Source organism: Furipterus horrens, unplaced genomic scaffold (assembly GCF_987537825.1).
Source record: "Furipterus horrens unplaced genomic scaffold, mFurHor1.1.pri manual_scaffold_4, whole genome shotgun sequence".
NCBI lineage: Eukaryota > Metazoa > Chordata > Mammalia > Chiroptera > Furipteridae > Furipterus > Furipterus horrens.
In genome coordinates this window covers 180,818,813-180,880,128 of record NW_028327174.1, presented here as the reverse complement: position 1 = coordinate 180,880,128, position 61,316 = coordinate 180,818,813, and the positions used below count along the sequence as shown (strand labels likewise).

Here is a 61,316-nt window from a genome sequence, read left to right as displayed (position 1 = left end):
CTAGATCATTATGGATTTCTTATTCTTTTATTGTCTATTACTAGTATTTTGTATATTTCAAACTCTTAAATTTTAATACATTAAAGAGCAGGGTAGGGTTAGCATCACCTTTTATTTTCAAATCACAATGAAAATAAGAGATTAGAAGTAAAGTTTAATGGTAGATTCCATATAAAATAATGCATTTTCATGCTAACACATAGACTATACTGAATTGAAGAAGCAATAGGGGCATATCATGACAAATAAAAAGGTTTGTGAACAAAGTAAAGAGCAATGTTCAAGTGGGAATGGATATTAATTCAAAAAATCCTGTTCACCATTCTTTCCATTGAATCCTCATTAGCTTAATAAAATAAGATATATGATAACCTAATTCTCAACATCAAGAAGCACATTATTCTACCTAATGATCTACAAACTCCCATTAGTTGCTATGAGACAACTTGAAGTGATCTGATACACATGTAACAGAAGCCCCCAAAAGAGAAAGTATTCACAAAAGAACACTTAAAAAGTAATAATGGAAATTTTCTAAATTTGGTGAAAACAATAACTATACAGAGATAGGAAGTTCAATGGTCAAAAGAATAAAAAAGGAAGGAACCACACCAAAGCACATGATAATTAAGTTGCTTTAAAAAAAAGAAAGAAAGAAAAAATAGATTGTGGTTCTAAAAGAGATCTTTGTTCCTTTCTGGCATGATAAGGCTTCCCTTAGATAGCACAAGCAAGAGGCAGTGGAGCAGTATCACTAAAGCACTGAAAGAAAAAGCTGTCAATATAGAATTTTACACCCAAAGTACATGTCTTTCAAAATCAAGATTTTTCTGTTCTTCATTCCTAGAATCACACCTGGTTTCTTTATAGTGGAAAGCTGCATTTAAAAATTAACATATATTACCAGATGTACAATAACTATTAGCATATAATTGCTCCCAGGCCCTCTCAGTGGGCATTTCTGGGTAATAAATGTATGACCTTATATGTATGTATTTGTGTATTTTCACACACGTTTACAAACATTTACATCCATGTCAATTTTTATACACATACCTAAATCTACATATCATCTCTTTATATCTTTCTATATGTATGTGTCGTCGTTGGCAGCCGTCCGTCTCAAGAGACGATGGTGTAGCTTCTTAAGAGTCTATCTGCACCGCCGAGAATAGCTGTGCAGTCCGACTCGGGAGTGACACGGTATCTGTCTCCTCCCGTGTTGAATCGACATCTTGCGATGACGCTGGAGTGTCCTCTCCAGTGAAGCTGAAGCTACAGAGCCTGGGCAGGGTGATATGGAGGGTCTGCTGTTGCCCATGCAGCAGACCCCCCCTCTCTTCGCAGCTGAAGGGTCCAAGGGAAAGACGGAGTCAATACAGCTTGGCTTCAGGTGCGCCGCAGGAGTTGCCGGTGTTGACTACAACGTCAAACCGCCTTAGGGACTCCGGCTCCGGATTTTCTGTCGGGGTTTACTCCCTTAGCCTTTCCTCTGAAGAGGTATGCCGCAAGGCAGCGGAGGTTTTTTGGAGTCAGAGTTTTCCTTCTCTGATGTGCCCTGACTGGAAGATCGAACCAGCGACACTTAGCTCGCAGGCCGACGCTCAATCCACTGAGCCAAACCAGCCAGAGTGTATACCACTCTATATATCTATACGTATCGAAAACCATGAGTTTACAGTTTCCAATTCTAATCCAATACCATATAATTTATTCTATTGTAGTTTCTCCTCTTCCCATATTTGTAACTTCTTCGACAGTGAGAAACCTGGTCTCAATATGTTTATTTGTTACTTGTTTTTTCCACTGTATGTAATGGATCACCCATTTCTTTTGCTTCATATTACTCTCTACACCCAACTGTTCCTAAACTAACATTCTTTTTTAAAAAGATTTTATTTATTTATTTCTAGAGAGATGGGGAGGGAGAAAGAGAGGGAAAGAAGCATCAATGTGTGGTTGTCTCTTGTGCACCCCCAACTTGGGACCTGGCCTGCATCCCAGGCATGTGCCCTGACCGAGAACAGAACTGGTGACTCTTTGGTTCATAGGCTGGCACTCAGTCCACTGAACCACAATGGCCAGGGCTAACATTCTTCTTAAGCTGATTGAGTACTAAAAGTTTAGGCAAGGTTGTTCCACCTCAAAGATGCCTGCCTCAGACTGATCGATCTGACTCACTTGACTATTTCTCCCCCCTCAGGTATGCTCTTGTCATACCATATAGGTCTTTATTCATGGACTTCCTCTACACCTCCCTCAGGCGTGGACATCCATGACCTGAATTATCAGCCTGTGGATGGCTTTCTGACCCATTTAGGCCATGACAATTCATTCTGGGCCACCTGTTCCACCCCTTTCCCTGGCCCGTCAGTATTTACCATACCACACTTGTGTTCTAATATCTTCTGCTAGGTAGCCTTCCTTTATGCATGTGATCCTCAGCCAGGTCCTGGGATGCACACCCTGCCTCTTTTATATAGACCCCTTTCATCCTGCTTTGACACTGTCCACCTGAGCCGGGCCATTACCTGTGTGGGCATCCTCTTCATTCTGGTTGTGTTCTGACAAGCGGCACGGGACCTCTCTTCCACACTGACATTTCACTTATTGCATAAGACTTCAGAACATCATACTGGGCAGAATAAGCACAGATGCCCTCCACAACACTGTTGGGTTACTAAAACCTTTGCCAGAGGGTGCTTGAGCATAGGATGCTCTCTTTATCCAGCTCAGGCTATGACACTGTACCAGGCAGTTCAGCTATGTATCACAGGACTATGTGATACGATATTATGCAAAATACAGCTATATATCATTATTCATTAGCAATTTCAAAGGGATTTTTTTTTTGAAAAGGAAATATTTAAAATGAGACTATTGCTTCTGGAAAGGTGAAATTGTCAATGTTCTTTAAGGATTTATACAATTGATGTAACTGCTTATTAGAGAATAATATACACCAATATTTTTTTTTCTTATCCAGCCCAAATTAGATCTTTAATATATTTTATTCAATCTTTTATCTGTCTTTAAAATTAGCTTTTGGATTTGTCACTTGGTAAATTAAATAATACATAAATTCAGGTATTCTTATCTCCCTGTATTATATCAAATACTCAGACTATATATTTCATTCTCCTTTTAAATTTTTAATTAATTAGTTCAATGGTTAATTACTGCCTACTGTTTTAAATTAATTTTACACTGAACTTAATAAAAAGAACAGTGAATTCTGCCCTCGGGGAGATTTTTAGAAGCTAACAAATGATTATAGTATAAAAGGAAAATTGCTATAACAGAGATAAGGTTCAAGGCAGTGTAAAGGAGGAAATAACTAATTCTGGGTAAAATTTGGAAGGATTTGTAGAAAATGTAGCACTTATATTGTCTTTAATGAGGTTGCTAGGATGTCACAATACAAAGGGAAATGGGATATGCTATTGACCTTAGATGTGAAAGAACATGATATGATCGAATAACTACATAGTGAATGAAGCACAGCATATGTAAAGGAGGTGGGAAAAACATGGGTAGGAGCAGAAAAAGGGCAAGTGTGTGCCTGAAAAATTAGGTTGGAGCCTAATTTTGGAGTCTCTGGGAAAAAAAATCAATTTTAAACTAACAGAAAAACATGAACTCAATTCTCTCAAAAAGGGGAATGAAAAAATACATTTTTTACTTGTTAAGTAGACATGTGTACTGGATTTCCTTGGAAAAGCTTAACTTCATTTTTTTCCTGTTTTTAAAAGTTTAATCTCACTTCTTAGACCAATTGCTCCTACATTTTTATGTCATTTTAATAAAAATATAAAGTTGAATTATCTTGAAATTTCTTCCCAACTCCTAAATTCTGTGAATCTGCATATAACTTTTATTTCCCTTGTTGTATTTATATTAAAAACATTTGATTCCAATGCTTATTTTTTGCATGAACTCAGAGATGTAAGTTTCTCACCCTTTACTCCAGAACCCGTGTCTAGTCATCAGTTTTCTCATAGCTCCATGCACCTCCATATTCCTTAGGCTATAAATGATAGGATTGAGCATGGGCGTGACTACTCCATAGAAAAGGGCAATCAATTTGTTAAAAGCAGAATCTTTAGACTTTGGCTTCATATACATGAAAAGGATTGTCCCATAAAACACAGTCACCACCGTTATGTGGGCTGAGCAGGTAGAAAAGGCCTTTTTTCTTCCTTCTGCTGAATTGATTCTTAGGACAGTAGAAAGGATGAAAATGTAGGAGATACAAATCAACAGTAATGGAAAAAACAAAAATATTACATTACCCAACATTATAGTAATCTCATTCAAGGAGATATCTGTGCAGGCCAGCTTGACAAAGGCCAATATTTCACAAACAAAATGATTGATGATATTTTTTCCACAGAAGGGCAACCGTACTGCAAGAATAGTTTCTGTCAATGAGTTGCAAAAACCCAGTCCCCAGGAGAGAGCAGCCATCTGAATGCAAAGCGCCTTGCTCATGATGATGGGGTATCTCAGAGGGTTGCAAATGGCCACAAACCGATCATAGGCCATCACTGCTAGGAGCACACACTCTGTGGAACCCATAGAGTAGGAGACAGACATCTGAACCACACATCTAGTGAAGGAGATGGTTTTTTTCTTTGACAGGAAGTGTATCAACATTGTGGGGATAAAGGAGGATGTGTACCAAATGTCTAGGAAGGAGAGATTACCAAGGAAGAAGTACATGGGTGTGTGGAGGCGGGAATCCAGGACAGTTAGGATGACCAAGGTGCTGTTCCCCAAGAGGCTCACCAGGTACATCACCAAGCACATCACAAAAAGGAGCTTTTCAGCTCTTGGGTACTCAGAAAGTCCCTGCAGAATGAACTCGATCTCTGTCCAATTGGTCCTTTCCATTTCATTATTTTACACCTGGAGTAATCCAAAAGAGAAAACTGCATGTTAATTTAACGAGTCTGTAGAGTATTTACAAGTTTAGAGATCATTGTAGGAGAGGCATCAAGTGTATCGGCACTAGCCGGAATGATGGTAACAGGTGTGAGTTTAACTTTTCAAATTCCTCTTCTAGCTTATAAGGCAGGGGAGTGAAGACATGTAATAGTTACACATTCATTGCTTATTGAAAATACAGGTTTCTAAATTCCATTCCTGAGATTATAATGCACAAGTTCTGAGGTAGAGAAGAACTACCTGCATTTTGAATAGACAGCTGTCATTTCTGATTCAGTGAACCCACACACCCCACTTTGAATGTTATTATTTTGAAAAGAGCATGCCTTATCTGTTAAAAATATCTATTTATTTGATTTGATGTCATGCCAATCATTAACAATACCTTTGGTTTAGGGTTTTATAATTTACAGATATATTCACACATTATACTTCTTTTATCATCACTAAAATTCTCTAAGGAAATAAAATTCATAGAAGAAATTTATATAAAAACAAAGTAAATCAAATGTTTATTAAAAACATACTGTTCAAATCGACATTTTCTTACTTTACCCTACCCCCTTTTTTTAACTACATGCTTATTGCTGTCCCAAAATTATGCAAGTTGTCTAAGGAGTGAGAATCAGGCATATATATATATTTTTTTTGGGGGGGCATATATTTTTAATAGTGATTTCCAGATGAATTGAATGTGCAACTGAGGAGCAGAACCACCTGTCTAGTGGAGTGCTTCCAAATTTCAGTGTACAGATGAATCACAGAGAATCTGTGTAAAGGATTCTGAATCAGTGGGTCTGACGTGGGTTCTAAGATCTGCATTTATTAACATGTTCCCAGATGCTGCAGTTGCTACAGAACTCACATGAATAGTAAAGCCTTTTAGACCATCCTTCTCCAAAACCTTTGGAGAGTACCACTGGTACTTTAATTGTATGTAGAATCAAACTGAATAGTTTACAATGCAAAACTGAACATTTTGTGAGAGTTGGAAGTGAGACTTCTGTGTAAGTGTATAGTGATAAATTTTGTGTTCTTTAGAATTTAGATATAAAAGTAATCAAATTGCATACAGAAGAGCCTGCCTTTTATTTCTGCCCTTGTAAAAGTTATTTTTCTCCCATTTGTTGAATTTTTAATTAAGATCAATATTTTTCCAAAACAAGATTAGAGGTTAGCTCAAATATCTGAGTTGTGTAAAAAAAAAGATTTAGAGTAGATGACCTTCTTTTTTATAGTAAGTAAATTAAAAAACATAATTTTGAAGCACCTCTTCATCCTCAAGGTATTGTACCTAGCTTTAAAAATGTCCCTAGTGGACCCTGGCTCTAGTTGGTTGAAGCATCGTCCCATATACCGAAAGGATAACAGTTTGATTTCCAGTCAGGGCAACTGATAGATACTTCTCTCTCTCTCTCTCAAATCAAAAAATATATCCTTAGGTGAGGATTAAAAAGAGATCCAATGGGTTAGTTTCTACTTACTGTTTTTAAACAATAGCTGTGTTTCTGGTATAGGATTTGCCATTTCTCTCTGTGGTAGTTATTTTCCAACATATGTTGCTCTCTATAAAAACTCCAGTATAATGGTGAGACATATTAATCAGCATAATAGAATGTTTACGTATCTATCGGCTGTGGAAAGGAGAACTCTCATCTAATTCAAACTGCAACCTACTTTGTAGACACACATTACAAAGAGGGTAGAAAGGCTTGGGAAGGCCAGAATATACTTGAATTTGGCATTAAAGATGGGAATTTGATTGCATGTAGGTACATATATCAACCTACTCTGAATCTAGGAATAAAATTCTTATAGAGGCTTTGAAGAAACATCAGCCACTTGGGATCTGTGCTGAAGTTTTTGCAGGCAAGATGTGAATCAGATCAAATTTCCTCTCTTCTTTTCTAGAAACATCTCCTAAACATTGATTCCTATTTGGAAGTTGAAGAAAATAATTATGGTGTGCATTCGGTCTTCTAACAGCCCTGAGATGGATGCTGGAAAAAAATTACTTGCCTCTATAAGAGAAACCAGCGATCTGCTTTAATTCTTTTAAATGGACAACATCAAGGAAGTTATTTTCATTACTCTTGTAATGGTAGTGTAACTTTTAAGAAGCATTCAACAAACACTTTGTTGAATATATTGTGTCTGAAATATTTTCTCCATTTATGCTCACTTCCCTAAATGCATTCCTGGGAACAACTGAATGAACATTTTTAAGCTTCTTGATAGTTTCTAGTGAATTACTCTCCATGAGATCTGTGTATTGGATAATTCAATTTTTCCTAATTCTTTGTCATTATTAGCTATTATTTGTGTAAAACAGTTTTCATTCTTGACTAATGCTAAGGTAATTGTTAAATAATTATAGTACACTTATTTGATGGGTTATTATGCACATATTAATATGACATTTGTGAGGAATTTGTATAATACAAAAATGATGTTACAGTATTGTTTGCAAAACCAAAACCTCAATCAAGATAACCTAGACAGAATAGAAAGACTGGAAAGAAATACCCAAAACATTAGTGGATACCTAGAGACCTTTTTTTCTGTTTTTCTGAATTACCCAAATTTCTAAAATGGATATACATAAAGAAAAATTGTGATAGAAAAGAAAAAGAACACTGAAGCAGGTATCCAATTACGTTAGGAAGATTAACTCAGAAAAAATGTTAAAACAATTATACACTGATTGTCTTAGGTACCTAGAGACGACACAATGAGCTTGAGTTGTGCTGGTGCCCAGTTATTGATAGAAACCCAGTTTCTGGTGGACCTAGAGCATTTATAATGCCTACCTCAAAATCCTCCAGTCACAGTACTTTCTGTTCTTAAGAGGTGCACCAAGATAAACAACTTGAGTTCTTGAGTTCATCATATGTTATAAAAAGAGATTGCAGACCATTGATTTCTGAAACAGAATTGTCGCTGGAAGATGAAATCCTTATTTGAAAGGCTGAATGGCCTGGGTCCTAGCAGCCCTCTAATCCCTCTTTTCCAACCCCTGGTCTTTTGTAAGAAATCATCCCTCTGGTTCAATGCTTTGGGACTTCATTCAGGCATTGTTACAGTGTTGTAATAGACCTAGGAAAGTTTGTGACTTTTTTCCCCCTGAAGTCAAACTCTAATTTTGTAGAAGGACCTCTGACTTTCTATGTTTTTTTATTTTGCTTTGTTTTATTGAATTATCTACTTAAAGATCTAATTTTTAAAGTACTCAGATTTCTAAGTGAAAAACACATGCCATCTGTACCCTCTTCAACTCATTTAAAATGATCAATTCAGACCACAGATGATACTGCACAAAGATTAATAGATTTACCAACTCTCAATTTATAGATTTTAAAAACTCTAATCATCTATTAATATGCCATGAGGAAAGATGTGCTATTTTATCTCACTAAAAGAAGAATGATTTACAACATGAAAGGTCCTAGTATGAGGCACTTTATATAACTTTTATAATTTAATTCTTCAAAATAACCCAGATATTATTCTTAATATTTTAACTATGAGGAAATTAATTTGAGATTTCAAAGGTGAAGTACAATATAAATATCTTGTAGTTGGCAAATACTAGAATTGTGATTTATACCTTTATTTATATGATTCCTAAGCTCCCATTTTCTCTACTATACTTCAATGTCTACCAATTCATAAATTTTAAATAAAACCGTACTTTAATATGATGCAATCAACTTTTATCAAGAATCCATACGGTAATTATATACACAAAATATATTTACCATTTTTAAAAACATTGAAGACATGGTCTTCCCCTTATGAAGACATTGTTCACAATAATGAATTCAAATGAAATTTCTTTCATGATTAGTATGGAGAGAATTGAGGTCTAGAGTAGTGGAATTTTATGTGTAATAAATGAGAACTCAAACATTTTTAATATTTCTTCTTTTGGCTTTGCCACATGGGATTCAGACTAACAGTTGTGATTACTTCTGCCCTCTGTTACACATTTTTTTTTGTTTCTAATCCTATTTTTACCATAAATACCTTTAACTATATTGTTTCCTTGACCCTTTATTGAACATAGTTCATGTGTGAATATTATATAAGTCACCAATGGATTCTTGCTGCAGATAATTGTTACTTAAGATTTTACTTGAATGTAGTAGTTAATAGCCTATTATTTATAAGGGTTTGTTAGTGTTGCAAGCAACTTTGTCTTTCTTCCTAATCTCTTCCATGAACTATTTTGGGATTAAAAAATAAATTCAAACATATTCTGGTCTTGAAAACGATGTTTAAGTATTTGTATTTCTATACACACACATTTTCAAAATCCTACTAGCAAAGATCACCTAAGTTCATAAAATCTTTATATTTATTGATAGAATGTTTTTCTTTAGAATTAATTTTAATAAAAACCTCTTTATCTTACCTTGTGACTAGGTTTTCAAGTCATCCACACCATCCACTCTATTAAGTAATAGAAAAAATCCCCAGGAATTTGAATTTTATTTGCATTTTTTAGATGACACCAGAAAATACTTAGTTTTAAAGATGATTGCTCCTCCTTCCTAAGGAAGGGAAAGATATGGGAAAGAATAGACATAGTTAGGCAATCTTGAATCTTTTTATGGGGGTGTCAAGGAAATAAGACATATTAAAAATAAAGATCAATGATGCAACTCTAGTTTTATAATATTTGCCCTAAAGTTAACGCTTACTTGAGACTCAACTTCTTCTGGAAGTCAGTTTAGCACTCATTTTTACAACCTCCTTCAGTCCCTAAGGCTGTGAGTCAGAAACTTAGGATTCCCTAAAGACTAAGACTCCATTTCTACACATTCCAAGGAACCAATTATCTTGACTTAAAAAAAAATCTTCCATACATTTCTTGGAGTATTCATTAGATATGTCTGTATATTTGTGGCTTCAACATTAATTGGGCCTGGAATTAGAATATGTCTGAAAGTTCTCAGAAAAGTTAAATTTTCCCAAGAATTTGTCTCCCACAGCTTTATTGAGATAAATTCACATTACATTTTATAAATTTAAAGTATACAACATAATGATTTGATGTATGTACATACTGCAAAATGATTACCACAATTAAGGCTAGTTAACACATACATCATCTTGGCTTCACCAGTCTGCATTCCCACCAACAGTGCACTAGGTTTCCCGTTTCTCCACAGCTCTTGTTGTTTGTTGATTTGTTGATGATGGCCATTCTGACTGGTGTAAAGTGGTATCTCAATGTGGTTTTTATTTGCATCTCTCTGATGGCTAGTGATGTTGAGCATTTTTTCATATGCCTCTGGACCCTCTGTATATCCTCCTTGGAGACGTGTTTGTTCAGGTCCTTTGCCCACTTTTTAATTGGGCTGTCTGTCTTCTTTGTGTTGAGATGTGTAAGTTCTTTATATATTTTGGAGATCAGACCCTTGTCTGATGTATCATTGGCAAATATGTTTTCCCGTATGGTTGGTTCCCTTTTCATCTTGCTGATGTTTTCTTTTGTTGAACAGAAACTCTTTAGTTTGATGTAGTCCCATTTGTTTATTTTTTCCTTTATTTCCCTTGCCTTAGGAGATGTATCAGTGAAAATATGGAATTTCCTCAAATAACTAAAAATGGAACTGTCTTTTGAACCAGCGATCCCACTACTAGGCTTATACCTGAAGAATCCTGAAATCCTAATTCAAAAGAATTTATGCACTCCTAAGTTCATAGCAGCGCTGTTTACAATAACCAAGTGCTGGAAACAACCCAAGTGCCCATCTGTAAATTAGTGGATTAAAAAACTGTGGTTCATTTACACAATGGAATACTATGCAGCAGAAAGAAAGAAGGAACTCCCGCCATTTGCGACAACATGAATGGAACTAGAGAGAATAATGCTTAGCGAAATAAGCCAGGCAATGAAAGAAAAATACCATATGCTATCACCCAATACAGGAAACTAATGAACAACACAAATAAATGAACAAAACTGAACAAGAAACAGAGTAAGAGTTATCAGGGGGGAGGGAGGGAAGGGGCTAAGGAGGGGAAGGGTTTAGCAAAGGAACTAATATAAATAACCCATGAACATGGACAACTGGGTCAGGATGGACCGTGGGAGAAGGGGCGGGATGAGTGGGGGGAGCAATGAGGGAAAAAGTGGGACAATTGTAACAGAAAAACAATAACCCCCCCCCAAAAAAAAACCCCACACACATCATCTCTCATGGTTGCTTTGTGTGCGTGTAGTGGAGACATTTCAAATCTACTCTCTTAGCAACTTTCTGGTTTGTAATACATATTGTTAACTATAGTCACCATACTATACATTTTGTCTCCAGAATTTATTAATCCTAGAAGTTTGTGTCATCTGATCACTATCATTCATTTATTCCTCCTCCAGCCCCTGGAAACCACCAATCGTCTTTGTAATATCCCTTTTTACTATTTGAAAAATATTTCATTAAGTGCAATTGCTATAAACATACCCTACAATTTTAATTTTATTAGGTATTTTAATTTATTTTTAATTTTTTTGAGATTTTGATAAAGTGACCATCAATATCTGTGTATCAGACTATCTGATCTGCTTTACTTCTACTGGAAATAAGGTAAATCTCTAGAGATAGGATTATAAAACAAAAGGAGGTGAACTGAGAGAATTCTTAGTACTTATGCAAAAGAATTTTTCTAAAACTAAAACTTTATACTGTTATTGAAATTTTTGCCCAATTTTTTGTATTTTTCTAGAAGCAGAGAATATTTTTATTCTTTTCTATTTGTATAAAACATTAGTTTGTTTTAATGTTTCATTTCTATGATTGTCAATTTGAACATTTCTTCCATATTCATTTGTTACTTATAATAGTGTATTTACTCTTTTGTTTTCTACCCACGTCCTTTGCTTAACTTTTTGTTACTTGACTATCTCTTGGTATTTGGATAGCTTTCCTTTTAATTTGCCTAAGCTCTCAATAGGTTAATGCTTTACACTCCAACTTTGTAAATACTTTTCCAACTTGTGGGTTTCCTCCTTATTTTTGATATGTTATTTTAATTTTCACTGAGGTAAGATTTCCATATGACCCCTAAAAATACAAATGGTATTTTCTTCTGTGACTTGATTTTTTGTTTCATCCATGTGAAAGTGGAGAGAAGAATAATTAAATGCATACTCCTACACAATTAGACTAGTAAAATAGCCAGATTCTAAATTATTGGATCTTAGAGCTGGAAGTCATCTTTATCTTTAACTTAATCTAGTTATAACCCTTATGAGATGACAGAAACACAACTAAGTATGGTTGACATTCATCTTATTTCTGCTCTCAAACCCAGTGATGGTTAGAGCACTTTATGAGGCCACACAGGCTATTTTGGGACAATTGTCATTTTTGGAACATTCTTTAGATACATAACTCTCTGTATGCAACTCATCCTCCCCTTTCAAACAACAAAAAATACATATATACTCCTTTTTCATGACAGATTTTCAGGTATTAATAGATTTCTGACAAGGTTGTTATGTTATAAAGAGTACTTATCATGGTTCTTGGTATTTAATAGGCGCTCCATGAAACATGGTTGACATTATTAATTATATTTAATTACAAATCAGGGAGTCCAAGTATAGTTTGCCTACTGTCAATGATATAAATGATCTCTTTCAATTTGTTTTGGTAAATAAAATAGACTTAATCATTATGCTTCAATATGAAACTATGAAAATCAATAGGAAGAGTATCAAAATGATTCACTTCCGCCAAAGAATATAATCTATTCCTTAATGAGCTGGGGAAAATACTGATTGCTTGTATAAGACAAAATTACATAACTTATTGACTTTGATTACACAAAACCTTGGCAAGTATTTAAGATAATTCCATCTAAATTAGAGGAGACTTATTTTTCTTGATAAGTGTATTCAAGTCCACTTAACTCAGGAGGCATGTTGGCAGTCCAAAAAGCTGTGGAGACACAAAATTGAGTAATGTACAGCTCTGACAAGTCATGAGCTCCTGCTTATAATGGCATTGCTCTAACAGCTTCCTGCTGGTCTCTTAGCTTTCACTCTTGCCTCCCTTCCATATATTCTGCAAACAGCAGTGTGATGGATCGTCTTAAAATGTGATACAGATCCAACCACCACCAGTCTGCTTACAGCCCAGAGTGTCATCGCAGCTGTGTTTCTGTTACGATTTGTTGTTGCCTATACCTTACTTGTTAAATATTTTTTTTGAATATCATCTCTTGCTAGGGCCAAGTTTCACATTTATAGTAAACTGGGAAATGGCCACAACTTGGTATCTTGTGAGGACTATTTCCTAGGTAGTATTTATTTTCTCAAGATAAGAGAATATGCTCTATTCTTACTTTCCTGTTTCATAGGTTCTTATAAAACAAAGTAGAAAATATTTGGAAGAAGCAGAGCTCATACTCTCAAGTATTGAGGCTGTGATTCCCATGATCATCCTTGGTTGGTTCATTTGCGGCCAAGGGTAAGGTAGCTCATCCTATTTTCCTGGAGCTTTGTGTGGTTTGGAGATGGGTGAAGAGCAGGTTATGACAGAAACACAGGAGCGGGCAGGTCTGTATGGCCCAGTTCCCTTCTTATCGCACATGTCGGTGTCCAGTGCTACCAGATGCCAAAGGGACAGATAAACTTTTAGTTCTGAGGAGTGCTCAGTTATGTTAAAAATGACATATTTATTTGAGACATTGAAAATATGAGTCCTCTAAGATTCGATTGCTGTCATAAAAAAAATCTCCAACTAAAGATAAAGTGGTTTGATCAACCCTTGTGCCCTTACTCGCATTTGTGTTATAAATGGTACAAATATATTCTAAATGAATCAGCTCATAGATATCTGATCATATAGCTGCTATTAGAAATCCTGGGAACCCATATATTAAAATTTCTGTAATAAATGTTCACATATCTAGATGAAGATGAACAAGTAGTTTGTCCATTGTCCTCCAAGAGAACCCTAATAAAATCGATTGCTCTTTAAGGATTATGACTCTTTCACAGTGATTCTGAATTAATGTGATGAATAGTCCTATTACAAAGGTTTGCTAATTAGTATGATTACTTATTTACCATTTTTGTTTACTTGCCATTTATCATCTTACTGGCCCTGAACTGAGCACTTTACTTGAACTATATTTAAATGTCATTATAGATTATTTAAATTCGGAGTTAGAAAAAAATCTTAATACTGATTGCAGCTTACTCTGGGTAGGAGGAATCCTACTCAGGTTTCTCCTTTGTAGTGTCCTGACCCATGGTTGTTCTGGATTTATATGAATATTGGAGAAAAAAGGGCCTCTCCACTTTGAAAGTAAGAGCATTCTATCTCCAAACAACAGTAATGATTTTTTAAAAATCACAACATTAATTAGATGAGCCCTCAGTTGATTTCCCAGAATTAAAATGGACTGTGCATGACTTTATGTCTTCTGGAAATCAGAAACTCAAATATCTTCATTGCTATGCAGTTAATGTACTTGAGTAAAATAAGTTGAGTCTAAACAATATAGAGGGGTGAGGACTGTGGCTAAAAATACATGTGCTATATTGTTCCTTTTCCCACCCATTTATTACCCCTCTCTATTCCGTGTTTTCATTAGAGTGCTGTATTTACCCTGTCTAATTGCATGTTAGGAATGACATGGTGATGGTAAATGCGTAGAAGACTGGTTTCTATTCACAGAATCAAATGATACCACTTTTAGATTTCCATGTGATGATCTCATACATTTTTTTTCTTTCCTGTTTTGTTGCAACTAAGGAGGAGAATTGACTCTCCTAGGAACGTCCCCCCATTCCCTCCAGAAAACTTGTGGAGGGAAGAGTGTCGTTGTTAAAAAGTTCCAAGTTTACTTTAACAAGCTTAACTTCAGACTGTTGCAAGCACATGGGATCCCATCCCTATGTAACCTATTTGTACCTTGGTATCAGAGAGAAGTAGGTCAGTCAACTTTTAATGATGTCCTCTGAGATGTAGTTCTCTGCTTAGGTATAAATATCAGAATGTGTTTTATATTCCTGAGGGAGGAGATCACCAGGCTGTGAGATAACAAATGGAAAAGAAATGTGTCTTCCTAGGCCGATTGGCCTTTTTGGAACCATTGTGTTTTACATGATCAGAAGTCATAACACTGAAAATTGTTCTTTGTCTATTTGTTAAAGAGATGGCTAGGAAAATCTTTCAATAGTCAAAAAACAATATATATGGTGTGGTGATAGGAAAGGTACAAATTTTGGAGTCTGTTTAATTGTGCTCCAGTCTCCACTGTGCCACTTCCTATTTGTGTGATCCAGGGCACACATTTCTTATGTATAAAATCACGTATGTCTTAAGGGTTTTATGAGGATGAAGTGTATCTGCACCTTAAGTGATGTTTAATGTGTTCCCTTCCCTGACATAAAACATCAGTCACTGAAGTGTTTGCTTCTTTTTTAATTCATCTGCAACATGGAAGAGGGGGTCTTCCTTTCTTTTCCCAATTCTCTGGAAACCTTATGGGTGTTGTCCAGAGATAGTCATGAGAATTTTCTGTCTGGGCTCAGTAAAATTATTGCTCTTTTATTTTTGTTAATGATCCTCCTGATCCTATGACAACTTAGGCCCTAGCACTGGTGACTCTCCAGTCTGCTCTACAGAAGCCATGCCTGTACCAACGGGGTCATAATCCCTCTTCTGCACATTACTCTCTGGTATTGCCAATGTCCATGTCTCCAATTTTGTCTCTTAGAGTTAGGATATTCCCTTTTCAGTCTCCTGAGGCTCTCTTTTGTGATCTTGGTGACTCCATGTATCCATGCCTTTCTATCTCTCACAACTTGCTTCTCCATTTAGTGGTTCTCGTCCTTTCTTCCCTAAAATGTGCGTGCACTTAGTAATTCTTGCTCCGCTTTTCTCATATACTGCAAAGATGTTACCTATAACATTTGTATCACAAATCACACCATTTATAGCATCAAATGAAATGACCATCATTAGTGTTTAAATTTTGATTTCATCTAATGGCTAGACTACATCTTCCTGGTGACCCACCGTCACAACAGCAAATGGGGTTATAGTTGAACTCTCCCTATTCCTCTGGCTCTTTGGTTTTTCAAACTAAGACCCTTTCTCCAGAATGAGAGAAGTGCTGTAAAGTGTGGATGAATGAACTGGTATATTTAATCCTTACGATAACTAAGAAAACTGAGGTTCAGAGAAGTTAGATTACTTGCACAGGCTATAGATTAGTAAGGTAGATGTGGAAGTGAGGTTTCAGTCTCAGTGGTATAATTGCACATCCAGTCTCCTAACCAGTGATGTTTTCTGCCTCTCTTATAAACTAAAGGTTCTTGCACCCTAAAAATTCATCCCTTAAGTGCATCACACTGACCACCCATGACCCTAGGTTTATTTAGCAGTTTTCTAGTTGGTTAAAACACTTGGTTTCTTGTGATTATTGTCTGTTACCTGTAAGTACAGGGATATCAATGAGTTCTCACAGGATGATGTCATACTGGGGAAAAACAAAGTCAAAGTATTATTCACTCTTCTTCATGGCTTTTGTGAAAATTATTGAGAAGTTGGTCACCATAGTCCCCTGAATTTACCTATATATCCAATTAACAGCTTTGGATAAATTCTGAGGTTAAGGTCAGTTATGACATTTCAACCTTCTTGCCCTCTAATATCTTTAATTTTCCTGATTCAGGGCAACTGGACTTTAGGACATTTCCTTTCTTAGTGGTAGGCAGCAGAAGAAATAACATGTCTTTATAGTGAAGAACTAGCTTTAGCACTTAGAACCTGCATGATCTTAACTTCTATGAGTTTTAGTCTCTTCATGTATAAGAGCAAGGAGATATACTTTTCAACATTATTGTGAAGATTTAATAAGATGTAAATACATAGCACAATGCCTTGCATATGGCTTTGCATTCAGATTCTATAGTTTCTTATTCTAATTTTCTGTTTTCTTTTGTTCCCTTAATTCTCTTTTCTTTATGAAGCTGTTTCCTATAAGAATCGAAAAATGACAATTTTTCCTCAAAAAACTGTTTTTTGTATACCTAGTAAATTTTAATATACTGTATTCAATTATATATTATTTCTCTTGCAGGGTTGATATTGAAAATATCTTTTACAAAGGCTCTGTCACAGTTATCAACCAATCAGCATGACTACTATAATAAATAACCAGTATAGCAGTAGTAGTGGATACAAGTTCAGTTCTGGTTTTATGACATTTTAATATTTTTGTTTGTAATTTTCTCTGATCTATAAAGCAAAGCTGAAGTTTAGCTGGCATACATTGCTATGGCCACACTAGTTGTTTATGGCAGACATTCATTCTTATTTATTGGAGTACTTGTCATAGAAATTTTAAATATTTTGAATATCATGGCTACTCATTAGTTATTTAGTAGTGTTGTCTCAGGTTATCAAGTTTTTAAAGTTAGTTACTTTTAATTTAATTGGAAGACTATGGACTGTTTAATGTAATTATTTTTTGAAATTTGCTGATTCTTGCTTTCTGCTTAACAAAATATCAGTTTTTGCATATGTTTTGTATGTGCTTTAGAAGAGTGTGTATTCCATAATAGGCTATTAAACTTGTTAACTGTTTTATTGAAATCAATTGTTTTCCATATCCTGTTTGTGACTTCAGGTATTTCTATAATTTTGGAACTAGATTTTGTGTTATATAAAGTTGGGGAAAATGTTAGCTACTTGAACGGTTATCATGAGGATCCAATAATATGATCTTGATAAATTATTTTGGAAATATATGTACCCTTCTGAAGTTTTTTTAGTCCTTTATTTACTTATGCATTGATTTAACAGATTTATAGAAATAGCATACTATGTGCCAAGGATAGAACTTAGGTAGGGGCTAGGTATGCATTAGTGAAAGAAAAGAGTTTTGCGTATGTTTCTCTCAAGGTCCTAAGTTTGTCCCTTCTCACATCCATTTCAGGGTCTGGTATAACTACTCAATATTTTCCTTTCATATGAATATATGATTATTATTATGTTATTTTAGAATATACTAAAGAAGCTTTCATAATCTACATTTTAAACACAAGAAAGCAACTGCAGAAGAAATATAAGTATCTCCCCACTAACTTCTGTTAGTTTTGTACAATAATGATAGCCTAACCAAATCCATTGCTTATACTTTATCTAATTCACTATATTCCTCAAGCAGAGAATTGCATATTTTATTGCTTTTAAAGATCCTCAATACAGACTAAAGACTTGACAGGGCTATTCATTATCAGAAGTAAGAACTGAGAAGCACATTCAAACCTCTGAGGCAGTAGCACTGGTAGCTATTGCTTCTGAGTTATAGAAAAGAAGAAACAAAAACTAAAGCCAAAAGTAAGCAGCTAAGGAGCTGCCATTGTCATGGTGAAAGACCATAGCTCGCCTGGTGCTGACAAGAACAGGAAGCACCTAGGGAGGTCCCTTATCTTCATACAACCTTCCATTCTCTCTCTAGCAAGTCTTTTGGAAGAATTTAACAGAAGCTAGCTAGCAAAAGAGCAATGTGGTTTTCACTGCGCCAATCTCAACTCACAAAGCAGAGCATAGAAAAGTGGATTTGAAGTTGAGACAATAGTTTAACTACAACAAAATTACTTCATAAAACATAAGGAGGAAAATCTAGCATCTACTCAAAACTTTATGACCCGTTAAAGTACACCCAACCACAACAATAATAAAACAGTCAATGTTTATTGGACATTTAGGGTTTTAGGTACTTTTTAGTGCTATGCATGAATTAACTTATTCAATCTTATGAAGAAATGATAATTGCCTGCTAACAAAAAGGGAGATATTATGGACTTATATTCACAATTTAGAAGTAGCTATAGTCTTTTACTTTAGAGTTGTGTTCTAAATTTAAACTCTTGTAGACTCCTCAAAGGGCTAGGTCTGACTTCCTTCCTTCAATGGCAATGAGGCTTCCATCCTGACATTGGTCTTGCCCGCTGGAGCTGCACTCTTTAGCAGTAAGAATCATCTTATTTTTGATCTATCTGTCTTAATCTCCCAGCACCAAAACCCCATGGCTTCAGTTCACTGAACAACTCAACTCTTTCTCTTTTGCCACTGTTGCAGTTTTTGTCAGTTACCAGCTCTGTCTAGTTCTTCTGCTGTTTAGGAGCTGTGTGATTCAATGTAGTGTAGGAAAGAAGTCTTCATTACAACCTGGTCCCTTCCCAGAGTCCAAGAGGAATTCTCTGCTACCATGTCACCTCTACTTTATAAGTGCATTACTAGGGGACTCTTTCAACTATCTTAGTCTCATTATATATCAAACCCAGAAAAGTTATGGTAGCTGGCAAATAAAATCTATCCTTCCACATCACATAATACACATTACATAAAAAAGGTAGTACTTTATTAAGGGAGTCATGTGACTGAATGCCAATATGGTTATTTAGATACTATTGCACTGGATCAAATTTTTAAAAATTAACTTTGTAACCTTAGATATCACAGATATACATTTCTAGTTTTATATATGATGTAATTCATTCAGTTATTGAAAAATGCTTATTGAGCATCTATAATATGTCATGTTCTATTGTAGTCCTTTGGGATGTTATAGGGTAATAAACAGACAAGTTTCTACTCCCATAAAGCTTATATTTGTAGTGGACACAAATAGTAAATAAATGAACAAATTAAAATGAGTATAAAATAAATCATGTGCTGATTAATAATCACTTTGAATAATTAACTTATAATGTACTTATTTTAGGTTACAAAGTTCTTTTTAGAATACTTTTGCCTTCATTATTTTCTGAAGATTTAAGAATGACTGTGTTTTGCTGGGGCTTCCTAAGAGACTTTCAGCATTTTGCATTCCATATAGTATTTGTTAAAACCAAAAGTAAGTTTTATTTATACAGTTAGAACAAAAACTAATAGTAACAATTGTAACCAAAATATTTAGTAATATGGTTTTGAATGACAGGGTGAATTTGTTTTCACATGGTAATTTTCTCTATTTGAATTTTGTGTCTGTAGCAGTTTTGGATGGTGAGTCACACAGTGTAAATCAGAATTCATTCATGTTCCATCAGAGAAGTTTTTCCTACCCAGCATGTTCTTCACAGCAGCCTTTACATCCTTGTTCCGCAGACTATAGATGAGAGGATTGAGCATGGGAGTCATCACCCCATAGAAGAGGGAGATGAGGGCCTCAATGATGTCTTGATTATCTGTACCAGCAGACCTTTTAGACTTCGGCTTTGAATACATGAAGAAAATTGTTCCATAGAATATAATCACCACTGTCAAGTGGGCTGAGCAAGTGGAAAAGGCCTTATGTTTTCCTTCAGTGGAAGGGATCCTCAGAATAGTAGCAACAATAAAAATGTAGGAAATAGAAATTACTAGCAATGGAATAACCAGAACAATCAGATTTGATCCTGCCATGCTGATCACATTGATTGAAATATCAGCACAGGCCAGTTTTAGGACAGCCAGAATTTCACAGACAAAGTGGTTAATGACGTTGTTAGCACAGAATGGTAATTGCATTGTAAGAGATGTCTGCACCATGGAATCGACAAGCCCAGAGACCCAGGACCCAGCTGCCATGAACATGTAGACACCTTTGCTCATGATGACAGGGTATCTCAGTGGGTAGCAGATGGCCACATAGCGGTCAAGTGCCATCATACCTAGAAGCACACACTCTGTGGCCCCCATTGCAAAGGAGAGAAACATTTGCACCATGCACCCGGAGAAGGAAACACTTTTTCTTACTGTCAGAAAGCTGTTAAGAATTAGTGGGACAGAGGAGCTTGTGTAGCAAATGTCCAGGAAGGAAAGATTACAGAGGAAGAAGTACATGGGGGAGTGCAAGTGAGAATCATAGATGATTACTGAGATGAGGACTCCATTTGCCAGCAGGATCATCAGGTACATCCACAAAACTAGCACAAAGAAAACTGTCTGGAGCTTTGGGTGGGCAGAAAGTCCAACCAGGACAAATTCTGTCAGTGTGGAATCATTGGTCCTTTCCATTTTTCATATAACCCTTCTCCAACAGCACTCTATGGATGATAGAATAGAAAGTCGTTAAAACAGTGTTGGCAAGAACTCTCTTAAGAATCATATTCTGTGTTACTGTAGTTCTGTATTTGGATGCAACAGTGTAACTCCAGGACAAATTTCTTACTGTAAACCCATGTCACTAGAGCAGGAATTCTAATCTGATTTTCTTGGGGTTAAGAGAAAACATATTTGATAATAAGATATTTGGATCCCTAACCAGTTTGTTGTCATTTTACTAGCTCTGCCTCTTAATGCATTGTCTGCAAATCAGGGCCTATAGCCTGGATGCAGAAGATAGTTGTGCTTTGTTTAGCAGTGATTGCTGCCCCGTGCTTTAAATTTAAATTAGAGGTCAACATTGTATAAGCAGGAGATATGGTATGAAATCTGTATTTTTAGCTTATCTTCAAACAGATTACAGTTATATGAAAGCTATGACCTGTTTCCATCATTGAGCTCAGTTACAACTGACCCATTGGATTTGAAGCATGTTCTCCATTCTACCAGAATACCCTCCTCTCTCTGTTATCTGTTTGTTACTGGAGATAAATACTAACATGTTATTCTCAGTTTATCTGAATCACTTATATGACCTGACAGAATCCTCTATGTATTTGAATGCTTGGCCCCTGGCTGCAAAGCTGACTTATCCACTAGGCACCGTGGACCTACCATACTGTTAGGAGACTATGAAAATGTTTTGACTTAAAAAAATGAATAAAACAATGAAATTTTAAGTTTTAATAGATAGTACTAGTATATTTGTCTTCATGCCAATGCAGATATAAAATATAATATTATTGCATGGAGGAAAGGGCCCATGATGGCAAAGTTCTAGGGCCCATCCAAATCACAGCACAGCCTGTATGGTTGAGTCTCATTTTAGAGCTCAGTATGGTGTGCTGGTGATAAAGCAGTCATTACATGTATGCATATAGTTTCACTGAGGACAGTAGCCTTACTGAAAGGATATATATTTATATTGTTCCAGTATCTACCTCAGTTTGATGAGGAACTTTGTGTTCAATATATGTTTTTAATAGAAATGGATTAAAAGTATTTACAAAGTCAATTTTTATATGAATACAGAGATGTAATGTTGTGTATTATAGGCTTTGCCTAACTTGTTTCTTTTCACCTTATGCAAAAACTATCACTTAGGGATCAACGTTAATAACAGTGTTTTTATTAAAAATGGATATATTTAAAACATTAAACCAGTGACAAGCAACCATTATTTCTTAGCAAACAAAATTTATACAGAAGCATAACATGTAAAACAAATGAAAAAGAGAATTTTCTGGTGGAAACTACACTGTTTTTCAGGAGAGGGAAGAAAAGCACTATTTTTTAGTATCTTATCCATTCTTCTTCCCTCAATTTGGTGTCTATGGAGCATGGTTTGAAAACAAATGCAATAGTAGGGAGTAATATTAATAATCTTCACTTTAATAATTTTATTATCAAATAAAATAGTGATATATGTATTGATTACTCTATGCCAGATACATTCCTAAATGCTTTTATTCATAACAATCTAAGGAAATAAGAACTATTATTGTATGCCTATGGACTATTCTTATTAGCCTTTTTTAAACATTTGGTAAACATCATCAGTACATCATAATATGACTAGACTAAAGAAAACAAACCTATTATTTTATGAGATGCAAGAACTAAATTTGTTAAAGGTCAATTCATAATTTTCATTTAAACTGTTTTAAATTCAGAAACAGATGGTAACTTCCTAATCTTAAAAGGAAACTATATACCAAAAGCTTAGAGCAAATTACTATTCAGTAACAACTGAGACAGTTTATGTACTCATTAAGATCTATAATAAGGATGCCTACTCTTACAGCTACTACTTAACATGGACTTGGTAGTCCTGTTTAAAATTATAAGAAATGGCAGAAGTAGCAATAAAAGGAGACAAAAAATATACACAAAACCTAATGAGAAAAAATTAGTAAGACTTCTGTATGTAAGAGTAACGAAAAAAATCAATAGTTCTCTTTATAGAAGCAATAAATTACTAGCAAACATAATGGATATTAATATAATACAAATAAAAATTTGAAGCATCTGTTTTATCTTAACAAAGCATGCACAAGGCATTTACAGAAATCATTTAAAATTATAATAGACTATTAGTGATTGAAAAAGTACAATATCTTAATAAATGTGATAAAGTATAAGGTTGCCATTTCCCCCCCAAGTTAGTCTATACATTCAATTCAATACATTCAAAATTTTGGCTGGATTTATTTTGAAGAATATGAGTACTCATTCTAAAATGTATATGGAAGAATAAAAGTACACAACTTGCACAGTTAATCTGTAAGAGAAAAACAAGGGGAACATTTATATTTGAAACACACTTTTAAGCCACAGTTATAAAAATATTATAGCCCTGGCTGGGTGGCTCAGTTCATTAGAGTGTTGTTCTGTGCACCAAAAGGTTGCAGGTTTGATCCACAGTTGGGGTGCATACAGGAGGCAATGGATCGATGTTTCTCTCTCATATAGATCTTTCTCTCTCTAAAAATCAATAAATATATTCTTTGGTGAGGATTAAAAAATATTATGATAGTGGTTCAGAGACATTTAAATGCAGTCTGATGGAAAAGAGATCTCAGATACAGACACATGTTTGTATGCGAATTTGACATATCATAAAATGTCACCCCAAACCAATGAGGAAGTAACAGCATAGTAGATCATGTTAGGAAAATGCTCTTATATATGAAAAAAAACAATTAAATTCTTAAATTACCATATGTAAAGGTGGAAACCAGATGGATTAACAATTGACATGTAAAGGAAAAGAAAGTATAACTTTAATTAAAGACAGTGCAGAAAATCTTGTGAACTTGTACTGGAGGAAACAACCTTATAAAACATAAAACTTTAAGCCAATAAAAAGTTAGAAAGGATAGAAATCAGTGATTCACAGAATTTGGAGAAATTCTCACACTTAGAACATCTGAAAATGTTCATTAAATGTTAAAGAAAACAGCCATGGGGATATTAATTTTTATTAGAAAAGTAGGTCATACCAAATGTTGACAAGCATGTGGAGAGGTAGACTTCTAGTGGAAGTATACACTGGTATGCTGAAAAGCTCTGGCTGTATTAAAGTTGGGTAGGTCCCAGAGATTCCAGTCATGAGAATATGTCCCAGATAAGTTCTTGCCCAAGACTCTAAGGGGAATAGCTTAAGAATGCTTATTATTGCATAGCTTGTGGCAAAAAGTGGTTGGAGGAAACCTGGATGTCTAGCGTCAGATCAAGGGATATACTACATGTGAGCATGCAGAAGTGAAAAGCAAATGAACCAGACATTTATACAACAACATAAACAGATCCCTGAAAAAGTGTTTAAAAAGGAATCAATAGGAATCAATATTGTGATTTACAGCACAATAAAATGTATATATAAGTTAGAAATACATATTTTACAAGGGAACATGCATTTTTTCAGAACAAATCAAGCATGTAATTACAAGTTGAGGAAGGAATGTTAGTAGAATCAGTGACTATGGGAGAATAGTAGGCTCTTTAGGGAGTGAGGAAAATATATGTAGAAGAATATAAAATAAAATAACAGGTGAGCATGATTACCTGAAGTCTAAGTTTAAATGGAAACTGACAAATAGCATAGAAATCATGAAGAGCAATATAAGACATATGCAATGAAGGAGCTCTGATCAGAAATATAATTCAATAGAAGGGACTATCATAAATGTAAAAAATGAAAAAAGGAAAAAAATTGACTTCTGAACCAAAAGCAATACATAATGGATTGGAGGGGAAAATATTAAGACACTTAAAAAATGGGTTAAAGCTTAAGTAGACCAGGCATTTTTAAAAATTAAAGTTTTAAATCTAGTTAAAGGAAGAAAAAAGAGTCATAAGTGGTTGGTTATTAATGGAGAATTGAAGGGAGTTCCCAGGGTTAATGAGAGGCAGTGTTCACCTGACAGATTTCATCCTGTGGTCCCACTGGAAAGGTTATGCATACTGTAGAGATAGATGAATCTGGCATTTCTATTATTAGCCTGATTCCAATGAATATACTATTCATATAAGTAATCCCCTTGATTTAGCCCAGGTTTTCCATTCTGATGAGAAGTCTGCATCCAAGTCTTGGATACAAGAAAAAGTAGACGGATCAGAGGCACTAAGTGGCCGCTTCCCCCACTGGCCTTTCTGTTTCGCATTGTAAAGCATAGCATTCTGTTTCACCATAGCATTTGTGAGCTTGTGTGAATTCACTCCTGTGAATGAGGTTCAGCCTCCTCTCATTTTAATTATTTTGAACTCAACAATGATTTTGAATATAACTATACAGGTGACATGATATCTCAGCTATTCTAAAAATCTTTTATAAAATGTGGTGGTCATAGCAACTGCTGAGTATGGTTAAATAATTGCATTGCAGTTGCACACATTTGGGACAGAGAAGTAATTTTTCAGTAGATTATAGGTCCAATAATAGTATTCAAATTGCTTGGCTGCTGAAGAAAATAAGAGATAACACACCTGTTTTGCAATGATGACTCTAAGAGCACTGGTATCAAAGGTTTTCATTCTAGCTGCCGGAGGGAGTGGAGGAGAGGCACAAAAAAGTCTTGTCCATGGGTCAACTGTAAATATTTTTGAAGAGGTAGGCATGGCAAATGAGCACTACATTTTGTTTTAGAGTGCCTAGGATTGAAATTCAAGTATCTGGAACCTCCTTTTTCCTCTTCTTTAAATGATGCCAATTCCTATGTAAGAGCTTTGTTGTGAAAATGACCCAGCCATGCTCTGAAATATAGTGCAAAGCTTCATGACACTAAATGATGAAAACTTGTCAGATGAGAAAAATATACCCAGTTAAAGTATATAAAATTGATATCTTACCCATAACTTGAAAAGACAGTATTTACAAGAAAAGAAAATGAATTATACCATTTATGTACCTCCGAGCCTGAGGAATGGTTTCCTTTCCTTGATTTGAGACCAGTCTTCTTCCTTAAGGTTGTCTTGCTTTACAGCTTTAAGAAATGCTCTTTATTTTATGCAATAATTTTCAGGACAAAATGAGGGGATGTCAGTGAGATTCAGATGGTAAGCAGGGTGTTGTAATTATTTTCTTCCAGTTTGGACTGACCAGTAGTTTATTTCTCAGGTAAAACTGCAGATGAGTTTATTTAAAATGTTCTGACTCTCAGGTCCGGAGTTTCTAGTTCAGAGTTTCTAGTTCAGTCTCAGGGAAAAAAAAGAAGAGGATAGCTCATAGATTCTTAGGGCCTTTGTGGTTATCAAAGTGTTTCTCTACATTTTGAACTCCGGAAACATCCTCAAAGACAGTGCAAGACATCTTAAATTCTCATTGAAGTGAGCCAGGGAGGAGTCCAATATTCACAGCAAAGTAAAGTTAGAACTGTAAACATGGAGGATTAAAAACTTTCCAAAACCCCAGGGAGAATGTAGCTAGATCCAATTATATCATATCATTGGTGTATTCTTGTTGCAATGCAACCTAAATGAGAAATTTACACCACCATCTACATTACCACAGTACTTAAAGATTCAATGGCTCAAACAGAAAAACTCTTTAATAAGTATTATTTTTTTTTCTTTTCTGAAATTATATGAAAACTTCTCATGAGTAATAGCGTAAATTGCTTTCATTGGTGCAGAATTTTCAAATATTGAAAGTTGTTCTCAGAAGTCTACTATAAGTTAGTACAATTTTCCTGTTATACAGATGGAGAACCTCAGACTCTGAAAGTTGAAATAGTTTGCGGGCAGTTGTCCAGCCAGTAGAAGAGGTGGTAAAAAATCTCAAATCCAGCTGTATGACAACAGCTGCTACAATATATTTGCAGCGCTGCCCCATCGCTCACCAATGAGAACCTGAACTAGAAATGAGCTTTTCAAGTATTGCATCCCTACTCCGCAATGAGTACAGGAAAAGTTAGGTTAGAAGATTTTAATAATTTAAACTGACAGTTAAATATCAATAAGAAGTTAAAACTAAGTTTCATTTTCCTTGTAGATACAAATAAAAGTTAAAGCTTGTGGAACAGAATATAAACTTTTACCAAAAACAGTTTCTCTTTGACTTTAATAATAAAGGTCTGCATTCAAACTCAACTTTTGTCCCAGAAATGAATGCTCCTTTCTCAATAGTTTTCTGTTAAAGCTTTTTCAGACAAGCTTACTTTTTCGAATCAGTAATTTCTCTTTAACCTTCTACATATTTCTTCAGTTCATCCTAAATGCTATGCTATGCTGTTTAGGTATCTGTAATTTAATGTTAGTTAATAACAGAAAACATCAACTGAGTGAGGGAAAGGGGCATTTTTAATATACTTTACATGTATTTAATTTATATTATCCTTATAACAATTTTATGAGATATACACTATTATTATCTTTATTGTAAAGATTGAGTAACTGAGGAACAAAGAGATATCATTTATTGCCTATGATATGTATATGCAAAAAGTTTCCCTTAAGGGGCTGGAAACTACTTATGGCAGAAAACTCTACTTTACTTTCCTGTATCACAGAACATCTCCAGATGTGCCGTGAGCATGGTGGACACTCAGAATACATACTTGTGGCAGATGGACAATTTTACCATATACATTTAGTTTCACAAATGTGCCCTCAGTTTTGTATACTATTAAATTTTATATTGCTTCACTGTTTATAATTTTTGTCTGCAATGGTACTTTTCACTAAAGGAACACTGAAAAAATAATCCTGAAAGAAGGCAGAGCTTGATTCCTCTTTTCCTAACCTCTTTCTCTGTTCCCTCAACCAGAAAAACTTGGAATCAATGTTTTATGTGTTATTCTGAAATTTTTATTGACATATGGCATTGTGTTGATGTGATACAATTATATATTATAATATTAATACCACCATAATGTTAGCTAATACCTCTATCACATCACATAATTATCATTTTTTTCTTATGGTGAAAACATTAGTAACTTTCAGGTACATAATACAGTATTGTTAACTATAATCACAATGCTGTGCATTAGATCTTCAGAACTTACTCATCTTCTAACTGCAAGTGTGTACTCTTTGACCAGCATTTTCTTAATTGAGTTTGGCCTTTTTTAGATTATATAAGAGATATACAGTATTTGTGTTTCTCTGTCTGACATATCTCAATGACCATCATTCCCTCAAGGTTTATTCATATTGTCCCAAATGGCAAGATTTCTTTCCTTATTATGGCTGAATAATATTTCATTGTGTACATGTGTATGTCTATTTCTTTGTATGTGTACGTATGTGTATATATTCTATTACATCTTCATTAATTGATGGACATTTAGGTTGTTTTCATATCATGGCTATTGTGAATAATGCTGTAATGAACATGGGAATTCAGATGTCTTTTTGAGATCCTGTTTTCATTTCCTTTGGATATATACCCAGAAGTGGGATTGCTGGATCACATGGTAGTTTTATGTTTAATTTTTTGAGGCACCTCCATACTATTTTCCTGGTGGATGGAGCAATTTACATCCCCACCAACAGTGTACAAGGGTTCCCTTTTCTCCACATCCTCACTGACACTTATCTCTGTCTTTTTGATGGTAGCTATTCAAGAGCTGTGTGGTGGTATCTCATTGTGGTTTAGATTTGCATTTTCTGATGATTAGTGATGCTGAGCAACTTTTCATATACCTATTAGCCATCTGTAGGATTTCTTTGAAAAAACATCTATTCAGTTCTGCTGCCCATTTTAAATCTTATTGTTTGTTTTTTCTTATTGAGTTGTATGACTTGATATATTTTAGATATTAACCTTTTATCTGATATATGGTTTGCAATAGCTACATATATCAGATAACACCATAACAGACACTGCTCTTAAAGCCATCCCAGACCTACCAGTCATGGAGGAGCTAGACACCCCACCTACTGCGGCAGAGCTCGGCAAAGCCATCGACCGCCTTGCTTGCGGGAAAGCACCAGGAAGCGACGGAATCCCTCCAGAAATCCTAAAGAGCGGGAAACCAGTCCTGCTACAGCCGCTCCACCATCTACTCTGTCTCTGCTGGAAGGAGGGTTACATCCCCCAGGATATGAGAGACGCCAACATTATCACCATGTACAAGAACAAAGGAGACCGCAGCGACTGCAACAACTACCGGGGCATCTCTCTCCTCAGCGTCGTCGGCAAAGTATTCGCCTGGGTCGCTCTTGCCCGCCTGCAGACCCTTGCTTCCCGCGTCTACCCAGAGTCCCAGTGTGGCTTCAGAGCTGGCCGATCAACAGTGGACATGATCTTCTCCCTACGCCAGCTGCAGGAGAAGTGTCACGAGCAGCATAAACCACTCTACCTCGCCTTTATTGACCTCACGAAGGCGTTTGATCTGGTCAGTCGAAGCGGACTCTTCAGCTTGCTACGGAAGATTGGCTGTCCACCACATCTGCTTGCTGTGGTCATGTCCTTTCACGATAACATGCACAGCACGGTGTCCTACAACGGTGCAACCTCTGAGGCCTTCCCAGTCAGCAGCGGAGTAAAGCAGGGCTGCGTCCTCGCGCCTACGCTGTTCGGAATCTTCTTCTCCATGCTCCTCCAATACGCCTTTAAGGACTGCAGCGAGGGTGTCTTCATTCACACCAGATCCGATGGCAAGCTCTACAACCTGGCCCGTCTACGAGCCAAGACCAAAGTCAAAGAGGTGCTCATCCGTGAGATGCTCTTCGCCGACGACGCAGCTTTGACATCACACTCCGAAGAGGGACTCCAGCAGCTAGTCACTTGCCTTTCCCACGCATGCAAGGAGTTCGGACTAGCCATCAGCCTGACGAAGACGAATGTTATGGCTCAAGGCACGGGGACTCCCCCATGCATCACCATCGACGGATACACCCTGGAGGTTGTCAATGACTTCACTTACCTCGGGTCCACCATCTCGAGCTCTCTGTCAGTCGACTTGGAGGTCAACCGGAGAATCGCCAGGGCAGCCACAGTTATGGCCAGACTGAACCGGCGAGCGTGGAACAATTCCAGCCTCACTGAGAAAACCAGACTGCACATCTACCAAGCCTGCGTACTCAGCACTCTCCTCTATGGCAGCGAGACGTGGACCACCTACGCAAGGCACGAAAGGAAACTCAACAGCTTCCACATGAGGTGCCTGCGACGCGTCCTGCAGGTCTCCTGGCAGGATAAGGTCCCCAACACCGAGGTGCTGAAGCGAGCCAATATGAGCAGTTTGCATGCAGTTCTTAGCGAGAGACGCCTCAGGTGGCTCGGCCATGTCAAAAGAATGGATGCAGGCCGTATCCCCAAAGACCTCCTCTACGGCGAGCTAGCAGAAGGCAAGAGGATGACAGGGCGCCCAAAACTGCGGTTCAAAGACATCTGCAAAAAGGACATGACACAATGCTCCATCAATCTCAACACATGGGAAGTTCAAGCAGACGACCGCCTAGCCTGGAGGCTCGCGGTCAGGCAAGGTACGTCACGCGCGGAGGCTGCGCGCAACGAGGAGGCGGTCCAGAAAAGATCGAGGCGGAAGCAGCGTCAGCAGCAGCAACAACAGCCATCTGCCTTCACCTGTACCAAGTGTGGCAGGGATTGTCACTCCCGAGTCGGACTGCACAGCCATTCTCGGCGGTGCAGATAGACTCTCAAGAAGCTACGCCATCGTCTCTTGAGACGGACGGCTGCCGACGACGACGACGGTTTGCAATATAGTTTGTATACATTTCCCCCCATTACATAGGCTGCCTTTTCATTTCGTTGATTATTCCTTGTGCCCTGCAGAAGCTGTTTAGTTTGATGTAGTCCCACCTGTTGATTCTTGCTTTTGCTGCTTGTGCTTTTGGTGTCTTGTCCAAACAATAGTTGTCAAGTCCATTATCAAGGAACTTTATTTTATATTTTCTTCTAGGAGGTTATGATTTCCTTGATTAAAAACATTTTTATTTCTTTTTTTAGTGTTGTTCTATTACAGTTGTCTCAATTTTTTCCAGTTGCTCTCTACTGTCCTGCCCTCCTTGATCTTTTCTATTGTTTTTCTGCCCTCTATTGCATTTATTATTTCCTTTCTACTGCTAACTTTTGGCTTAGTTTGTTATTCTTTTTCTAGATCCTTGAGGTGTAAAGTTAGATTATTTGAGATTTTTATTAATATAGCATTTATTACCATAAACTTCTAAGAAGTGTTTTTGTGGCATCCCATAGAATTTGCTGTACTGTGTTTTCATTTTCATTTACAAATATGTGAAAACTAAACAGCACCTGCATAAACAACCAAAGGGTCCAATAAGAAATTAAAAGGGAAACAAAAAATATAATTATAGGTCACTATCCCTAATGAACAAAATATCAGCACACTGGATTTAGTAATACATTAAAAAGATCATATTCCATGATAAGTATCACAGGGATGCAAGATTCATACAATATCCACAAATCAATAAACATGATACACTACATTAACAAAATGAAGAATAAAAACCACATGATCATATCAACAAATGCAGTAAAAGCATTTAATAAAATCTAGTGCTCATTAATGATAAACACTCTCAGCAAAGTGGTAAAAGAGGGAACATACCTCAACATAATAAAAGCCATATATGACAAAACCATAGCCAACATCATATTCAATGGGCAAAAACTACAAGTGTTTCCTTTAATATCAGAAACAAGACAGGGATGTTAGCTTTCACCACTCTTATCCAACATAGTACCTGGAATCCTAGCCCCAATAATCAGAAAAGAAGAAATAAAAGGCATCCAAAATGAAAAGGAAGAAGTATAACTCTCATTATTTGCAGATGACATGATACTGTATGTAGAGAACCCTAAAGATTCTACCAAAACCTCCTAGACCTGATAAATAAATTCAATAAAGCAGTAGGATACAAAATAATCTAGAAATCGGTTGCATTTTTATTCACCAATAACAAACTATCAGAAAGAGATGCTAAGAAAAAAAATCCCCTTTAAAATTGCATCAAAAAAGTAAAATATCTTGTAATAAATTTAACCAAGGATGTAAAAGACCTATACTTGGAAAATTACAAGACACTGAAGAAAGAAATTGAAGAACATACAAATAAATGGAAGCATATACTGTGTCTGTAGATAAGAAGAGTTAGCATCATTAAAATGTCCATACTACTCAAAGCAATCTATATATTCAATGCAAATCCTATCAAGTTACAAATGGCATATTTCATAAAACTCGAATAAATATTCCAAAGATTTATATGGAACCACAGGAGAGCCTGAATAGCCACAGAAATCTTGAGAAAGAAGAAATTGGAGGAATTATGCTACCTGGTGTTACACTATACTGCAAACTATACTACAAGGTCATGGTAATCAAACAGCATGGTACAGGTATAAAACAGATATAAGTTCATGGAACAGAATAGAGAGTCCAGAAATAAACTTAAACCTTTATGGTCAGTTAATATTTGACAAAGGAGCAAGAACATACAATGGGATAGAGATAGTTTATTCAATAAATGATGTTGGGAAAATTGGACAGATTGGTGCAAAAATGAACTTAGACCACCTTCCTTACACCATACAAAAAGATAAACTCAAAATGGTTTAAAGACTTAAATTTTAGACTCAAAACCATAATAATCCAAGGCAAAAACATAGGCACTAAAATCTCAGACATCTCTCATAGCAGTATTTTTTCTGATGTGTTCCTTGGGGAAAGGAAACAAAAGAGAAAATAAATGGGACTCTATCAAATGTAAAAGTTTTTACACAGAAAAGGAAACTATCAACAAAATGAAAAGACAGCCCACTGAATGGGAGAACATATTCACCAATGTTACATCTGATAAGGGGTTAATATATAAAATTTATAAAGAACTCACACAAATCAACATCAAAAGCAAACAGTCCAGTTTAAAAGTATGCAAAGACCTGAATAGACACTTCTCAGAAGAGTATGTACAGATGGCCAATACACATATGCAGTTATTCAATGTCACTAATCATCAAATAAATGCAAATTAAAACCACAATGAGATATCACCTCACACCTGTCAGAATGGCTATCATCAGTAAATCAGCAAACAAGTATTGGCGAGGATGTAGAGAAAAAGGAAGCTTTGTCACCATTGGTAGGAATGCAGACTGTTGCAGCCACTGTGGAAAGCAATATGGAGCTACCTCAAAAAATTAAATATGGACCAAGTGATTCCACTTCTGGAAATTTATACAAAGGAACCAGAAACTAATTTGAAAGAACATATGCATTCGTGTGTTCATTGCAGAATTATTTACAATAGCCAAGATTTGGAAGCAGCCCAAGTGTCTATCATTAGGTGAGTAGGTAAAAAAAGCTATAGTACATTTACACAATGGAATACAAATCAGCTGTAAAAAGAAGGAAATCTTACCCTTATGACAGTGTGAATGGACTTGAGAGTGTTTTTGCTAAGTGAAGTAAGCCAGTCAGAGAAAGAAAAGTGCCATATGATTTTACTCATATATTGAATCTAATGAAGAAAATAAATTAACAAACAAATAGAAGCAGACTCATAGATAGAGATAAGACTGACAGCTGTCAGAGGGGAGGCAGGTCGTAGGGCTGGGTGAGAAAGGTGACAGAGTTAAGAAAAAAAGAATCATAGACACAGACAACAGTATGGCGATTACCAGAAGGAAATGGGAATGGGGGAGGTGGAAAAGGGTTTGGAGGGGTAAATGGTGATGGAAGGAGACTTGCCTTGTGGTTTTGAACAAACAATACAGTTATAAATGATGTATTATAGAACCCTGGCTGGTTTGGCTCAGTGGATTGAGCGTCGGCCTGTGAGCTAAGTGTCGCTGGTTCGATCTTCCAGTCAGGGCACATCAGAGAAGGAAAACTCTGACTCCAAAAAACCTCCGCTGCCTTGCGGCATACCTCTTCAGGGGAAAGGCTAAGGGAGTAAACCCCGACAGAAAATCCGGAGCCGGAGTCCCTAAGGCGGTTTGACGTTGTAGTCAACACTGGCAACTCCTGCGGCGCACCTGAAGCCAAGCTGTATTGACTCCGTCTTTCCCTTGGACCCTTCAGCTGCGAAGAGAGGGGGGGTCTGCTGCATGGGCAACAGCAGACCTTCCATATCACCCTGCCCAGGCTCTGTAGCTTCAGCTTCACTGGAGAGGACACTCCAGCGTCATTGCAAGATGTCGATTCAACACGGGAGGAGACAGATACCGTGTCACTCCCGAGTCGGACTGCACAGCCATTGTCGGCGGTGCAGATAGACTCTTAAGAAGCTACACCATCGTCTCTCGAGACGGACGGCTGCCGACGACGAGAACCACACATCTGGAGTCCGTATAATTTAATCAAGTAATGTTACCTCTTAAATTCAATTAAAAAGTAAAAAAAAAATGTATAAAAGTAAAAGATACTCATGTGACTTCAGTCCTCTTGAATATGCTAAGACTTGTTTTATGGCCCATCATGTGATCTATTCTGGAGAATATTCTGTGTACACTTGAGAAGAATGTAAATTCTGCTACTCTTGGATGGATCTTCTATGTCCATTTGGTTGAAATTATGGTTCATATTTAATGTTTCCTTGTTGATTTTCTGTTACTATCACCTGTCTATTGCTCAAAGTGCAGTACTGAAGTCCCCTACTATTATTTTGTTATTGTCCATTTCTCCCTTCAAAACTGTTAATAATTACATAATATTTGATGTTTTAATGTTGGGAGAATACAGTTGTTATGTTTTTTTGATGAGTTGACTCCTTTATGATTATATAATGATCTTCTTTATCCCCAATGACAGTTTTTGTCTTAAAATCTACTTTGTCTGATGCAAGTATAGCAACTTCCACTCTCTTTTGGTTTCTATTTGCATGGGTATATATATTTTTTTCTATTAGTTTACTTTCAGACTATGTTTGTCCTTAAAGTGAGTCTCATGTAGACAGCATGTAGTTGGGTCTTTTTCTTTTTCTCTCTCCTCAATCCCTCTAGCCATTCTGTGCCTTTTGACTGAAATATTCAAACCATTTACATTTAGAATAATTATTATTATGTAAAAAGTTACTAGTCTCATTAGTTACTTTGTAGTTGTTTTGAAATTCTATTGTTCCTTTTTTCCTCTCTTGCTGCTTATCTGTGTGGATTGGTGATTTTCCATAATGGTATGCTCTGATTTTCTTCTCTATTTTTTGTGAATCTGCTATGGGTTTTCCCTTTGTGGTACCATATGGCTTACATAAAACACCTTCACAGTAGTCTGTTTTGCACTGATAGCGATTTAACCTCAACTGCACACAAAGCCTCTACTTTTTTATTCGTTCTAATTTATGTTTTTAATGTGACAACTTACCTCTATTTATATTCTGTATTTGTTAACAAATTATAGTAGCTATAGTTATTTTTAATACTCTTTTTTTCTTAAACTTTCATACTATATAGTTAAGTAGTAAAAACACCATACTATTACCTAATTAGAATTTTTATGACTCTGACAATATACTTACCTTTATCAGTGTGCTGTATATTTTCTTAGGTTTTAATGTGATTAATTAGTATCCTTTTATTTTGGATTCAAAAACTTCTTTTATCCATTTTGTAAGGAGGGACTAGTGGTAATGAACTCCTTGAGCTTTAGTTTGTCTGGGAAAATCTTGATTTCCCCTTCATTTTTCAAGGATATCTTTGTTGAACATCAGTGTTAATATCTACAATATAGCTCAGGAGATTTTCCCCAATATTTGAATTTATTAACATGTTATTTAAGTATCTGAGTTCATGTCTCAAACTATCCATTATGTATTTTTTAAACTTTTGTGGCAATATACATATGAATTTACTTTGTCCTGTGAATTTATTTATTTTATTGCTGTCTGTATTTTTCAAGCCAATAAAGGTTGACAATGGCATCTTGCATGAAATTAACTTATCTAAAAGATGACTATAAAGTAAGCTAAAAACTTAAGTGACAATGCATTTAATTCACAACAAATACCTTTTTAATTTAATTTATAATATCTAGATCATTTTTTAATTCAAGCATTTTGTTTTGGTAATTATTTTTATTTGTAATTTCTTACTTTGAATTTACTTTGGTAACTATTTTTTTAGCTTAAAAGCTCTCACTTTTTATAAAGTTAATTTTGTGAACAGTTGCCCCTGTTTCCAAAAGTTACACAGGTAGTAGAATATTTCATTTTTGAGCTTTAGTTCAGCTACAGTTTATTCCCAACAGCAATCTTAATTATGTCTGTGGACATTGTCCCTAATGCACCAGAAAGTTGCTCTATTCCACAGAGCTGTATTTCCAATTTTAAATTGCTTTGGGAAATGAAGAATTTTAATTGTTGCATAATAAATATTTACTCTTGCACATCTGTAGAATCTGGCATTGTTTATTGAACCTGATCTTCACTCAGAATTGTGACATAAATACTAAGAAGAAAGTAACTGGTTCTTCTAGGAGATGGAAATAATTTGTCAGTGGGAAAGTAAGTCTTCAATACTATGAAACTATATTTCAATCTATAATTAAAGCTGTTATTTAATATGAATTCATAATGTGAATAATCTGATGCAGTACAAATACCAATTTATTTTCACCAAAATACAGATATAAATCATTATTATTATTTCATTTTATTATTTATATAATGTCTGTTAATCTTTAAAGCAGCTTCCATGTTCTATTTTATTATTTCTATACAATATCCCAGCAAGAAAAGTAAAGCAGATTTTTTTTTTAATTACAATTTTAAAAGTGAAGAGGCTGCATCTCTAATTAGAAGCTCAGAACCTCAAACCAAAGATTTCCATTTCAGTCTGGGACACCTTTCCACCATGTTAAACCCATGTAGTACATATTCCAATGAATACAGTAATCCCCTCTTATCCAGGGTTTCACTTTCCATGGTTTCACTTTTCATGGTTTCAGTTACCTAATGTAATTATATTTTCATATGTGCTTTTCCTATATTCTAACTGAATTTAAACTTTGTAATGGAAGGCACTTTGCATTATTCTTTTATTTATTCTTACCATGCTTAGAATATGACTGGATTAAAGGTAGGCTGTCAGTAATATTTTAAACTATTATATTTAATAGTCTGGCACAAGTTTAGCCTACTTTAAAAGTTTTTCGTCTTTTAATAATGTTTTTTATTTAGGATATTTACAAACATTATGTGAATGTGGAACTTTCTGTACACAAAAAAGTATGTTCTTGTAATTTTTCAGGTTGACCTGCCAATCCATAATAAGGCAAAAGAAATCCATTTAGATAAAAAAAATTTGGATAATCTACAAATTCACTGTAGATTAAAGCCTTGTACTCAAGTGCATTCAAGATCTGTTGTATAAGTATCAATCACCTGAGCCCTTTCGATAAATGCAGAATCTCAGGAGCTTCCCTGAACACTAAAGCAGAATAAAGTTTTTCAAGATACCCAGGTAATTCACATGTATATGAAAATTAGTGAAGCTGTGAACTAGACTTGATCTGAGTTGCAAGCTCCACTTTATTTGCTACCTGGTTAACTTTGGACAAGTTGCATATTTTATATTTGAAAAAATTAAGAATAGAAAAGATTAATTTTGTAAAGCATAAAGTGGTACATATACACTCATATATATATTTATATAGAATATTTAAACCTTATTTTCTTAGGTTGACTTAAATGAGTTAATTATCAAGATATACACTAGAGCTAATGAATAAAATAAATGAAGACACTATGTAATGTTCTCCAAAGATTATCTGTAACACTCACGTGGAGCTGATATATGCAATGGTCTTGTCATAGGAACAGTAACAGAAGATAGAGGGGCTGGGATATGAGATCAACTAACTGTGTTTAAAAATGTTAAATAGTTAATGCTATTCAATTTATTATTATTACATGTATATAAAATATACAGTTGAAGTGACGAACATAAGGTATGCAGGCATAGAAAAAAATATCTACCAAGAAATCAAAGTTGCTGTGAAATCTTGACTGTCATTATTATTGTAATTCCAAATCAAATGTTTAGTCCTTGTCGAGTAGTCTTTTGATGTTTCCACTGCTTGCTTTCTGGGGCAGATAAAGAAGTCGGGCTTATAGTTAATAATTAGCCAAGAGTTCAGAAGCCTCAGCTCAGGAACATATCCTTAACAGCAGGAAAGGTTACTTTTGTATGTCTTATTATAGGTAGATCTTCATATATTAGCAATGGATATAGGTACTTCCATGTTTCCCCATTTCATTGTATTCTAGTTTATACACATTGTTGAAGATAATTGGATGTCAGAGCTTCAAGCAAAAACTTCTTATAATACATTCTAAAAATATAGATTGTTCAGGTAATTTGTTTGCATTTGTTTCTTGGCAATGAATGCATTTTATATGAGATCTTTCTTCTGAAAGCAGATGACATGGATAAAATTAACCAGACATTTGTGACAGAATTTCTTCTTCTTGGTCTTTCTGGGTACCCAAAGATTGAGATCATTTACTTTGTTCTAATTCTAGTTATGTACTTAGTGATTCTGATTGGCAACGGTATTCTGATCATAGCATGCATCTTTGATTCCCATCTCCACATCCCCATGTACTTCTTTCTGAGCAACCTCTCTCTCCTGGATATCTGCTATACATCCTCCTCCGTTCCCTCAACTTTGGTGAACTTAATCTCAAAGAAAAGGAACATTTCCTTCTCCGGATGTGCAGTGCAGATGTTCTTTGGGTTTGCAATGGGGTCAACAGAGTGTTTCCTTCTCGGCATGATGGCTTTTGACCGCTTTGTGGCCATCTGCAACCCTCTGAGATACCCCATCATCATGAGCAAGGTGGTGTATGTCCTGATGGCTTCTGTGTCATGGCTGTCTGGTGGAATCAACTCGATTGTGCAGACATCTCTGCCCATGCAATTGCCTTTCTGTGGGAATAATATTATCAATCACTTTACATGTGAAATATTAGCTGTCCTTAAGCTAGCTTGTGCTGATATCTCCCTCAATATTATCACCATGTTCATATCAAATATGGCATTCCTGGTTCTTCCACTGCTGGTCATTTTTTTCTCCTACATGTTAATCCTCGTCACCATTTTGAGAATGAACTCAGCCACAGGGAGACGCAAGGCCTTTTCCACCTGTTCAGCACACCTGACTGTGGTGATCATATTTTATGGTACCATCTTCTTTATGTATGCCAAACCCAAGTCTCAAGAACTGTCGGGGGAAGACAAGTTGAAAACTTCAGACAAGCTTATTTCCCTGTTTTATGGGGTAGTGACCCCCATGCTCAATCCTATAATCTATAGCTTGAGAAATAAGGATGTGAAAACTTCTGTAAAATATTTGCTGAACCAAAAACCTATTCAACAAATATTTTCTAGTCAGAAAATGTAAGTCTGTGTGTAATAGGCACAAAGATGAAATCATAGGTAAATCTATAAGAACCTCTTTGGGGAAACCATGGTTAAGGAGAAGTATTTTTATTCTTCTCCTTCCCTTAACCTGCTCAGTGAGAATTACTGAGAAGTATAGTTTGCTACAAATTCAGCTTCCAATATTGTTCTTCTGATCCAGATCTCAGAAGAACAATGATTCTATTAGAATTTCACCCTCGAAGACCTCTAAAGTGAGTGTTTCTGGTATGCTGTGTGGAAATAGAGTAGAAAACAATTACACATAACTTTGGAAGAAGACACGCAAGAGTACAAAATGTACAATTACACAAACTACCTAAAAACATTGAAAAGACTTTCTTTGTAGGCCATAGTTACCTAATCTTGCAATAAGGAAATAAATAAAACTAGGTCCCAGTGGAGAAAGCACTTAGCATAGCACCAGCTTCATAGTGCCCTAGAATTTTAGAATAGAAGTCCTTTAAATCGAGGACTAAAAATTACTGCTAAGGACCTCTTTTACCCTAAGCTAATAATTACAAGGGCTGGATATCTCCCCATAAAAATCACTCTGTTAATATAAATCACACCCTCTTTGTCCTTTCTCTGATATTCATATAAAAAGAAGTTCAGGCCAGGAGAAGAAATAGTTATGGGGAGTGCACAACAGAGTGGTGGGAGGTGATCCCTTGTAGTCCCTTTGGAAGAATGGGAAAGTTGCTTTTTTTTCCAATCCATGCCAGGAGAGGGGGTGCTACAAAAGAGCCTCTTATGGTTTTGGGTGCCTGCAAAGAAAGTCATCCTGGCTTTTGTCTTGATGAATGGAAGCCTGCCGAGCTCTCAAGGCTACAGACTAGCAGAGGAGCTTGTCTAGGAGAGGGAAGAAGGTAGGTATTTTATGCCTAAAATAAACACAGACATTTCAAATCTGCCTGATATGTTCTTAAAAGTTCAGAAAGAGTGATAAAAGCAGTAATTGGGACAATAAAGTCAGTTCTTTCAGTCTCCAATGAATTGAAATTCTTCAATAACTTTGTTATAGATTTTTTTTTTAACCATTCAGCTTTCCCATAATCTTTTAGCGCATCAAGATAGCTGAGCTTTGATTTTATTTTCTTAACGAATTTTACTATTTCCTACCTGCTTTAGAGCCACAACATGACTCCATATCTCCTATTCAGAGTCTTCATCCTTTGCCAATCCACTTCCCCTGGGTTGACCCAGGTTCCTGCATAAATGATCTGGTCACTACATTCTGCTGTTCTGCCACTGCCCCACCAGAACTGGAGTGTTGTCACTGCAGGAAGTTTCAGCTGCTCTTCTCTCTCTTCTGGGTGGATCACATGAGCATTGCTTTGGGTTCTATTCAGAAGGGTGTATACCAGACCCTGTGGGTGATGGCCTTTGAGCTCATCCTTCTCCTTCCCGGAGGTCTCGCATTTGTATCTGGTCCTTGTTTAATTTTCTTTAACTTTTGATCTATGACAACAAAGTTTTAGGCATATAAAATTATTTAAAATGTTTTAACCAACTCCTTAGCACTTTAGTTATTATTTTTCCTCCCACAATACCAAGGACGTCAGCATCTATCTGCAGGTTTATATCAAGGTGAACCCTTCAACTGCTAAAATATTCCAGAGGTACATAAAAGTGGCACATTGTGGCTTTGACATAAACAAGTGACTAATCAAATGATCAAAAAATTAACAGATCTGATCATTAATTGCCCTCCCTGGAAAATCATGAAATCTCCAAAAGATTGTTAGGTGTATTATTTTATGACTAATACATAAATATTTTTTAATTCAAAAAACAAACAAAAAAATTGTTGTTACTTGGCCACCTCCCAAAGATATCATTTAAGTATTTCTTCTAGTAACCAGGAGTCATACATTCATTATGTTTTTATTTTGATTTGTTGTTTAATGTGATATGAACACTTGAGATTAAAGTTTGTGTTTTTAAAAAATATAAGACACATATGGTTTCACAGGATAAGTTTTAAGAAGTGAAGTTAACAGAGCTGAGCTAGTGATAAGAACTTTTTCAATTTCTACTACATTACTCTCAGAAAAGGTCATATTACTCATCCTAAATGCTATATATGATTTCCCCCAAATGTGTTTATAGCTTTTTCCAAAATACATACACATATTTATATCTGTGTCTATCCATAATGACACACATTTATATACATTTTTCCTTTAAAAACATGAGATCTGTCCAGAAAGCATCCATTCATGTACTATGAAAAATAAAAACATTTATTGATGAAGATAAAAGATACAAGAAGCATTGTACACAGGACAATGACATTTCAGTCCCCTTCAAAGTAGGCACCTTGGGACCTCACACAGTTCTCCCACTATTCATTGCTGGTTATGACATTCTTGAAGAAATCTGGTTCATTGTAACATTTGAATGAAGTCATTAGCAACTGCAGTATGATGTTCCTTCTGCTCTGGTAGCAGAAGCCAAGGAATGAATTTTGCCATGACACATTTCATGCCAAGATCCTGAATCAAAATCTCGAACACAGTAGTTTTGGAATCCCCAGATCAGCTTCTAGTTCTCACATTGTCAGTCATTGATCTTTGTTGGTTGCAGCTCATACACGTTCAACATTCTCAGGTGTTCTGCTTATTTCAGGCCTTCTAGAACATGGATCACTTTCAACAGATTCTTGGCCATCTTTGGAGCATTTCTGCCACACTTTTATCTGTGCTGCATTCATTGCATGGTCCTTGAAAGCCTTCTGAAACATCCAAATAGCTTCCGTGGAGGAATGTTCAAGCTTAACACAAACTTTTATTCAGATTCATTACTCACTCAGTCATTTTGAATGCAGTGGCCACACAGTACACATGCTCACTCCATGGTGTCTACTGCCCCCACTGACTAGTACAGTGAAGTCATCATTGTTCATGTATGTGTATTGCAGTCCACTCTCCTTGGCTGCCAGGTTACATTGATGTTGCACAAACCATTCTTGTCATATTAACAATAGCTGTACTTTTTCTGGACAGACCTCGTACTTTTGGAAATTTTATTTTCAAATATTAACAAAAGAATGAGTAATTTAATAAAATAATATGTGCCAATAATGGCTTAAATAATTCCTAACACATGGTCAATTTTCTTTCTTTCATCATTATATATTTTCTTCCAGATTACTTTGAAACATTTCCTGGACATAATTACACCTATCTATCTATCTATCTATCTATCTTCATGTATAGACTTTATACTTATCTATCATATTTATTTATATAGATATATTGATGTAATAGGTAGACATACACTAAGTTGCAAAAATCCAAATGCCATTGTTTACATTGTAGTCCATGAGACTTTACATCCCGGGGCATAGAGACTGTGATACGAATGGTTCCTTCTTCAGTTAAGCACAGCAGGACAGTGCTGGTGAGGACTGTGAGCCACGAGAAGGGCACAGAGCCATGCCAAAGACGTTATTTCCACTCTAGGGGATTGTTGCCATGAGATAGTGCAGACTGTGTATAATTAAAATGATTTTCTAAATTTCAAGAGGCTAGATGTTAAAAGTAAACATTGCAGCACTTACCCAGGGTTGGATATTTTAAAGAGCACATGGGGCTTTGGAGTGTATAATTACGTATGGCTAAAGCCTTCCTATAAAGGTACAGGATATAGTCCTAAAGGAAAAAGGGATTTTAGGCCAAAAGGGAGTGTTCCGAAATGTCACTTGTACCTCTCAGGGCAAGTTTTTTAGAACGTTTCAGCCAATGTTGGTTTATATACTCAACATGTTGCTATTGACTGCTTATTGAGTTTGAGTGCATATTTTGGATCCAAATGTTGATTTCTCCAAGACACTACCACACAGATAATAGTGATCTCCAAATATAATTTAGAGCATGTCACAGAGTTTCCTGTAAGCTTCCTTTATAGCAGCAATCACTTTTTTTTCTCACTTTTCATTAATTTTTATCCAGATTATTCTCCTTGGGGCCACACTATTAGTTTCAGCTGGTGGATTGATCCATAAAGCTAGGAGCAATTTAAATAAGGTCAATGGTTTCTCCTTTATTTAGTCTGTTTTGTACAGTAGGATTGGATAAGTACAAGCACATCGGCATGCCTCACTGACCAGGTAAGATAAAGACAGAATCCATTAATCCCACTTTTTTCAAAAGGAATGATCTACATTATCCTTTTTTTTTTTTTTAAAGAATGTGGTCAGTAATATTTAGATCTATTGTTATAGTGATTCTTCCTCCAGAACTTATAAATGTAATTCATGTCCCACAAATACAGGAGAAGGCAAAGGAAAAAAAAAGAAATAAAGAAAAAGTTTCTGTGAGTGCCTGTATCATCCTACCATTTTCTCCATACCGTCTTCCAAAATATCTCAACAATATATCCAATAGTGATCTTCCTTAAATCCACATATATTAAATTTAAACACACATTTATTCATTCTTTAAAACTGTTCTTTAAGTTTTTTTTTTTATCACCCTGGAATTTTATAAGCAGGGATTCCAATTATTCATTCCAATTTTCCTTAGTCTACATTTTATGAATGGGAATGTATACAATGTCTAATGCTTTGTTGTTGTTGGCAGCTGTCCGTCTCGAGAGACGATGGTGTAGCTTCTTAAGAGTCTATCTGCACGGCCGAGAATGGTTGTGCAGTCCGACTCGGGAGTGACACGGTATCTGTCTCCTCCCGTGTTGAATCGACATCTTGCGATGACGCTGGAGTGTCCTCTCCAGTGAAGCTGAAGCTACAGAGCCTCGAGAGATGATGATGTAGCTTCTTAAGAGTCTATCTGCACCGCCGAGAATGGTTGTGCAGTCCGACTCGGGAGTAACACGGTATCTGTCTCCTCCCGTGTTGAATCGACATCTTGCGATGACGCTGGAGTGTCCTCTCCAGTGAAGCTGAAGCTACAGAGCCTGGGCAGGGTGATATGGAGGGTCTGCTGTTGCCCATGCAGCAGACTCCCCCTCTCTTCGCAGCTGAAGGATCCAAGGGAAAGACGGAGTCAATACAGCTTGGCTTCAGGTGCGCCGCAGGAGTTGCCGGTGTTGACTACAACGTCAAACCGCCTTAGGGACTCCGGCTCCGGATTTTCTGTCGGGGTTTACTCCCTTAGCCTTTCCCCTGAAGAGGTATGCCGCAAGGCAGCAGAGGTTTTTTGGAGTCAGAGTTTTCCTTCTCTGATGTGCCCTGACTGGAAGATTGAACCAGCGACACTTAACTTTTTCATGTACTTGTTGGCTATTTGTATGTTTTTGTTGGAATAATGTCTGTTCCATTCCTTTGCCTATTTATTTATTTGCTATTGAGTTGTATGTTTCTTATCTACTTTGGATATTAACCCTTTATTAAAAATATGGATTCCCAAAATTTTCTCCCTTGTTATAGGCTGGCTGCCTTTTCATTTTGTGGTTGGTTTCTGTTGCTGTGCAAAGCCTTTTAGTTTGATACAGTCCCACTTATTTATTTTTTGCATTTGTTGTTTTTTGTTTTGGTGTCATATACAAAAACTCATTGCAAAGACCAATATCAAAAAGCTCTGTTCCTAAGTTTTCTTTTAGGAGTTTTATGGTTTTAGGTCCTACAGATGAGTCTTTCATACATTTCAAGTTAATTTTTGTGAATGGTGAAAGATAAGGGCCCAATTTTATTTTTTTTGCAAATAGATATCCAGTTTCCCCAACACCATTTATTAAAGAGACTGTTGTTTCCCCATTGGGTATTCTCATTGTCCTTATCAAAGATTACCTGGCTATATATACCTGGGTTTATTTCTGTGCTATTTTTTTTATGTTCCATTGTCTATGTGTTTATATTTATGCCAGAATAATACTGCTTTAATTTTGAAAGCTTTGTAATTCATTTTAAAATCAGGAAGTATGATGTCTCCAGCTTTGTTTTCTCAAGATTGCTTTGGCTATTTTAAGTGTTGTGGTTCTTATGAATTTTGGATCGTTTTTCTACTGCTGTGAAAAAACCATTGAAATTTTTATAGAGATTTGATTGACTCTGTAGATTGCTTTGGTAAGCATGGACATTTTAACAATATTAATTCTTCCAATCCATGAATATGAAGTATTTTTCCATATGTGTATGTGTTTTATAATTTCTTTCATCAGTGTATTATATTTTTCAGTATGGATATTTCACCTCCTTGGTTAAATTTATTTCTAAGTATTTTATTATTTTTTAATACTATTGCAAATGAGGTTATTTCTTCACTTCTCTTTTCATAATTTATTTTATGTGGGTAGATATGCAACTGATTTTTGTATATTGATTTGGTATCCTGAAACTTTATTAAATTAGTTTATTATGTCTACCAGTTATTTTGTTGAAGTCTTCAGGGTTTTGTAGTGGATGCCTTCTTTTTCTTTTTCTTGACTAATTGCTATGGTTAGGGTTTCCAGTACTATGTTGAATAAAAGTGGCATTTTAGCTTTCTTTCTGATCCTAGAGGAAAAGCTTTTAGCTTTTCAACTTTGAGTATAATGTTAGTTGTAGACTTGTCATATACAGTCTTTGTTATGTTTAAGTACATTCTTTCTATACATAATTTGCTGAGAATTTTTTTCATGAAAGGGTACTGAATTTTATCAAATGATTTTTCTGCATCTATTGAGTAGACCATATGGTTTTAAATCTTCTTTCTGTTAATGTGGAGTTTCATGTTTATTGATTTGCCTATGTTGAATCATCCTTGCAATTTAGGGATAAATTCCACTTGATCATGATGTATGATCCTTTTAATGTGTTGTTGAATTTGGTTTGCTTGTATTTTGTTGAGGATTTTTTCATCTCTGCTCATCAAGGATATTGGTCTGTAGTTTAGTTTTCTTGTAGTGCCCTTATCTGGTTTTGGTATCAGGATGATGCTATCTTCTTAAACTGAGGTTGGAAGTGCTCCCTCTTCAGTTCTTTGAAAGAGTTTGAGAGGGACTGGCATTAATTCTTTTTTAGCTATTTGGTAGAATTCATCACTGAAGCCATCTGGTCCTGGACTCTTCTTTGTTGGGAGGGTTTTTGATTATTGATTTACTCTCTTTACTCGTTATTCATTTGTTCAGATGAACATAACATGATCAAGTACGGTAATTTTACATTTTACCCCCCCCTTCATGTAATTGATGTCTTATTTCTATTTTGTGTTTTTATTAACAAATTTCTGTGGTATTAGTTATTCATACTACTTGTGTCTTTTATATACTAGTAATAAAAGTGATTTATGTGCCACCATTACAGTATGTAAGTCTGTGTTTATATGTATCTTTGGCAGTGAGATGTATATTTCACATACTTTCATGTCCATGGGTGGATGTAATTGCCTCTAGGATCTTGGTAAATATTTCTAATTTGGGGACAAGGGTCTGCTTTAGGGTTCACAGATGGTGGGCTTTTTATCGGGTATGCAGATGCATGTAGCTCTCTCAGGTCCCTGGGAGGGTTCCTAACAGGTTCCTGGGCTGGTCCACTTTTAGACTGTGGCCGTGAGGAGCTGGAGCTGGTTAATGGTACCCTTTCAAGATGTTCAGTTGAACTGGATCAGAGAAGGAAAACTCTGACTCCAAAAAACCTCCGCTGCCTTGCGGCATACCTCTTCAGGGGAAAGGCTAAGGGAGTAAACCCCGACAGAAAATCCGGAGCCGGAGTCCCTAAGGCGGTTTGACATTGTAGTCAACACCGGCAACTCCTGCGGCGCACCTGAAGCCAAGCTGTATTGACTCCGTCTTTCCCTTGGACCCCTCAGCTGCGAAGAGAGGGGGGGTCTGCTGCATGGGCAACAGCAGACCCTCCATATCACCCTGCCCAGGCTCTGTAGCTTCAGCTTCACTGGAGAGGACACTCCAGCGTCATCGCAAGATGTCGATTCAACACGGGAGGAGACAGATACCGTGTTACTCCCGAGTCGGACTGCACAACCATTCTCGGCGGTGCAGATAGACTCTTAAGAAGCTACACCATCGTCTCTCGAGACGGATGGCTGCCGACGACGAGTTGAACTGGGATCAAGTGCTTACCTCCAGAGATGCATATGTGTGTGTCTTTTGGCAGGTATCTGGGCAAACAGTACTTGTCTCTGATTGCAGATGTCAAGGTTCCAGTGCTGCTTTAAATGGAGGTCAGCAGGTCTACCCCCCAGGATTCAGATAAGCATGTCTCTAGGCTGCCCTCTGGGTGGGCAGGGAGTTTCCTATCCTGAAACTGCAAGGGACTGGAACAGACTGGGCCAATTCAGGATCTATAGTCAGACAGAGGTTGGAGCGCCTGCCTTGGGGTACAGAGGGGGTGTCTCTCTTGCCCAGTCCTTGGACAGATAGTACTGTTGGTTAAGAGCAGCTGGAGCCAGATCACCTCCAATTCAGGTTCAATAGCCAGGATTAAGATTGGTGAGCCTGTCATCTCTGGCATGGGGAGGCATGACTCCTAATAGGTTCCTTGGCAGATGATATTGGTGGCAGGATCAAAGTCAAACAGTGTTGTAGCCAAGTTTATAGTGGGACAGGGCTGTCTCTGGGTTAGTAGCTGGAACCACAATTCACAGTTCGTGAACTTCCTACTTGGGCATGGGACTGCCTCCCGAAAATGGCCCCTTAGAATCCATAATTTTTTCAGTGAAATGTAGCATCTGTTGGAAAATTACAGTCAGAATCTCTTAATATCAACAATACAGCTTACTAGATTGAAACACTTTAATTTGATAATGTGCTATCTATCTGTCTGAATTCATGCCCCAAGCTATCCATTCTGGATTCTTTTTACTTTTGGCCTTAAACATCTGAATTCACTTTTGCTCTATAAATTCATTTATATTATTGATTACCTGTATTTCTTTTAATTCCATAAAAGGTTGGCAATAGCATTCTGCATAACATTAACCTTTAAAAAAATGATAAAATAAGCAAAAGAGTTAAATGACAGAGCATTTAATTTATAATAAATATCTGTTTAATTTGTAATATCTAGATCATTTTTAAGTTCCAGCATTTCACTTTAGTATTTGTTTTTTTATTTTTTATTTTTTATTTTTATTTTTTATTTTTGTTTTTTCAATTACAGTTGTCCCCTTTTCCCCCAATTTCTCTCCCCCACCCAACCCACCCCCTCTCCTGCAATCATATCCCTCCCCGTTGTCCATGTCCATGAGTCTTTTATATATGTTATTTGACTAAACCCTTCCCTTACTTATCCCCCTTCTCTCCCTCTCCCCTCCCCCCTATTGACTGCTATTCTGCTCTTTGTTCTATTTAGTTCCTTTGTTTGTGTTGTTCTTTAGTTTCCTGTATTAGGTGATATCATATGGTATTTTTCTTTCTTTGCCTGGCTTATTTCACTAAGCATAATTCTCTCTAGTTCCATCCATGTTGTTGCAGATGGCAGGAGTTCCTTCTTTCTTTCTGCTACATAGTACTCCATTGTGTAAATGTACCACAGTTTTTTGATCCACTCATCTACAGATGGGCACTTAGGTTGTTTCCAGCACTTAGCTATTTATTGTAAACAGTGCTGCAATGAACATAGGGATGCATAAGTTCTTTTGAATTGGTGTTTCACTTAGTGTTTGTCATTTGAATTAAGCTCTTACTTTGAATTAACTCTGCTTTGGAAAACATATTTTGAATTAAAAAGCTCTCACATTTTATAAAGTTAATTTGATGAACATTTGCCCCTGTTTCTGAAAGTTACATCAGTAAGAGAATGTCATTTTATTTTTGAGTTTTAGTTCAGTCACAATATATTCCCAACACCAGTGTTAATTGGGTCTGTGGGACACTGTCCCTAACACACCAGAAGTTTCTCCGTTCTACAGATCTCTCATTCTAACTTAAATTGCTTTGGGACTAGGGGAACAATTAAAACTGTTACATTACAAATATTTATTCTTCCACATCTGTCATTGTTTGTTAAACCCAATCTCAATTCAGAAAGCTGACATAAATACTATGAAGAAAGGAACTGGTACATCTAGGAGGTAGAAATAATTTATCAATAGGTAAATCTTCAATACCATAAAACTATAGCTTTTCACTCCATACAAGCTATTATTAAATATGGATTTAAAATGTGGGCAGCATGGGGAAATACAGCTACGAATTTATTATTATTACCACATAGCTTTGATTTATTAGCATTGTTATTTCTGTATAATGCCCGTTAATTCATAAAGCAGTTTCCATACGCTACTGAATTTTTCTCAAACCAAACCTGGGAGAAAAGTAAGGCAGGGATTTGTATCCTTATTTTGCAAGTAAGAAAACTGAGATTATATATTAAAAGAAAAGAACCTTAAACCTAGAACTTTTGCCTCTAAGTCGCACGTACTTTTTCACTACGCTCACCCCATGCTACATCCATTCAAGTGAATATGAGGTGATCTTTTGTACTTACATTGTCAATATAAGATGGCAGTTTGTTACTACTGACTGAAAGATACTTTACAAAATAAATCAGAACCTGTTGCAACTGAATCATTTGGTCATATTAAACTTTTCTTGGACATGAATCCACAAATACTGCACAGAGAAATTGTTTAAGAATCTAGAGTGTAAATGTTCACTAATTCAGTCCAAATCCAAGAGGTGCAGCCACTTTGTTAGGCTCCAGGTGTAGAAGGGTGAGCAAGACAGACAAGCTCCTTTCCCCATTATCTTACAATATACAAAATAACCAATTTAAATTTCTGGGAGAAGAACAACGGCAGCAAGACAGACCTGGTTCAAGATAGATTTGAATTGGTGAGGGAATTTCTGTCTAGGAGGGGAAGGCTTGGAGCAGGTGTCAAGAAAAGCAGGTTTAAGTGGCCTAAGATACATTGTCATTACATTTTTCTGGAAGTGAAAGCCAATAGGCTCTCCAGACCTAAACCCCAAAGGGACTGGATCTGGAACATCACCATGTTTCTTGGTATGTCAGAGTTTGCTGTTTTCTTCTGCATTCATGCCTGGGCTGATCAGAGTGCTCCTGTCCTGTATGTAAGGCATCCCTTGACCAATTTCTGTACACCACTTGTGGGGAACTTGGATTTATCCTAAGAAGGAGTATAGAGTGAGTGTAGAATCATTCACAGAAAATGAAGTGTAATGATACATATACTTTAATCCCATAGCCCTGAACCTTCCATAATGATAAGTAGCACTAAGTTCTTTACTAAGACTTAACCATTCCCCTTGTGCATTGTTCACTAAGTTTTGTCTTTATGTCTTCACTATATTTGTAGTCTCACTGACCATTTTCTGTTGCTGATACATATTTCCTATGTGGAGTTTAATGCTACTTGTTGGGCACAGAAATATTAGAAGGAGAATGGGCATTGGGTTTTGTCTCTACCTGTTTTTAGCCATATGACTTCAACCAAGTGAACTAATTTTAAGCACAGTATCCGGCACATAAGATCTGCAATAGAAGTTCTTTGCATAAATGAAAGTCTTTTTCATTTAAATAAATTAAGAGTTTTTAAGGTACTTCTGGTCCTTACCCGAATAAATATACACTAAAAATTGCTTTGAAGCTCAATTTTCTCATCTCTTAATTTGGAGATTCAAAATTCTCTCATTTGCATCTCTTATCCAAGTTGAAAGTCTCCTTTGTATTCTTTAACTGCATTGTTTCTGAAGTGAGAATTTCTCAGCTGAGTTTGACTTCTGACTCTAAGACATTGTACACTGGAGAGAAATCTTTTCACCTGTAATCACAGATCAAATTGTGAAAGTCGGGTAGTGAGTTTATGCTGACGCTCGCAGAACTGTTAGCCTGTGTGAACCCTAAACTTGCTGTTTTGGTTAACCTGAAAACTGTTGGCAATTATGAAAAGATTTTTTGGTGTACCAGTCAGTAACTAATGATAATCTAATTCATCTAAATATTTCAATTCCTTGTGTCACATATCTGCTCAAAAACCTCTTAAAATCAAAGTGTATAATGTCAATTTTGAAGGGTAGCTAAACATCACAGGGTCTAACAACTCACCTTGGACTTGGTGCATCTAATAATGGGGCTCCTTTCCCACAACAAGAAGTATCAATTTGTCTGCCTGACTTTTGGCACTTTATATGCATCTGCTTCATTTTCCTTTTAAAATGTGCTTCATATCACTTCTTCATAGAAACTCCTTTGTCTGAAAGGAGGTACTGCTGTACTGCAATATGCTTATTCTTATACTTTGCTCAACCTGTTTTCCCTTCTGGGATACTCCTCTACCCCTCTTCTCTGCCAAAGCTGCCTCATCCTTTCCATGCTTGCAGATCCAGCCTAAGAGGAGATTCTTCCAGAACTCTCTCTTGACTTGTTTATTTCTCATCAACTTCCTCCTTCTGGAAATACTTATAATATTAACTCTAGTCACACAATGTAATGATATTCTATATCAAATTATTTCAAGTGTCGTTTTACTGTTTTCCTCACTGAATTATAAACGTATTGATGACAGACATATTATATTATATTTTTACTCTTCTTTATTGGCTTGGGATAGGATTGGGTTCAAAATAGGCTCTTAGCATATCCTATATATATTATAGTAGTCCAACAAAAGTTCATCCTGCTTTTATACAATTTGTTTTTTAATATTATTATATTCTGAATTGTACTGAATAGCCATGGAGTTTGCTGGAAAACATGGAAGAAATATGCCCTTGGTCATTTTCTAGATTTTTAAGCTAGTTTTTGTAATAAAACAAAAGAAAATCTATATGTATCAGAAACATCTGGATAGTCTGCCTACTGACTACTGACAATCTGGCCCTATACCAGCTGCTTCAGCATAACCTGGGAGCTTATTAGAAATTCAGAATCACAGACTCTGTCCTAGACCTACTAAAAGAGAATCTGAATTTTAATAAGACCCTCAGGTATTTATATATGTATGAAAAGTTTGAAAGACTGACATAGTTGATTTTTTTATTATTCCACCAAGCCCAAAAATTCTGAGTAGTAGTTGGTGGGAAAACAGTATAATACCTTTTGGTTTTATAGCCCTAAGAGCTCTAGAATTCATTGGCAAAGATCTGAGTCAAGCTCTACTTTTTACTGATAGGCTGGGTAACTTTGGCCCATCTGTCCTTACATTTGAAAAGAAATAGGGATGATGAAAATAATAATATTTTTTTGTAAAGTGTGAAGTGCTACACACACAAATATATTTATCCATTATTAGAGTTTTCTCAGGTACACTTAAGGAAATTACAAGTAACTCTGAAGTTATAGAATAAGACAAATGAAGAGTGATTACGCTCTTCATAGATTCTCCATCATATACACGTGTAGTTGATTTACATACTGGCATTGTAATAGGGACTAACAAAATAGTAAGAGTGGCTGTTACTATGAGATCAACAATTAACCTGAGCTTTGAGCTGATGTTAAATTGTAGTGTATGTGGTTCATTCTACTATAATCAAATATCTGTCTATAAAAACACACAATTCAATAGACTAAAAGGATATACAGAATGCCAGGTAAACAAATATTCATAAAAATCAAACTTGCTTTACATTTTTAAAAATTTCTATTAAACATCAAATCAAAATTTTTGTCCTTGTTGAGTTGTCTTTTACTTTTCCACCACTCTCTCACTAGATCTGACTAAATGAAGAAATTGGATTTGTTGCCTAACTATGCTAAGGTCTTTTAGAAAACTAAACTTAGGGTGTCAACAGGAAGGGAGGTCACTTCTGAATTTGCTTCTGATCATAGGTAGATCTGAACAGTTTAGACACAGGACGTAGAAACTCTTAACATCCCATTATTATTGTATTCTAGGCAAAAACTATCAAAGATGACATATGTAAGAAGCAGATGACAGAAATCAACGAAAACACTGTGTCAACCTAGAATAATACTTATTCAAGACATCTGTTACATTTGTTGCTTGTCAGTGAAAATATTTTATATTGGGTCTATCTTTGGTATCCTGAAAGCTGAGACATGGATGTAATAAACAAGATCTTTGTGAAAGAATTCATTCTTCTGGGACTCTCTGGTTACCCCAAACTTGAGATCATTTTCTTTGCTCTAATTCTAATTATGTACCTAGTGATTCTGATTGGCAATGGTGTTCTTTGATTCCCATCTTCACACTCCCATGTACTTCTTCCTGAGCAACCTCTCTCTCCTGGATATCTGCTATACATTCTCCTCCATTTCCTCAACTTTGGTGAGCTTAATCTCAAAGAAAAGGAACATTTCCTTCTCTGGATGTGCAGTGCAGATGTTCTTTGGGTTTCCAATGGGGTCAACAGAGTGTTTCCTTCTTGGCGTGATGCCTTTTGACTGCTTTGTGGCCATCTCTAACCAACCCTCTGAGATACCCCATCGTCATGAGCAAGGTGGTGTATGTCCTGATGGCTTCCGTGTCATGGCTGTCTGGTGGAATCAACTCGATTGTGCAGACATCTCTGGCCATGCAATTGCCTTTCTGTGGGAATAATATTATTAATCATTTCTTATGTGAGATATTAGCTGTCCTTAAGCTAGCTTGTGCTGTTATCTCCCTCAATATTGTTACCCTAGCAGAGTCAAATGTGGCATTCCTGATTCTTCCACTGCTGGTCATTTTTTTCTCCTACATGTTAATCCTCGTCACCATCTTGAGAATGAACACAGTCACAGGGAGATGCAAAGCCTTTTCCACCTGCTCAGCACATCTGACTGTGGTGGTCATATTTTATGGTGCCATCTTTTTTATGTATGCCAAACCCAAGTCCCAAAACTTCTTTGGAAAAGACAATGTGCAAGCTATGGAGGGGCTTGTTTCCATGTTTTATGCGGTAGTCACCCCCATGCTCAATCCTATAATCTATAGCTTGAGAAAAAAGGATGTAAAAGCTGCTGTGAAATATTTGCTGAGTTGTAAAGCTGTTAACCAATAAGACCAAATGAAAATGTGGGTCTTTAGTGTATTAAGAATAGAAATGGCATCATTGGGAAGTCATTGAGGAACTTCTTGTGGAAAGCAAGAGCAAAGTTATACAGAAAAGTATATTTTCTGTCTTTATTTACTCAGCTTCAATTACTGGGAAGAGAAGCCTGCTATAAAGTCAGATTCTAATATGTTCTGATTTATATCTCACAAAGACAATGAATTCCTTCATAATCCTACCCTGCTGATATCTAAAATGAGTGTTATTGGTGTACTGTGTGGCAACATAGTGAAAAACATCACAATAAGCTTTGGAAATACAGAGGAATAAGTATTTGTTGTCCTGTATTACAACCTACTTACAGTAATACTGGGGAAATTACTCATCTTTTATAAATTTTTGCTTCTTTATTTGCAAAAAGGGAGTCATTAAACATTGCTTCCAACATTATTATAAAGATTAAGTTGCACAAAGCACCTGGCATAGTACTAAGTTCATATAGTAGTTGCCTTTATAAAGGATGTTGAACTTGACTTTTCCTGTTGACTCAAAATTTAGGAACTGAAGACTCCAAAATGAAGGTAAAAGACAGTAACTAACACCTCTTATATTTTTTCAGCTATCAATTATTAAGGTCAGCTACTTTTCCTTAACCTTCTCTCTGCATATAAAGAAAATAACACGGAATGAGGAAATGGAATCAAAGAAGACTTTTAAATCATACGGAGTGCTCAGTAGAGGGTGAGAGGTGTTTTACTACTATACCTGTGAAAGAATGGAAAGTCCTTGGCAATCCAAGCCAAGTGATGGGGTGCTGTATAAGAGCCTGTTGAGGTTTTGGGTGCCTGCAAAGGAGAACCTGTGTCTAGTTTGATCAGTGGAGGCTTGCTGAGCATTTTCTCTCTGGTCTGTAGCCTAAGCTAGTTTAGAGAAGAGCTGGAGGATAGGCATTTTAGAGTTGAAAATAATCAGGTATTTTTTAGCTTGCCTGAAATATTTTTCAGGCTCTGAAAGAGGGCTGAAATTAGCAACTGGGAAGAGAAAATTATTTCATTTTATACTTCAGTGAGTTGAAGCTCCTCAGTAAACCTATTACTTTTTTTCTTCTTTCTGTGGATTCGTCTGCCATGGCTGAGCACAGTATATCATTGGTTCACATTAGCAGCCATTACGACACCTAGTTTTCTACCTAAATCTCCTCCTTTCTGTTGGCTTTTAGAGTCATAATATAACTGCAGGCTTCCTAGCTAAGAGCTGTATGCTTTGCCAATCCATTGTCTTGGGGTAAATCCAGATTTTGACCTAAACGATCTGGTCACTAAAGTCTTCTTATTGCCAATCTACTGTATCCCCTGGGTTGTCACTGCATTAAACCTCTAGGTGCCTGTCCTTCTCCTATGGTTTGGATCACAATGGGTGCTGCTTTTGTTTCCTTTTAGATAGGTATGTACCAAACTCTGTGAGTGATGCTTTTTAATTTCCGCCCATCCCCACTTGGATGAGCATTACATTTCAATCGAGTCCCTGTTTAATTTTTTAAAACTTTCATTTATACTAGCAAGGTTTTAGGCACATGTACCAAGTCCTGCTTCAAAGCTGGAACAGACAAATTAACTTCAAGAAATGGTGTATTACCAATGATAAATGATTTTAAAAATGTCAAATCTTTATGAACATTAAATAAAAGTTACATGTGTATGTAGCTAATAGCATAGCTACAAATCTATAAAGCGAAAATTAACACAACTAAAGGAAAAATAGACAAATTTATAATCATATCTAGAGACTTTTAACACCTACCTTTAGTCGTTAGGGGAATAAGTAAACACAAATTCAGTATAGATTTAGAAAATTGAGAAACACTATCAAACAAATTGATCCACTGACACTTATAAAACATTATTCTCCAATTGCAGAATATAATTTTTTATCATGTGAGCCTGAGCCTGGAACATTCACCAATGTGAAGAGATGCTGGTTCTTAAAACAAATCTCAAATTTTGAAACACTGAAAACATACAGAGTTTTTTATCTGACCACAACAGAATGAAATTTTAAACTAGTATCAAAATAGTAACTAGAAAATTGGAAAATATTCATTAGTTAAGTAATATACTTCTAAATTTAAAAATGTCAAAGAAGAAATCACAAGGGAAAATTAACTGATGATTATGAAAATACAATATGTCAAATTTGTGGGATCCAGCTAAAGCAGTGTTTAGACGCAAGAGTTTTTAAATGATTATAATAAGAAATAAGAAAGGTTTTAAGTTGCATAAAATCTCAACTCAAGGAACTAGGAAAAGAATATTAACTCAGAGTATTTAGAAAGAAATTATAAAGATCTGAAATGAATGAGTAAGAAAACAAAACAAAATAAGAGAGGGAGAGAGAGAGAGAGAGAGAGAGAGAGAGAGAGAGAGAGAGAGAGAGAAATGAACAAAGCCAGAAGTTGGCTATTTGAAAAGATTAATAAAATTGTTAAACCTGTCGCTCACTTATTAAGGAAAAAAAATGAAAGCACAAATTCAACATTTTTGGAAATGATGAAGGGATATTACTGTAACTTGGATAGCTTTGCTAGTTAATTATGAGAATTTAAAGAATAAACAATATTAATCTTACAGAAACACTTATATACACTTGGAAAACAGTATAAATTTCTGTATCAGGAGGGAATACCTATGAACTTTTTTTATGAGGTCAACATACCCTGTTACCAGTAAAACTTAACAAGACTAGACCATTGTTATAAAATAAAATTATAAACCAATATTATTCAAATATGTACTCAACAATCCTTAAAAATTAGCAAATCATATCCATCTTTATATAAAAAGGGCCTTATGTCATGAACAAGTGTTTGCAAGCTGGTAATAGAAGGACACCTCCTCAAGGGCATCAGCAAAATGGTGGGATAGGAGTTTCCGGAGTTCATTTTCTCACAGAAACATCAGTTTGAACAACTATCCTTAAATGAAAATACCATCACAAGAGCTCAGGTTCCAGGTGAGTGATTACAGATTGATAAATACTTCTGGATTTTCACTGAAACCCAGCACAGAAATAAGAAAATATACCTTGAAGAGGGCAAGAACAACAGTTCCACATTACCCATGTTATCCTTCCTCCAAGTCCTAGCAGTGCATTGCGTAGAGAGGCAACTACCTCATGGGGGAAGAAGATTTAGTGAGTACCTGACTTCACTGCAGACCCAAGCACCAGGCCCAACCCAGGGAATCTTGGCACCAGGCTGGCACCTGTGGCCCCAGTGTCCAGGCTTAGCCCTCTTCTCCATATGCCCCCACCACACCCCCAGAACAAGGCTTCCAGCTGCCACAGTGCCAGGCCTGTTCTGAAGGCCCCAGGCTCCAAGCCAGCTCCCAAATGACCCATGCTTCATGCCTACCTCTATGAACCCAGCTTCCAGGCCTGTCCCAAGTGTCAGACTGGCAACCACAGTCCCAGAATTTAGGCCAGCCCCTGGGGCTAATCATCTCAATAGATGCAGAGAAAGTTTTGACAAAATTCAACATGTTTTTATGATAAAAATTCTCAAAAAATTATAAAGAATGTACCTCAACATAATATAGACTGTATATACAAGCCTATATATACTTCATACTCAAAGGTGAAAAGCTGAAAGTTTTTCCTCTAAGATCAAAAACAGGGGAAGTGTACCCACTCTTGCCACTTCTGTTCAGTAAAGTACTGGATAGCTGTAGCCAGAGCAATTAAATATGAAGAAATTAAAGGCATTCTAATTGGAAAGGAAGTAAAATTGTCTGTATTTGCTGATAACATTGTCTTATATATAGAAAACCCTAACAGCTCCACCAAAAATAAGTTAGAATTAATAAATTTAGTAAACTTACAGATTATAAAAATAAACATAAAATCATTTTTATATTTATTAATATACACTAACAATGACCTATCAGAAAGATATTAATAAAAGAATTCCATTTACAATAGCATTAACAATACTAAAATATTTGGGTATAAGTTAATCAAGATGAAGATATGTACACTAAAATTACAAGACAATGATGAAAGAAATTGAAAAAGACACAAATATTTATGAAAAGATATTCTGAGCTCATGAAATAAAAGAAGTGATATTCTTAAAATGTCCATATCACCCAAAGCAATCTACAGATTCAACACAATCTCTATTAAAATTCCAATAACATTTTTCACAGAAATAGTTTTGTTTGGAAGCCCAAAGGACCCCAAATAGCCAAAACAATCTTGAGAAAACAAAGTTGGAAGCATCACACTTTCTGAATTTAAAATATACTACAAAACTGTAGCAATTAAAAGAGCATTGTATTGGCATAGAAACCAACGTTATAGACCCATGTAACAGAATAGATAGACCAGAATTTAATCTATGCATTTATGGTCAATTGATCTTTGACAAAGTTTCCAAGATTATACAATGGGGAAAGGACAGTATCTTTAAGAAACTGTGTTTGTAGAACTGGATATCCATGTGCAGAAAAATGAAATTGAACCTTTACCTCACACTATCAATCTAAAATCACCTCAGAGTGGATTAAAGAACTAAATGGAAGACTTGACTTTGGGAGGTGAACACAGTACAATGTGCAGATGATGTATTACAGAATTGTACACTTGAAACCTACGTAATTTTATTAACCAGTGTTACCCTAACAAATTCAATTAAAAATACTTGAAATTGTAAAACTATTAGTAGAAAACATAGGAGGAAGCTTTCTGACATCGATCTTGACAATGATTTTTGGCTATGACTCCAAAAGCAGAGACAACAAAAGCAAAGTGGACAGATGGGGTTATGCCAAACTGAACAGTTTCTGCCCAGAAGAAAAAGGATCAGCAGAGTGAAGAGTCAACCTAGAGAAATATGGGCAAACCATACATATGATAAAGGCGTAATATTCAAAATACATAGGAACTCAAACAAGATAATAGTAAGAAAACTAATACCCAATTTAAAAAAATGGGCTAAGGAATTGAACAGACATTTTTTCCAAAGCAGACATACATAAAACCCACAGCTATCTGAAAAAACATTCGACACTGCTAATCACCAGGGAAACATGTATTAAAATTACATTGAACTATTACCTCACATCTATTAGAATGGCTGTTATCAAAAAGACAAAAGATACACATGGTTAAAGATGTGGAGAAGAAGAAACTTTTGTATACTGTTGATGGGAATGTAAATTATTACAGCTATTGTGGAAAATAGTATGGAGGTTGATCAAAAAACTAAAAAGTACTACCATATGGTCCAGCAATCTCACTTCTGGCCATATACTCAAAGGAAAGAAAATCAGCATCTCAAAGAGATATCTCTACTTCCATGTTTCTTGTAACATTATTCACAATAGCCAATATATAGAATTGACCTACGTCTATCAATGGATAAATGTATAAAAACAATGTGGTATATTCATACAATGGAATATTATTCAGCCTTAGAAGAGAAGGAAATTTTGTCACATGCTATAATAAAGAGCCAGGCACAGGAAGACAAATACCATATGATCTTCCTTTTATGTTGACTATAAAAAAGGTGAACTCAGAATCAGAGTAGAATGGTGCCAGGAGCTCAAAGTTAGAGGACAATGTGGAGATGTTGGTCAAATGTTACAAAGTTTCAGTTATACGGGATGAATAAGTTCTTGAGATCTAACATACAGCATGGTGAGTAGTTAATAATACTATATTTTATACTTGAAATTTGGTAAGAGAGTAGATCTTAAATGTTCACTCCACTTATATACACAAAAGATAACTAATGAAGTGATAGATATGCTAATTAGTTTGTGATTATGATTTCACAATGTATATATATTTCAGACATCATGTTCTATACCATAAACAGACACACTTTTTGTCAATTATACTTATATAAAGCTGGAAAAAAATAAAAACAGCACTAAGCCACACAAAAAGGAAGCATACTTCCAAAACACGATAAAGGACATCTGTGCAAAACTTCAGCTAACATCAAATATAATAAAAGATAGCTGAAGTTTTTAATTTTAAAAATGATAAAATTGATGAAGTTTTTTTATAGGTTGTGATATGTTTAGGTCCTACTTAAGAAAACTTTGCCTTCCCCAAAGGAAAAAGATATTCTGTGTGCCCCACAAGAAATTGGGGTCTGGGGTCAGAAATCTGGGCAGGGCCTGGCTGGCAGTTCTGCTCCATGTGATGTTGGTTGGAATCATTCACTTAGCTTCTATCAGCTAGTGGCTGGGCAGCCCTAGACAATCAGAAAAGGCTTCACTCACATTCTGTTCTCTGGCATTCTGGCACTTCAGTGTTCTGCCACCTAGCCTCTCTATTTCCATGAAGCTTAGGCTTCTTCAATAAACACAAAGTTTTATAAATTGAAAGTTTTTGTTTAGGTCTGCGATCTACTTCAAATAAATTTTTGTGTATGCTATGAGATATGGATATATAGCTGTGCCAGCATTATTTATTTGAAAAACAATCCTTTTCTTACTGAATTAACTTGGCATCTTTGTTGAAAATCAATTGATCATATGTGTAGGTTTCTTTCTGTACACCATTATTCTGTTCCATTGATTTGTCTTTATGTCAATACCATGGTGACTTCATTATTATAGGTTTATAATAATTTTAGCAATAAGATATTGTGAACCCTCCAACTTTATTCTTCTTTTTCAAGATTGTTTTGGCAGTTCTAGATGATTTTCATTTCCATATCAGTTTTAGAATCATCTCATAAGTTTCTCCTAAATCTCTGCCTGGATTTTGAATGAGATAGCATTAATCTGTAAATGAACTTGGGAAAAATTGATATCTTAATAATATTGAATCTTCCAATCTGTGACCAGTGACCTCTACAATATATAGTTCTTAATTTTTCTGTAAAAGCTTTTTAGCTTTCAGTATAAGTCTTGTACAACTATTTTTAAATGTATTTTCCAAGTGTTTGTTTTTGATAAATAGAAATGCAATAGGCTTGTGTGATTTGATACATCCTTATGTCTTGGTAAATTTTCTTATTAATTTTA

At 35.9% G+C, this 61,316-nt stretch overlaps 4 protein-coding genes across 4 annotated transcripts; 2 read left to right on the top strand and 2 right to left on the bottom strand.

Moving 5' to 3' along the window:
• Window positions 1-3,954: 3,954 nt before the first annotated feature.
• LOC150013492 (olfactory receptor 13D1-like) lies at window positions 3,955-4,893 on the bottom strand. Its single transcript, XM_090275248.1, has one exon. It carries the CDS (start codon window positions 4,891-4,893, stop codon window positions 3,955-3,957), a length of 939 nt encoding a protein of 312 aa, XP_090131374.1.
• A 15,125-nt stretch (window positions 4,894-20,018) lies between these two features.
• On the bottom strand, window positions 20,019-20,981 carry LOC150013491 (olfactory receptor 13C8). The gene has a single exon (XM_090275938.1). The coding sequence runs from the start codon at window positions 20,979-20,981 to the stop codon at window positions 20,019-20,021; it is 963 nt and encodes a 320-aa protein (XP_090132064.1).
• A 17,382-nt stretch (window positions 20,982-38,363) lies between these two features.
• Window positions 38,364-39,400, top strand: LOC150013490 (olfactory receptor 13C3). The gene has a single exon (XM_090275246.1). The coding sequence runs from the start codon at window positions 38,423-38,425 to the stop codon at window positions 39,398-39,400; it is 978 nt and encodes a 325-aa protein (XP_090131372.1). The 5' UTR covers window positions 38,364-38,422.
• Window positions 39,401-53,341: 13,941 nt separating this feature from the next.
• Window positions 53,342-54,285, top strand: LOC150013489 (olfactory receptor 13C4-like). Its single transcript, XM_090275937.1, is given in 3 exon segments — window positions 53,342-53,475; window positions 53,477-53,705; window positions 53,707-54,285. Coding segments are annotated over 3 exon segments (942 nt in total).
• The last annotated feature ends 7,031 nt before the right edge of the window (window positions 54,286-61,316 follow it).

Bases quoted from the DNA above. Each gene is read 5' to 3' on its own strand.
- LOC150013490 (XM_090275246.1), top strand. From the start codon at position 38,423: ATGGATAAAATTAACCAGACATTTGTGACAGAATTTCTTCTTCTTGGT.
- LOC150013492 (XM_090275248.1), bottom strand. From the start codon at position 4,893: ATGGAAAGGACCAATTGGACAGAGATCGAGTTCATTCTGCAGGGACTT.
- LOC150013491 (XM_090275938.1), bottom strand. From the start codon at position 20,981: ATGGAAAGGACCAATGATTCCACACTGACAGAATTTGTCCTGGTTGGA.